The sequence below is a fragment of the Onychomys torridus genome, chromosome 21, assembly GCF_903995425.1.
Source record: "Onychomys torridus chromosome 21, mOncTor1.1, whole genome shotgun sequence".
Classification (NCBI taxonomy): Eukaryota; Metazoa; Chordata; class Mammalia; order Rodentia; family Cricetidae; genus Onychomys; species Onychomys torridus.
Genome location: NC_050463.1, coordinates 49,652,270 through 49,724,358, shown reverse-complemented (window position 1 = coordinate 49,724,358; position 72,089 = coordinate 49,652,270). Strand labels below are relative to the sequence as shown.

The 72,089-nt window shown below is 45.3% G+C and overlaps 2 protein-coding genes across 2 annotated transcripts; one reads left to right on the top strand and one right to left on the bottom strand.

The window, feature by feature from the left end:
• Positions 1-39,548: 39,548 nt before the first annotated feature.
• Cmpk2 (cytidine/uridine monophosphate kinase 2) lies at positions 39,549-50,870 on the bottom strand. The gene is made up of 5 exons (XM_036171250.1): positions 49,791-50,870; positions 48,405-48,519; positions 45,640-45,841; positions 43,056-43,289; positions 39,549-41,409 (listed from the first exon to the last, which is right to left on the bottom strand). The coding sequence occupies exons 1-5, from the start codon at positions 50,451-50,453 to the stop codon at positions 41,292-41,294; spliced, it is 1,332 nt and encodes a 443-aa protein (XP_036027143.1). The 5' UTR covers positions 50,454-50,870; the 3' UTR covers positions 39,549-41,291.
• Positions 50,871-59,043: 8,173 nt separating this feature from the next.
• Rsad2 (radical S-adenosyl methionine domain containing 2) lies at positions 59,044-71,694 on the top strand. The gene is made up of 6 exons (XM_036171251.1): positions 59,044-59,389; positions 61,633-61,794; positions 65,041-65,270; positions 67,137-67,286; positions 69,049-69,081; positions 70,705-71,694. The coding sequence occupies exons 1-6, from the start codon at positions 59,044-59,046 to the stop codon at positions 70,867-70,869; spliced, it is 1,086 nt and encodes a 361-aa protein (XP_036027144.1). The 3' UTR covers positions 70,870-71,694.
• The last annotated feature ends 395 nt before the right edge of the window (positions 71,695-72,089 follow it).

Here is a 72,089-nt window from a genome sequence, read left to right as displayed (position 1 = left end):
GGACATGGTTACATGTTTATCATGATCATCCACATCCCATGCAGCTCTCCCCCACAGAACCCCGATTTAGCATGCCTTATTCATACTACACACTCCATGGGAGACCGAGCAACTGAGTCACCAAGGCAGAAGAGATTTTACCAACTGAGAGGATAAGGAAATGGCTCAGATGACAAAATGCTTGGTGTATAAGCATGAAGACTTGAGTTTGGATGTCAGCATCCACATAAAAAACCAGCATGGCAGCATGTAATAAACCCCAGTGCTGTGGAGTAGAGACAGGAAGAGCCTAGGAGCTTACTGACCAGCCAGCCTAGCTGAAATGGTGAGCTCCATTAATAATAATAATCTGATGTCAACCTTTAGCCACCACATGCACACAATCAACACAATCTCTCTCTCTCTCTCTCTCTCTCTCTCTCTCTCTCTCTCTCTCTCTCTCTCTCTCCCTCTCTCTCTCTCAGATAGAAACAGAAATAAATTATGGAGGGGACTGTGGGCTCCTGGTCCTGCATCTCTGGGGAGTCCTGTACAGTGAATCAAACACACCTGTCAGTCTCCTTGAGTGGGGCCAATAGTGTGTTTCCAGAGGCTGGCCTCCAGGTTTCTATCTGAGAACATGGAGGGCATGAGGAGGGAAGCTGGTTGGTGGAGATTCTTGAGATTGTTCATGGGTCCTCCAAGGATGAGAAAATGTGTATCATCTGTGTGGGAGACAGAGACAGGCATAGAGGTGAAGTCTGTCTGATGGTCTACATCTTTCCAGCATAGTGGGGAGCAGCTAATGGTGCAGGGGTGACAGCCAGAGGCAGGACTATGCCAGCACAGAGCATGTGAGGGAAGTCCACTGAGGACTGTCCATCAGGACCCAATGACAGCTGAAAGGCAGAACTGATGCAGAGCAGAGGAGCCGGCACCCCTGGCTGATGCCTTGTGGGCTTCCCCTGTGTGTTTTCATGGACAAAATGACCTTTTTAGGGAGCTTGGCATTTGAAAAGCTGATCTAAACACCTTCCTGGGATGGGGCCCTTTTGGACTGTCAACACCTGGAATAGAAAAACAGGAAGCTTAGGAAAAGCAACTGACATTTTTTAGAATTTATTGTCAAACATTCAGTGAACTGCTTTACTCAAAATCTCCCTTGATTCTCCCAACAGTAAACCTGAGACACATAAATAAATAAAAGCAAAAAGATGGTATAGCTTGGGCCAGGTGGGGTCCGTATTCAGAGGGACACAGTAAGGAAGACAAGTCTGGGTGAAGCCAATGGTCACAGCTGCACACTCACTTGGAAAAGCATATTTCCCTGAATGCTCTGAGATATGGAGATGCTGTAGGAGGTCCAGAGAACTCTCTCGAAAGATCAGCCTCCTTAGACTTAGAGGTCTCAAAATTCTGAGTTAAATTCTCCGCGTTTCTCTGAGAAGAAGAGCTGTGGAAACCCAGCTTCAGACTGAAGTCCATCTTGTATTATGGTGGTCCTCCCAAGGTCTCACAGATGGGGGGAAACACAGTGGCATGCCGCCTGTGTGATGTGAGACACTGAGGAGAAAAACAGCCTCTGGCTGTTCTTGCTCCTCAGGTGCATTGGTTGATTCTCTCATTGCTATGACAAAATAGGCACCATAAGCAACTCAAGGAACAGTGTTTCGACTTAGTTATTGGGGATGCAACCCATTGTGGCAGGGAAGATGTGGCAGCAGGTTCAGCATGGCTGGTCACTTTGCATTTACAGTTGGGAAGCAAAGAGGGATGAATTCTTTTTTTAAAAAATGTTATTATATTTGTGTTTTAATTTTACATATCAGCCATGGGTTCCCGTGTCCTCCCCCCTCCTGCCCCCACCTTCACCCCAGCCCCTCCCCTCCATTCCCATGTCCTCCAGGGCCAAGACTCCCCTGGGGATTCATTTAAACCTGGTGGATTCAGTATAGGCAGATCCAGTTCCTTCCTTCCAGGCTGAGCAAAGCGTCCCTGTGTAAGCCCAAGGTTCCAAACAGCCAGATCATGTGCTAAGGACAGGTCCTGGTCCCACAGCCTGGATGCCTCCCAAACAGTTCAAGCTATTCAATTGTCTCACTTATCCAGTGGGCCTGTTCCAGCTGGGGGCTCCACAGCCTTTGGTTCATAATTCATGCGCTTCCATTCGTTTGGCTATTTGTCCCTGTACTTTTTGAGGGATTAATTCTTGCATCCAGCTCACTTTCTCCTTTCTACTCAGCCCAAGACCCTAGCCCATAGAATGGCACTGCCCACGTTAGGATGCTGACTTCTTCTCTCAATCAACAAATTAATAATTAACCATCATACCAGGGAATGAAGGAGGGGCATGTAAGTTGGTAAGACGGGTAGAGTAAGGCTGTGTGCAAGTTCTAGATGGATATTCAATAACAAAACCCCACATTACAAAAAAAAAAATCTATGCAGGGTGGCATATACTTGTAATCCAGTGTCTGGGGAGGCAGAGACAGCCGAAACTCTGATGCTTGCAGAACAACAGAACAACCTGTCTGACCTATTTAAGGATTCCCAGGCCAGTGAGACACTCCACCTCAATATCACAAAGGTAGCCAGGTTTGATGACCCACACTTCTAATCCCAGCATTCATGGATTAGATACAAGTGGTTGTCTATGAGTTCAAGGATAGCCTGGTCCACACAGTGAGTTCCAGGTCAGCCAGGGCTACATAGTGAGACTGTCTTTAGATGTAAAATAGATGGACAATGCCTGAAAATGGTACAAGGTTGGCCTCTTGCCTAAATAGTCACATATACACACATGCACCTGCAGACACACGAACACACATATGCACATACACACAAAGAAATGCATAGTTTGTACTGTGCACAGTAAGCAGTGCAGCTGCTTGATAAACAGGTTTGTCTTGTGCCCTGGATCTCACTCATTTCTCCCCAGCTTTGGTTAACACCCCAGCCATCGACAGCACAATCCCCACTACGGCTGAGCTCTTCCCTCCCCTGAACTCACTCCCCTGAGAACACTGGCCAAGCTTTGCAGCAAGAGAACATGCAGAAGATGTCAGTTGTTTCGGCCAGGCTTAAAAAAAAAAAAAAAAAAGCGTGGCTGCTCTGTAAAAGCTCCCAAACAAATGAATTCCATTCAGCTAGGGCCCTGCCAGAGTGTGATGGCACAATTACCTTGCATTCTCTGGAGAGGTATGCATCTAATCAATAGAATCAATCTATCAGAACCAATGACAAAGGAAAAGCAAACTGAGGTCTGCAACAGGGTGGAAAGCAATGTGCCTTGGTTTATTAAGTGATGGAGGGAAGACTGTTTGTGGAACTCACAAAAGGTCGTGTTCTATGGCTGGAGAAAAAGAGACAGCACACTCTATTCTTGCAAGAATTTGTATGCAATTGCAAAGATTTGTTGCATCCACAAAGCTCCAGTCTACAAAAGTACACAGTACTTAGCATGAGGCCAAAAATCACCAGAAGAAAAATGTCACATGTGACTGTATATCTGTAGCTGATTAATCTAGTGGTGAAGGTTATTAACTCAGCTGTGTGTAAAACTGCATTATTTATACACATTGATGGCATCTGTCATTATGAGATCTAAAGAAGGACTCCGAAGATCTGGGTCCAAATTCAAAAGCATGATTCTTACCAAACATCTATGGTCCATAATTGTAACTGCACAATACCTGGGATCCGAGGCAGGCATGGTAGGAGCTAGTACTTCTTATCCCAACACTCAAGAGGTAAAGGCAAAAGGCTCAGGAGTTCAAGGACATTTTCGGCTACAGAGCAAATTCAAGACCGACTTCCGTTACCTGAGATCATCTATCTCAAAAACAAAACAACTAAACAAAATTCAGATCAGGCACCTGAAAATCAAAGGTTGAATGTGAATATAAAATAATGTTCTTAAATGTCATGAGATGAGATGAAGTTTTTTTTTTTTTTTTTTTTTTAATTTGTTTGTTTGTTTGATTGTTTTTTTAAGTTACCCTCAACGGTGGCAAAACATGATTTGGTTCTTCTTATTGGAGCAACAAAAAGCAGACTCCTCTGTATTGACTTTGAGAGAATAATCTATCAGCTATTTGCTTGTAGCTATCAAAACTGCATCTCCCTTGCCACCCACCAGCCTTCTTGCTGTTGTTTACCAAGGTTAAATCCAAGGGCCAGCCACACCATTGCTCATTCTGTCGGGCCATCAGTTTCCACCATATTGATCTCACTGGGCTAATTATCAGAATCGGTGTACAGAGACAGGTAGGTACTCTCTAGGCAAATGTGCTCGTCTTATTTACAGCCTGAAATTTCAAGAGGAGAACCTCAGAGCACGTTTGACAAACACCAGTGCACGTTAATGTAAATCAAAAGAGCCCAGGGTTCTTTTCACCCCATGAGCAGTTTTATGGGCATGTTCTGAAATAGCTGGTCTTCTTGGCTTCTACTAGGCAAATTGCATGGGCTGGAAGTCAGCATTTAAGAGGTCAAATCCAGGGCAAGCCATTCATAACCTGATAGGCTCCACAGGGAAAGTGGCCTACAAGGGCACAGCAGGGGTCTCAAGGTCACAGCAAGTGGATGGGATGGAGAGTCAATGTAGCAATGATATAAAGACTTAGCGCTAAGGTGGCTCAGGCTGTCTTCCAGGTGCGATGTATCCCTACCATCATTCTTGGCACTGAAGGCTGCTTGAGATGGAGGAGTTGAGTGGCCTCCTCTATTCCTGTGCTGGTTGGCTTTAACTGTCAACTTCTCAGTCTAGATTCACCTAGGAAAGGAATCTCAGGAGGGACTTTCTGTGGGCATGTCAGGAAGGGGTGCATGATGATGATGATGATGATGATGATGATGAACAACTGAGGTGGGAGGATTTGCCCATTGTAGACAGGGCCGTTCCCTGGGTATGATCCTGAACTGAATGGAAGTGAGAGAGTATGAGCTTGCTTTCTTTTGCTGTGATAGATGTTGTAGGGAGTAGAGGAAGTCCTGAGTGAATGTATAAAAGCAGACAAAGTCCTGAGTGATTGTGTATTGTTGACATGGGCATGTGAAAACCGATCCCCAGAACAATGGGAAATTGGGAAAGCCCTGCCAGGCTCTCCCCAACCCCTCTCCCCGATCTGTGAGTTTTAGGGGGATGGCGAAGCCTTCCTCTGGTCTGAGTACAAATGTTGACAGTATGTACAAGCATGAGTGTTGATTGATCTGTGTGGGCAAAGACTAGCAACTGCCGCTTCCTCCTCCCAGATGGTTACAATATGAGATTGTTAGACTGTAGGGTCCTCCTACCAAGACTAGTTAATTCCTCTTCCTGTGCTGTACATAACAAATGCATTGAGGTTCCCTGTGTGGCCCTCCATGAGGGTGTGCACAGCCTGCCTGACCCTGATTTTTCTGGAAGTGTGTCTATGCCCTTTTCTTCCTTCCCTGGCACCCCAGGATCAAGCCATGCTTGGTGTGGGTACAAGCGCCAAAGCTACTTGGGGGAGGCAAGGGTTTATTTGGCTTACACATCCTATCACAGTCCCTCAAACAGGGAAGTCAGGGCAGGAGTAGAAGTTGGGAACTTGAGGCAGAACCTGAAGCAGAGGCCACAGAAGAATGCTGCTTACTAACTTGTTCTCTATGGCTTCCTCAAGTCACTTTATTATACCCTTTAGGACTGTCTTCGCAGGGGAGGCATCACATACAATGGGCTGGGCCCTTCCTCATCAATCATTAATCAAGAAACTGCCCCCACAGGCTTGCCCCCAGACAGGGCAATCTGATGTAGGCATTTTCACAATTGAGCTTCTCTCTTCCAAGATGACTCTAGCTTGAGTCACATTGACAAACCCCCTAACACAGAGAGAATGAGATGAATATAATCATGCATATATGAATACACTGCTCTCTACTCTTGACTGTGAACTTGACTAGATGCTCCCCCTACCTTCTTTCTACCCCCCTATCTATTCCTTAGAAAGGGCAAGGCTCCCTTGGGAGTCAACTAAGCATGGCATGTCAAGTTTAGGCAGGATCAAGCTCCTCCCCCTGCATCAAGGCTGATCAAGGCATCCCACTACAGGGAATAGGTTCCAAAAAGCCAGCTCATGCACCAGGGACAAATCCTAGTCCCACTGCTATAGGGGCCCCACAAACAGACCAAGCTACATATCTGTCACCCACAAGCAGAGGACCTAGGTTGGTCCCATGCAGGCTCCCTAGCTGTTGGTCTAGAGTCCCTGAGCTCCCAGGAGCTCGAGTCAGCTGTCTCTGTGGGTTTCCCTGTCATAATCTTGACTCCCCCATGTTTATATAATACCTCCTCCCTCTCTTCAATTGGACTCCCAGAGCTCAGCCCAGTACTTGGCTGTGGATCTCTGCATCTGTTCCCATCAGTTACTGGAGGAAGGTTCTATGATAACAATTAGGATAGTCATCAATCTGATGTCAGGAGAAGGCCAGTTCAGGCACCCTCTCCACTAGTACTAGGAGTCTTAGCTGGGGTCACCCTTGTAGATTCCTGGGAGCTTCCCTAGCACCAGGTTTCTTCCTAACCCCATAATGCCTCCCTCTATCAAGGTATCTCTTTTGTTGCTCTCCCTCTTTGTCCCTCCCCCAACTCAGCCATCCCATTAGGGTAGTTTATCACAGCAACGATGAGAAAAATAAACAACACTCTCTAGAGTCTGGAGACAGTTGCTTTGACATCAGTGGGCACCACAGAAAAGCTGGAACTGTAGATACAACTTACAGAATGGCAAATTCCAGACAGAGCCACGAGGCATGAGGGAGTGAGGGAAAAGATGAAGAGGACTGATGAGTGGGGATGTATTTGTGCACGTTTCCATTCATGGGTCACAGGTTTGGAAAGTCTAAGGCTTCTGCTTATTCTCAGAGTAAATTGAACCAGACATTCAGTGAGTGTCCTTCTGCTGGAAGGAGGCTGAAGATGGTCCAGCTAATGGCAGGCAGGTAAGAATTCCATTCAGCCGTACATCTCTCTATTCACCAAGGAGGGACACTGGGGCACACCAAGCTGAGGATGTACCCAATAACATAAACTAAACTAAAATGCCACCCTGCACTCCAGTTGGTCACCATGCTTCCTCAGGGAGAGCTTGAGTGTGTGTACATTTGGTCAATATCCTTCAGAAAAGCTGAATAGATTTTTTTCTCCACCTTCATTAGACATGATTTCTAGGCCCTGAAAAGTCATGAGGAATTTGCACTTAATTAGACAGTGTCTATAGCCACGAAGTGCCTGCTCCTGTCAGGTAACACTGCTGGCTTGTGTTTCCCTTCCCAAATCCATCAGAGGTATTCAACAATACTTAGTGGAGGAAGTATCTCTTCCTCAGTAGCCCAGGCTCGCCAGTAGGGGGTGTCCTGCAGCAAGACAGACAGCTACCAAAAAGAAAGGAAACCATTAAAAACTGATTCTGTTCTGAGATCTGTTTCAAAGAGGGCACAAGTGAAACTGGTACTATAAGCATCCTGGATTCAAACAAGACACAGAACGCGCGCCCGCGCGCGCGCACACACACACACACACACACACACACACACACACACGCATGCACGCACTCACATACACACATGCACACTCACACATACACACACGCGCACGCGCATGCACGCACATGCACATGCATGCACACACGCGCGCACACACACGCACACGCACACACGCACACACATGCATGTGCGCGCACACACTCACACATGCACACATACATGAATACATATGTGCTCACACATGCACACTTGTGCATGCGCACACACGTGCACAAACACACACGCACACACAAACACACTCACACATGCACACACGCATTCACGTGCACACACGCATTCATGTGCACACACACATGAATACATATGTGCTCACACATGTACACATACAACACACATACACACACATAATTTTCCTCTACATGAAGACTCTCCTCTCCCACCTCAGTAAGGAGAACATGTCGTCTTGCTGCCCTTACCTCTTCACATCACCTTCTGGATAAACACAGATCCATCCCTCCAGTGTCTTTCTGGATGATGCTTCCAATCTCAGTGGATAGGAACCTTAATTCCTCCCCTCTCTCGGCGCATGTCCTTGACTGTACAAAACTCTTCGATTTCCCCAATCCTCAATTCCAACCACAAAGATTGGCTCCTCTTGGCCACCTTTAACTCTGTTTGATTCTTGCCTCTTCTTCTTTCTTACATTTAAAAAACAAAACAAAACAAAACAAAAAACAAAACACAGTCTCAGGTAACTCAGGCTAGCCTCAAACTCGCTTTGTAGGCAGAGATGACCTTGAACTCCTGATTCTTTTGCTTCTGACTCTTCAGTGCTGTGATTGTAGACAAGCATTACATTTCTCCATTTCATGCAGTACTGGGGATGGAACCCAGGGTGCTGGGTATGCTAGGTGAGCATTCTACAAACTGAGAGACACAATCAGCCCCTCTCCCACCTTCCTTTTGATTCTGGAAATGTAGTCAGGGTCTCTGAAGGTAGTGAGGATGGAGCTGAGGGTGCTGGCTGGGGGTGGGGTGGTCACTTAGTGACTATCTCCTGCTTTATCAGCAGCCCGAAACTCAGGGTGGGACACCCTTCTTCCTACTGTGGCTGGTCCATATACAGCCAAGATAAACCATTCCTTCATTAAATTGTTCCTGCCAGCTAAGATGCAAAGGCCCTCAACCATGAAAAGAGTCAAAGGGGCCCCGTGGAAGATAGGAGAGTTCTTCTGGGTATACAGGGTGGCTTTCTGTCTTCCCGAGCATTCATAAGTACTATTTGGCAAAGATTCAGAAGCAAGCCCAGTTCTGGGGGCTGCAGACATAGATGTGGTAGGTATGACCTGTCTAACAGATGGCTCATGTTTAAAAATAGAAAGATTACCCAGAAACCCCAAGAGCAGTCAGGAGAAGACACGGGGGATGGGTGGCATCACCTACCTGAGGGGCAGCCTTGGAGGAAAGGCCTTGTTATCCTCAATCTCTGAGACATGGAGAAGAGGAAGAAAAGGGCAGAGAGAGACAGAGGCAAAAGGAGAGAAGAGGGAGAGGGAGGAGGGAGGAGTGTTCCAGCCACAGGACAGGGGAGCAGTCCCTAACTGCAGGTGCTCTTTAAACACCACCTCTGCTCTGAACCACGTGGTTCCTCCCCTGACACTGTCCTCCCATGATGCTGAGGGCTCCATTATCGCTTAATCACAGCCAAGCCCCAGGCTAAGCCAACTCTAACAGTGAAAGAAAACATTGGTTAGCCAGGCCATGGTGATTGCTTGTGTACCTCCCTGTGTTCCCAATGAGTCAACTACAGCAGCAGAAGCTGTCAGGTGGAGGTGCCGGGACACACCAAAGTGGGAGCTGTGTCACAGGAAACTGCCAGAGCAGGTACACCAGTGAGAAATGGAATGGAGGCGGCAAGGTCGGTAAGAAATAATGAGGCTGAGGAGACAGCTCCGTTGGTAAAATGTCTGCCACACAGCCATGGGGTCCCGAGCCTGAGCTCCAGCACCCATATCAAAAGCTAGGCACAGTAGTTTGTCTCTGTATTCTCCATCCGCTGAGGTGACAGAGACAGACAGGGAGGATCCTGGAGGCTTGCCAGGCATCCAACCTAGCAAGTTCCAAAAAAAAGGAAAAGACTGTCTCAAAAACAAAAAACTAGAAAGTGACCAACAAAAGATACCTGGTGTCTACCTCTGGTCTCCATGTGCACATGCTCTACCACATATACACACATGTATGTTCACACACACACACACACACACACACAGGCACACACAAAGAGCTGCTAAGAGGTCAAGAATGTTCTAAAGAACATCAGCCACCTTTGACAGAAGGATGAAAGACACTGGGATGAAAAAAAGCTGGAAGAATATTCTACATTTAGTAATCAATACATTTAAGGGCACAACATAGGATATGTGGTGAACCATGACAGTGTGTGGGATGCAAACAGGAAGCAGCGTTTTTAAGTATAGGAATCAATTGCTTGCAAGATCCGGCCATGGGCTGTGGCCACAGGCAGGAATGCAATCAATTTCAATATTAAAGCTGAATGAGCTAAATAATACATGTTCCAAACAACCTACCGTCAGTCGCCAAATCTAGGAAATCCCACTGTTACAGTGAACTGGCATGAAATAGCATCAGGTGACGGGGTGATTGGGGATTCCTTGGCCAGCAGAATGTCCTATATTTCTTAGCAGTACTTCCACAGATTGCAACCCTAATTAATTAATTTGGGATCTATTTCACTGAATCACTTGTCTAAATTAATGAGATTTTCTTGCGGTGCGTCAGAGTATCATCTTCCTGCTTCTCCCTCATTTCCTGGTTGCCCAGAGCCAAAAGGGCTTCCATCCAGAAAAATAAAATATAGTCCGTGCTTTCGGAATGCTCAATCCATCCCTCCAAAGTGTAGAATCAGGATGTATGCTGTTTGTTGTTAGAGTATCTTTACTGAACCTGCTCCACCCCTTCCGTGCCAGCTCCTCAGACGATCAGTCACCCCCTGCACCCGACTCACTCACATTCACACCAGAGAGTTCTATGGAAGTGCACACAGCCATTTCTCTCGGTTAGGAGGCCCTTCATCTGGAGCAAGGCCCACACTCATCTGTGGGTTTTCAAAGGCTCCAGAGCCTGCTTCCCTCCCGCCTGTTTGTATGGCCTCTTCACCTAAGCTTCCCTTTGGGGTGAACACTCCAGAACCTTCTACAGTGTCTTACTGCTCTGCAGACTCCCTCTTCTGCCCTACCTACTCTGGGCCTTCTGCACTGAGCACCCTTACACACAGACACACACACACACACACACACACACACACACACACACACACACACACCCCTATGACTCTTCCTTTTTCTTTCCACGTACAACTGTGGCTGAATCACCTGTTTGTCACAGTGGTACCAAGTGGCACTATTCCATTAGTTTCTGGGTGCTTGCTTTTCCTGACACCCTCTGTTATGGGTACATTCTGGAGACCTGGGACTCTGTGTGTGTGTGTGTGTGTGTGTGTGTGTGTGTGTGTGTGTACCCATATATGTGCATGCACCCATATATACATGTGCGCACATATGTGTTCATGCCCACTTGGAGGCCAGAGGTCAAACTCAACTGTAATGCCAGGTGCTATCCTTCTTGGTTCTGGAGATAAGCTCTACCATAAGCCTAGAGTTTGCCAAATAGGCTCAGCTAGCCGGCCAGCAAGTCCCAAGGATCCATCTATTACAGCCTCCTCAGCTCTGGGGTAGCAAGCACCCATCAACCACTATCCCTGCCCATTTTACTTTATTTTAGTTAATCCATTTGTTTTTGTGGTCCTGATACAACAACGGGTTAGAAAATGTCTGCTGGGGCTGGAGAGATGGCTCCATGGTTAAGAGCACTTGCTGCTCTTGCAGAGGACCTGGGTTCCAATCCCATCACCCACATGGCAGCTCACTGTGGTCTGTTATTCAATTCTATGAGTTGGATTTCCTCCTCCAATTTCCATGGGTGCTCAGTGCACACACATGGTACACTTATATACAAACAGGTAGATGCTTGGACACACACAATAAAAATAATTGTTTTTAAATATGGCAAATGAATGAGTAGCCAAGTGAGGCTCTGTATCCTGGAACTTGAGCCAGACCACCCATGAGACAAAGCCAGCAAGGTTTTCCTTCTGGAGCCTCACAGGGTCCTGGGCAGCTGCCATCCAACCGTGTTCTCAGAAGCCCAAGTCTATGGCTTTGGCAGACAGTGGGGTGGGAGCTGACCAGAAAACCCTTTCTATACATCTCAGACCATGATCTCCCTAACACATCTCACCCCATCATTGTATGTAAGGCCCAACAACCTCTCTCAGACTCCGTGTGGGCCTCCTATGGAGGGAGGAGGAGGCTGACCGCAACAGAGTGTGCTGAGCAGGTGCAGTTGAGGCGGACGAAACTGCAGAGTGCAAAGACAGAGGCAGCACAATTTGTTGATGATCATTTACAGGGTGATGCAGAGAGCAGAGCTTCCCCTAGATGCCGGGAGGGTGGTACTTCCTTGTCTCTCAATGGGTCAACAGGATATGACAGCGCAAACCTAGCTGGACCCAGGACTCCAGGGGGAAGCTGGCTCCCCCAGTCTTGTACTGTGTTTCTAGAGACACAGCCCATGGCCTTGCCAGAGGTGACCAGATGATGGAGTGTCTAGATAGCTACACACTCCAGGAGCAATGTGTCCTGGTTGGGAACACCAGTGTGTGGACGCTGGTTCTATCCTAGAAAGCGAGTTTTCGTCAGCAAGATGTTGGGGGTATATTTCTATCCATTCAGAGCCCATATTCTTTGCTTTCTATAAGCCCATTAAAATGTCGGTAAAGAGAAAGAGCAAAAGACACAAGCTTAAAAGGGCACAGAGGACCCAAGTGCAGACAGTGTCTGGAGGGGCAGGAATAGAAGCTGCGGAGTTGGGAAGCCTCGGCGGCTACAGCTGTCCAGGGTTCCGGTGCCTGGGAAGGGCTCGGGCCCTGGAGACGACACAGTCAAGAAGCAAGAAGGGCTAGAGATAGGCAATGGGTTAGGAATGAGTGGAAAGAACAAAAACAAAGACCCCCTAGGCTCTCCCTCCTGTCCCGGCTACATGAGGAGTTGGTAAACCCTACACTCAGTGGAGGACTAGCCATGCTAGAGATTAGAGGGAAAGACCCCGCGTTCAGGTCACCAGCCACATAGCATGAAGGGAACCATACCCAAACTCGAGAATCCCAAGACCGTCAGTCTGCTTGCAGAGTGAGGAGGGCTCTGTCAGCTCTGCTCTCTGACCGTAGGGACAACACTGCAGATGGAAGACTTGTCTACCCAAGGAACAGCATAAAAGCACATAGCAGCCCCTAACACACACACACACACTCTCACACACACTCACACACACTCCCAAACTCCCTGAGAACTACCCACCTGCTTGTTTTGCCTGACCTATACAACACATCATGTGAAGAACCCTTTCTGTTAGTGAAAATCTACTGTGTGGAGAAAGGAGGGAAGGAAGGCAGACAGGAAAGGAGGAGGAACTCTGGGAATACTGTAGCAAGTGACCCCAAATCCGGTGACCTAAACAAAAGCAAGGCTCTTGCTCACTGCTGGGGAGTTCTAAACCAGGTTGGCGACAGGGCCAGGCACCTGGCACAGTCCCAGAGGAAGATCTAACCCCCAGCTCTGCTGGCCTCCTGTGGCTCTGATTTCTTAACACCAGTCTTTGCTTGTGTCTTCAAGGGGCTCTTTCTTTCTGAAAGCCATGGTCATCTCCTCCTGAAATCCATGGCTTCATCTCTACCAGACCCATCTCCCATCCAGAAACAGACCCTACAGTTAGGATTCTGACACATCTTTATGGCCAGCACCGTTCAACTCACTGCAGAAGTTCAGGTTTGCTGTGATGAAGCACTCTAAACATTGTCAATGTGGGGATGAAAGGGTTTATTTGGCTTATACTTCCAGATCATAGTCCATCACCGAGAGAAGTGATGGCTTTGACTCAAGCAGGAACTATGGAGGAATGATGCCCATTGGTTTGTTCATGGGCTCATATTCAGTTGCCTTCCTTATACATCTCAAGCTCACTTGCCTAGGGATGGCACCACCCACTGTTGCCTGGACCCTCCTATATCAATTGGCCATCAAGAAGATGTCCTATAGACATGCCCATAGGCCAATCTGATGGAGACAATTTCTCAGCTGAGGGCCCCTCTTCCCAAGTGACTTTAGTTGGTGTCAAGTAGGCAACCAAGTTTAGCCATCACAATGAAAAAGGAAGAAAAAAATAATGGAGTAAATTAAAAAAAAATGATTGGAGGAAAGGAGAAATCTTTTTGAAAATACAGAAAAGGCCATCAACTCCTCTGTTAAATGAGAATGGGCTAGGCAGATGCTGCATCCATTATCCAGATTGACGTGCTGTGCATGGGTCATAGTGACCTTCTCTGCCTGGTTGCTGTGGTTACCCCTCCTCCAGGATAGACTCCGTCCCTCTGGAACATAAAGCTGAAACAAACCCTTTCTCTTCTACGTTGCTCTGTGTGTGGATAGTTTATCACAACCTTTCCGTTTAACCTAACACCTTATTAGGCAAACATGTTACAATGCATTGCTAAGCTTAGCCTGTCTCCACCTTCCACCAACACCCCAGAACATTCTGAGAGATCACCTGCCATCTCTGGAAACTCTTCTGCTGTACTGCAGCTGCCTTTGTGATGCCCTGCCAATACACTTACCGGGAGCGTTGCCTCCTCCAGGACCTTCTTTGCATTTAGGCTGTCAAACTGCACATAACTTCTCTCAGCAAGACAAGCATCCAGGTAACCTGATCCTGTGTGCTTAGCCATGCTCCCATATTTGGCTCAGAACTGACATATTATCTTATCCTCTAAACCAGAGTTGTTATTTTCTACAGAGAAGCCAAAAGGTGGGAGCAACTCAAGTGTTCATTTAAAAAAAAAACACGGATAATGGAGGTGTGGTGTGTTCACATGACAGAAGCAAATTCTGACACTGGCTGCAACATGGTTGAATCTTGAGGCTCTGCACTGAGTGAAATAAGCTAGGCACAGAGAGGTCGATACTGTGTGATTCCACTTCTATTAGGCGTCCGATCACATGTACAAAGTAGAGTCATGGTGGCCAAGAGCTGGGGCAGAAGGCAGAGGGAGATGTTTAATGAGCATAGTTTTAGCTTTGCAAACTGACAGGAACGTGGACCAGCAACATGAGTATCAGAAACAAATGAGTAAAATAGTAAAAAGCTATATGCATCTTGCTGCTCATGAAATTAAAATAAAAATAAAAAAGGAAAGAAGTGAGGGGAGAATAAAAGAATAAAATCAAACTTTTAATGTTAGAAATATAATAAGTGTCCTTAAAATGAACCAGAAACAAGTACCTGTCTTAAATCTTTTGTTAGAACCCTGTGAAGCTCAGAATGGAGCCCTAGTGTATATCTCCAAGGCCTATCTTATTAGGGACATAGAATATCACAACTCACCTGGGCTGTACCACACTGCCCAGAAAAGAGGTACTGGAAAATTAGTAATGTCACATTTCCAGAATAGATGAAGCCAGTTGGCAGTTCAGATATGGTAGGAGACTGAACCCAAGCCAAGAGAAAAGTTCCAGAGAGGCCCTACTTTAGTGGACTGTAAACATCTCTTTGCTGTTTTCTCCCTCATAAGCTGGGGCTGGTGCATGGCTCCTGTTGTAGTGTGGAAACAATAATGTACTGGCTGGTTTTGTGTGTCAACTTGACACAAGCTAGAGTCATCAGAGAGGAAGGAGCCTCAGATGAGGAAATAGCTCCTTGAGTCTAGCTGCAAGGCTTTTTCTCAATTCAAGATCAATGGTGGAGGGCCCAGCCCATGGTGGTTCTGGGTTCTATAAGAAAGCAGGTTGAGCAAACCATGTGAAGCAAGCCAGTAAACAGCACCCACCCATGGCCTCTGCATTAGTTCCTGCCTTGTTTGAGTTCCTGTCCTGAATCCAGTAAGTGTAAGCCAAATAACCCTTTCCTCCCCAACTTGCTTTTGGTTATTGCGTTTCATCATAGCAATAGAAACCTTAAGACAAATGGCCTTGGGATGCAGTGAGAAGAATCACCAAACTCCAGAGACTCCAAATGGATGTGGGAAGCATGGCATCCCACCACTGGCAATGCCCATCAGGAAGCAACATTTACAGAACCAGCAGGAAATGAGTGAGGGAACTCAAGCCCTTCACTGGGGCCAGCACTGACTTTTGACTTCTGTGTGGTTTGGAAGGGCTGGGGATTTGCTGGGAACAGTAGTGAGGAAAGGTAGGAATCTGAGATTAGAAAACTGCCCTTCGGGAATTAAATGTTTACATTCATTCTCTCCAAAATTATATTCTTGACTTTTCCACAAGTGCAGGAAAATTACAGGCTGACAACACATACTGTGTGCATGATGGATTCTGTCTGCCTGGAGGGAGCCAAATGCAAAACAAATTCCTGACAGCAACAGCAGCACACACCTACACAGCAGCCAGGGCACACTTTAACCTTTGTGAATTAATAGCTGTTCTCTATAAACAAACATCTTAGATGAGAAAAGACCATCCCTTTGCTAACAGTTTCCAGAACCCACTTAGAGGGCAGAGACTTGAAAAATAAAGCTAGCCAACATGCCTTAATTTCATTTTTTTAGACTTTTTTTTTAATTTTTATGTGTGTGAATGGTTTTGCCTGAATGTATGAATGTAAATCCTGTGTGTACCAGGAGCTCACAGGGGTCAGAAGATGGCATCAGATTCCCTCGGGCTGGAGTTATGGACAGTTTTGAGATGCCACATGAGTGCTAGGAACTGGACTCAGGTCCTGTGCAAGAGCAGGAAATGCTCTTAGTTGAGCCCACTTTCCAGCCTCAAGTGCAGGAGAGGACAACCAGTAAGTAGCTTAGGTCATCATTGGGATTGCCCAGCAGCTTGAGGAAGGCGGAGATAGGGACCCTTGTGTCTCTTCTTCCATTGTCCCTGGTTCTGTCTCTCACATGCATGCTCCTCCTGCAGAGTCTTATGGTTTCAGCCAGTCCCCAGGGCAGCCAGAATTCAGAGTTCCTCTGCACCAATACTCTTCGTGCAAATTGACTACACTCGGGTGGAAACCTTACGACTACTGGAGTTTAAAATCATCATCATCATCATCATCATCATCATCATCATCATCACAGCTGGGAAGAATGCAAAAGAGGGATGAACTGGAGTAGGAGCAAGGGGGATTAGAGATCGTTGTAGTTTGTATAACAAAAAGAAAGCCAGGATGTTTCTTATCTGGAAATTCCCACACATCTCCATGCCTCCTGTGTGTTTGATCTGCCCTTTGGGACTGCACACCTGTGAGTTGGTGATGACTTCCTGGCCCAGGTCGGGTGCCCACTCAGGCCATCTGGGTCAGGTGGGCACCTTCCTATACTGTCAGTCTTCGGCCAGCCCTGAAGTCCCACACAGTCCCTCTTCCATGTCAGTTCCTTTCCAAGGATGGGCCAGCTGCCCTGTGAGGCACTCTGACTTGCTTCTGTGGAGTCCCAAGGTTGTCTAGAGTTCTGACACTGTTCTTTTTCTTCAGTCTCTGTGTCTGGTGAGAAGAACAAGAAGCCAGAAAGCATCATGGACCTGGCTCTCCCAGGCCTCACTGAGCAAGAGATCGGAGAGACTTCATGCTTTCCTACCTGGCTGCAGCACAGACTTGCAAGATGGTGGCCCTGAAGATGGGTTTGGGAAGCCATATCGCAGAGTGTGAGAGCTAGAGGAACCTAGGGGGTGAGACTGTTGAACTATTGTTTAAAATGTTGTCATCCAAGAAGAACTAAGAGGTGATAAAATGGTTAAGATGGAAGCTTGTGGGCTTGAACAGAAGCACTGGGACCCACATGTGGTGATTATTTGTAAAATATGATTTTATTTGCATGTTAATAAAGTTGCCTTGGGGTCAGAGCAAGCCATAGCAGAAGCTGGGTGGTGGTGGTGGTGCATGCCTTTAATCCCAGCACTTGGGAGGCAGAGCTAGGTGGATCTCTGTGTGTACAAGGATACAGCCAGCATGGCGACACACGCCTTTAATCTCAAGCCTTTAATAGCAACCATAGAAGACCTGGAGGTCTGTACAGACAGGCAGTGATGAGGAGGTCATGTGGCTGGGTTTACAACCAATGAGAAAGCAGAACAGAGAGTCTATATAAAAGACAGAACACACAGAAGTAGGTCTCTTGTGGAGAGGAAAGACAGCAGAAGCAGTGAAGGATAAGGCTCTCAGCTATTGCTCTGACCTCTTGGTTTTTAACTCTGCAACTGGCTCTGTGTTTCTTATTTAACAAGACATCTACTCCCACACTGTCTCAGGACCATCTCCTCCAACATGGCCAGCAGGCATCTCCCAGAGCAGAATGTAGGAAGCTTGGATGTGCCCATGGCTCTTCACAATATTCACAAGAAAGCAGACCTTCAAAGAATACCTACATACTCAGGAGACCCACACAGTGTTGAGCCAGGCTGTCTGTCCCAGACCCTCCAATAATAATTTGGTTTCTTTCTACCTTTTTCCCCCATCAGAAAAAGACAGGTGAGCTGGCAGCCAGCTCTGAGGCCTGTGGCTGAGTGTTCTTCCTGGTACCTTTTCCTCCTGACCCCACTGCCTCTCAGCGAACTGTGTTTTAGTGTGTGTGTGAATTTCCATTTAGATGGAGAACACGGTCCATTTGCTAAGGTCCATTTTGGTAAGTGACAAATTCCAGAAAGGCAATGCATTACTTACAACCAATTAGGAGGGTATTATCACCGTGGAGTGCCCTATCTCATGCCCTGGGACAGAAGCCAACATGTAACATTTATGAGTTTTACCACATCAGCTTCAGTGTGTGGTGAAGAGGTTTAAATCTAGTTCTACAAAATAGTTAATGCAAAGCCTGAAACTTTAGGATTATAAATTATGATTAGTCGGTCAGGAAGAGGGGTCACTTTAGATACTCATATATTATTCAGTCTCTCCTACCCTTGACAGCAGGAGTCAACTCAGGAAGTCCTGGAGTGTGCGTGCAATGTGTGTGTGTAATCTGTGAGTATGTGAGGATCAGAGGACAAACCTTGGATTCCAGTCCTCACCTATCACTTTAAGATGGGGGCTCAGGTTCACCACCACTATGTGTCAGGCAAACAGACCTACCCACTGCCGGTGTTCTTCTGTCTCCACGTACCATCTTGTTGTTGGAGGCCTGCATAGCAGAACTGAACTAATGTACTTGCCTTCATATAGACTCTATGGATCCGAACTCAGGTCCTCATATTTACACAGCAAGCCCCCTATACCACTCACTGAGCCAGTATCTTGTTAGTCCTGACCCTGGAGTGTTAAAAAACACACTAACTTGGGTTCAAGTCCTATTTGTATTGTTACCAAGACTTGTGTCCTCAGGAGCAGTGCAGTATGGAGTGCTACAAACAGTGGTATGTACCTCTGGGTTGTTAGACTTTGATGACAAAGGATCCAGAGCCTTTGCCACTCACAGAATGAGCGCCATGCCCAGCACCATGTGTTCCTGGCACTGTCCCATGTTTGTGAAGGCAAATTCACATCTTGATGGCAATCATCAGGGCATTCAGTATCATGTCTATGAAGAACATTTCATCCTTTCCTCAGCAGCCTTCTAGTGCAAAATCTGACTCTTGGCATCAATAGCTCACAGGAGAGGTAAAAAGAAAACCGGGCTAGAGAAATGGCTGGGTAGATAAGAGCATAGGCTGCTCTTCCACAGGATCACAATCCAGTTGCCAGTACCCACATCAGGCAGCTCACAACACAACTGCCTCCAACTCCAGTTCTAGGAGATCTGAGCCTCTCTTCTGGCCTCTGCAAACACCCACACACGTGTGTGCACATACACAGACATACACATAATTTTAAAAATATTTTTTAAAAAAAGAACACACCTCTTTTAAAATTGGTTAAATTTGTGACAATTTCATACAAATATATAATGCATTGTTTACTCTGACTCCTGTCATTCCCCATCTTCTCCCTACAAGGCACTTTTTCCACATCCACATCTTTTTGTTGTTTTTGTGACCCTCTGATTGCAGCAAGTACTGGCTATGTCACAGACTTGGAAGTATCCATTTTATCTCAACACTGAAATCATTGTAAATGGTCAACAAAAATAGAAATAAAGAGATGAGGTGTCGGAGGATTGGCTCAGTGGTTAAGAGCACTTGTTGCTCTTGCAGAGGATGCAGGTTTGGTGGTTCCCAGTACTCACTTGGTGATTAGTAGCTGTCTCTAACTCCAGTTCCAGGGGATTCAACACTATCTTCTGATCTCTGTGGATACCAGACATACACTTACATACGTGCAGGCCAAACACTCACATGCATAAGATGAATCAATCTTTAAAAAAATCCCCAAAACTGCAAGGTAGAAGAAAAATAAAGTTTTTATTTTTAAATTGTTTATCTTCAGGCAGGTGTAGCTCAGTAGCCAACTGATAGTCCAGCATTGGAGAGGCCATGGGGTCAGTCCCTAGAATCGCTACAAAAGGCAAACAAGCCATGTCAAATGTCAGCTTTTAAATTGAGGACAGTTTTCGGGTGAGTCATGTGTCTTAGTTACTTTTCTGTTGCTGTGACAAGACACTATGATCAAGGAGACTTACAGAGGAAAGTGTTTATCTGGAGCTTCTTCAGAGGCTTAGAGTCCATGACCGTCATGATGGGGAGCATGGCATCAGACAGGCATGGCACTGGAACATAGCTGCAAGCTCATGTCTGATCCATAGGCATGAAGCAGAGAGAGAGAGAGAGAGAGAGAGAGAGAGAGAGAGAGAGAGAGAGAGAGAGAGAGAGAGAGAGAAACACACTAAATGGGAACAGTCTGAAGTTTTTGAAGCCTCAAAGCCTACCTGCAGTGACACACCTCCTCCAACAAGGCCACCCCTCTTTCCCCAATGGTTCTACCAACTGGGGACCAAGTATTGAAATATGAACCTATGGGGGCCATATTCTCATTCCAACCACCCCAGCATGGAACTATGAATTTCAAGATTCATACATTTCAGTACATAAATGCAGACCATTTTCCAGAAAGTCAGTAGCCAAACACTGAACTGAAAAATAGCTGTATAGCCCACAGGGCTACAGAGCCCACATTTATAAATGGATAAGGAAATGCCTTGAACTTCTAAAAAGACAAGAATCAATAGGATACAATCAGCCTATTTGTGAAGAGACAGAAATAGACCCAGAAAAGACGTGGATACTCAAGCTCAATTTATATATATAAAAAATGCAAATAATGCAATAAAATTATTCACATATGTGACTCACACACATTTAAATATGAGAGTATTCTGCACTGTTGGCATAATTAAACCAATGTGCTTTTTTCTGCCAATGCTGGTTATCCAATTTGAACAAATTAGAAATGAATAGAATAAATATAATCTTGAGCTCTGCAGACTTTCTGTTATGAATTTATTCTACGGACAAGCTCCTGGAGCTATGCAAATCCACACACATGCAGAGGGAGAAGCTGACAGACCAACAGTATGGTTGGGGGTCCTCAGAGGAGAGAGAGATGACCAGAAGCAAGAGAGGGTAAATGAGCTCCAAAATAACAGCCCCATTCCACTTGAGCTCCCGATGACCTTGGGGAGGTGAAAACATAAAATTTCAGTAACACTCAGGACACTGGGGCCCTGAATATTGGCTTCCTGTGTGAGCCATGTCTCCCATGAAGGAACAGGCAACTTTAGGCAGATCAAAACACACATGACTGCTGCCTGACCACAAGCAGAGCAAGAGGTTCCCATCTAAAATAACCAAAGAGTTCAAGGCAATGGACAGAATGCTAGGCAGGACCTGGGTTTTCAGAGAGGGTCAGAAGTGCTAGGTTTAAAACCGCAGCCTTGAGCTGGTGACTAACCTATCTAGTCTTGAGTTCGTGCATGTAAAATGGACAAAATGGTATTCCCTGCCCCATCAGAACTTCAAAACGAAGGAGTTAGCAACAGTTTGAGAGCCTTGACTGATAAGAAATATGAGGCACAGAAATACTGTTTCCTTAACTCCAGTTTTCATCCACCCTCTAGGGGTGAGAAAATGGTCACACAGACAAACCTGGGCTAAGCTCAGCAGATCTCAAAATAAAAAGATAGATATGGGAAAGGGACTTATAGGTGAAGGTGGGGTGGGTGGTAGAACCAACAGAGCTGGAGGTCAGAGTAATCAGAGTGTGTTTTATACATGCATGCAAATCTTTAAAAACAAATTTAAATTATTTAATATTTTAAAATAATTTTTTAAAGAAAAAAATTGGCAGACAGGATGTCAAAATAGTTCCTCCAAATTTGCCTGGTTAGCTAATAATCCCCCAGGTTCAGGAACCTAGTACTGACCCTCTGGAGCAAGAAAACCTGAGAAGCATTCATTGTAGACCAGCAAGGGCCCACCCTCCACACATACCCCCTCAGTCCTTGAAGCTTGGCAGGGTGCTGTTTCTCTTCAGGATTCCAGAAGATGCAATTGCAGCCAGCTAACTCTGCCAATCCACAGCTGTATCTTTATCTGCTCCTAGCTCCGGGATTCTGAAATGGCTTTGCAAACAGTCAGAGGCTAGGAGACCATTACCTTTGGGCAACACTGGTGAACAGCTAACTTCCAGTACTATTCCGGGGCTCTCTGATGCCTGGCTCTGCTGTCAAGGACGTTTAGCCTCATTCAAGATGTTGCTCTTAAAAACGTGTTCATGTATTTTCAGTTTATTAGCCATTTATTGCAGTTCTAAATATGTCTTTAGGGAAATTGCTTATAAATTTCTACATCAAAAGGTAAACGTTATAAAACTCTTGGTACATTTTCTAATGCAGCTTTCTATAATTTGGGGATATGTCCTTTCGCATAGCCATGGCTGCTGCTTTCTATTTTTTTTCCACTAAGTTAACATGTTTTCTTTGAATGCTTGTTAATTTTGTATGTGTTCACGTATGTGTGTAGTGCATGTATACAAGCCAGAGATCCGCCTCAAGTCTCTTTCTCGGTCCTTCATCTTGTTTGTTTGGGACAAGGTGATTCATGGCCTGGAGCTCTCATGAAGCTGGGTGGCCAGTGAGCCCTAAAGATCTCCCTGTCTCTGCCACCCCCAGCACTGGGATTACAAGTACCACCACCATGCTAATTATTTTATTTTTTATTTTAATATAGTTTCAGGAGATCAGACTCTGTTCCACATGCTCATGAAGCGAGCACTTTACTACCAGAGCTATTGCCTAGCCCTAAATTCTAATTAATTTTGATAAATTGAAAATATGTCTCTTTATTTAAAATACACACACACACACACACACACACACACACACACACACACACACATGCATGCACGTCACTAGAATTATAGGAATTTCCATTATACCAAATCCATTTAATTTTCAGTCTTTGAAGAAGGGGGGCAGGGAAGGCAGGGAAGGGCTGTCCTTTATACTTAACTAGTTCATGGGCTTGTTGTGACAATAAAATGAGATCATATATTTTAAATGCTAAAGTGTGTTACGTAAATGTCAAGGAGAAAGAGAAATGGATCCCATCACCCGACTTCCGCTGAGTGCTTATGAAGCCGATTAATTACGGAGGCTCTTGCCTCTTCTTGACATTTCTTAGCATTACAGATAATTCACATATATGAGCCTGAGAATCCAGGCTTTTCTGGGAAATGTGACCAAGAAAAAAAAAAAAAGTAGTGATGACTTCCAGGAAGTCTTCCATCCCTTGGAAAAGATCAGTTGGCCCAAGTCTCTGCAAAAAGAGAGGATCAGGAATCCCATTTCTGAGCATGCCAGAGTTGAAAGGTGACAGGAGCCTAGATGAGGGCTTAGCTTCCAACATGACTGACAGCTGCTAGCTGGACCCTCACTGTTCTTGCTACACGAGACTTCAACTCCTACCCAGAGCTGCTTGCTTCAGAAAATTAAATCGGCTATTTAAAGGAAATGTGTTTGAGGATGTAAGAGGCATGTGTATGCTTGAACCACATTTGTTCCTTATTTAACTTTCAAAGTCTACTTCTGTAGCCCTGAAGCCAACACCACCTGAATTTATTGATGGCCTTGACCCATTGTTACACACACACACACACACACACACACACACACACACACACACACACACACAGGTACACAGGAGCCAACCCCAGATTTTACTTCTCAAAACAGCAGGGCAAGCCTCCAATGCCTCCCCTCTCACCCCCCCTGCAGTTCTTTGAATACAACCCTTATTTCCCATCACCTTAGGGTCTTGGCATTTGCATTGGCCCCCGCTGAAGCCTTTACGACAATCTATCTGGCTTCCTCACTTTCATGCGATATTGGAACATCCACCAGTGTTCCTACACCACCCAGTGTCACACCTCCACGCTGTTCCTGTCTGGGATCCCTCACCAGATACACACATCTAGATACTTACACCAGCTCTGCATGCTTCCCTGGTTCCCGTCTGTCTCTGTAGCCCAGGAGGAAAGCCAAACAAAGATAAAGCATCACCCCTGTTAGTCTAAGCCCTGTACTCTGCCAATAGCATCAGAGTGGCCAGTGGGTGGAAGATGCTCTATGCATCTGGGGAGATGGATCCATTAGTCAAATGTTTGTTGAACTCCTTCCTCAGAGATTGAGAAAAAGCCAGTGCAGTGGTGTGCACTTGCTTGTAATCTCAGTGCCCAGGAGGTAAAGACAGAATGTTCCTGGACTGTCTGGCCAGACAGCCTATCCAAATTAACTAGCCCCAGGTCTCAAAAAATAAGGTAGACAGAACCTGAGGAATGACCACAAAGGCTGACTTCTGGCCTCCATATGCATACACACGCACACACATACACACATCAGCAGACACACAAATGCATACACATACACGCATCTGTATACACATACACACATGCACATGCAGCCACCCATCTGCACACACATATACATGGACATATAGTCTATAAGAAGATCATACATTAATAGGTCTTTAACTGTGTGGAAAGAGCAAAGATTTGAAATCACTTGGGATCTAGTCCTTATGACCAAGTGCTCTCCAGGAGAGTTGTCAGCTGCCTCTTCTTTGGAGAATGGAAAGAAGGAGCAGAGCTATTTTTGGATAAATAGTTGGAGTTGACTTAGACCAGAGCCACAATAATAATAATATTATAAACAATAAGGAGTGCCACACAATGCTGCTGTGCTCCTCTAAGGCTCCAGGGGTTTCAGTTTGGTTTGGCTTTTCTCTGTTCTAAAAGAACATTAACTTGATGCTGGCTCTGCCAATGTTTATGATAGTGGCTCTCAACCAGTAGGTCATGACCCTTTTGGTGGTCAAATAGCCCTTTCACAGGGGTGGCTTCTCAGGCATCCCACATATTGTGATAGTTACAGATGATTCATAACAGTAGCAAAATTACAGTTATGAAGTAGCAATGAAAATAATTTTATGGTTGGAGGTCACCACAACATGAGGAATGGTATTAAAGGGTCAAAGTATTAGGAAGGTTGAGAATCACTGATTTATGACATCTCAGCTACAGCCTTCCTTCTCTGTCTATAGAGCCAAACACACATGGGATGTCCAAGAGTCATTGCTGTCCAACTTCACAACCCTGGGCAGATGATATAAGTTCAGAACAACTATGATGGAAGTGTCTCAAGACTCCTGGGTATTCTTGGCCAGAGCTGAGTGTGAATCATATTATTGGCCAGAGTAGATACTTATTTATTGGAAGTGTTCGATCTTTAACTGTAGAAAGAGACCTTGAAAGGTTTCTCATTTATGAAGTAGCATTGCTTGTGTTGGCTACTAAGGTAAATGCTTCTATGACTACATAACTGGCTCATAACTCTTTAACAGTTGCATTTTGGTAAAATTAAGTAGTTAGCCAACAATGTTCTGGCCTTTGGGGAAAAGAGCCTACATGCCACCATCACAAACTCTTGGATAAGTGCTTTGCATTGTGACTGTTCCTCCCATGGAAAGTAATAGTTATGTTTAACCTGGGAAATCTCAATATGCCAGCTTTCAAAATAACACAGCAGCAATATTAGGATGTGTATTTTCAGTGGGGCTAAGAAATCTTGCAAATCCTCCTGACTGGCTCAAGGAGGTAGGAAGAGGAGGGAGTCAGACACCAAACCTGGAGCTTTTCCTCCAGGTATAGGGGTCACCCCTTTCTACTACATCATCTTAGTTCATCCTCCAAATAGATCTCAGAGGGAAAGGATGATATTTTTATTTAGAAACCAGTGAACAAAGTCTCTTTGATATTAAATAATTCTTCCCCAATCACGAACCTTATATGATTGCAAATCCTAACCTCAGCTCAGGCCTCACAAACGTGATACAAAACTCGTCCATTCCATTGACAAGTATTTATTAAGTGCTTCTTGGATGTTGGCTGCTATATAGAAACTGAAATCATAGATATGTGTAACATAAAGTTGCTGGGTGGCCAGTGAAATGTGAGGAAGTAGAAATAACCGATACCTTGTGCTGTCAGGTAACAACCACAGAGATACAGATGATAAAATTATAGAAAGATATTGGAGAAGACAGAGACTTGCTCATGGGTGTAGATGGGACGTAGGAAGTACCTGATCACGGGTATCAGTGAAACTCTAATCTAATGTAGAGTCCAGATATAAGCAAGATAGATGTGAAAAATACTCATGAGTTTGAGCCAACTCGGCTGATGAGAGGTACCAATGTAGCTGGAGGAATAAGGAAGGTCTGTGTGGACAGTGATGCTACAAGGAGAATGAATGAGTAGTGAGATGAGAGGGTGGGGGCCTTGATCAGAATTAAGTATTAAAGGAATCTCATTGCACGCAGTTCAATGATTGGACTGTAGGTGGCTGCACCAGCCTTTTTCTTTAGGGCCACCAACCAGATCCCAAATCATGACAGGGAGACTTTATAGTTTTGAATGCTCAGCCTAGCTTAGGCTCGTGTCTGGCTACCTCTTTTAGCTTAAACTAACCTGTTTCTATTTATCTACCTTTTGCCTTGGGCTTTTTACTTTTCTTTCCATTCTGTATGTCTTTCTTTCACTGCTTCTCATGTCTGATTGGCTGGCAGCTGCATGGCTTCTGGCCCCGGGCATGTCCCTCTCCTTCTCCCTCTTCTCTCTCCTTCTCTGCTTTCTTTGTGAGCCCAGATTTCTCTTCCTATTTATTCTCTCTGTCTGCCAGCCCTGCCTGTCCCTCTCTCTGCCTAGCTATTGTCCATACAGCTCCTTATTAGACCAATCAGATGCCTTGGGCAGGCAAGGTGAAACAGATGCAAAAGGGCTTTACATAATTAAACAAATGCAGCAGAAACAAATGTGACACCCCTTTCCATAGTTAAAGTAATATTCCACAGCATAAACAAACGCCACACATCTTTGCCTAGTTAAAATAATATTCGACAAGAGAGGGCAGTAGAGTGTCATGCCAACAGGGAGGAGATGATTTCCATTAGCCCCACAGGGAGGTCAACGTGCAGAACCAAGAGGGAATGAGAAGAGTGGTCACCTATTTGCTAGTCCTTTCGCTGTCCCTCGAGAACTCACAGGGGAATCTTGATGCAAAATGCCCACTTATTTAAAGGTATTGTGGAAAGAGATATGTATAGAATATATAATATGCAAAAGCCACACTTCCTCAAGTTCTTAAAAAAAACACCTACACCTTGTGCTACAATCCTGTTACCCATTAGAATGGAAGAAGTGATTCCCATTTTAATTCAGATGCAGCAATGGTCCAGCATAAATAGGGGGCCTATGGACCTCTTGGAGCCTGGTCCTATTTTGTAAGTAGAAAAACTGAAGCCTAGAGACAAAGAATGACTTCTTTGAGGTCATATCCATCTAGTTGAGAAAGATAGTAGCTCTGCTTGCAGCCTGGAGTTCCTTCATCCATCAACCTATATTTATACACATACACAAAAAAGAGGGGACATCCATTATTTTTAATTAAAAAAAAACCCAAATGGTTCTGCCCACATGTCACATCAAAAACACATCTTCAAATGTACTTCTAGTACAAGCTCTGTGCAAGTAAATATAGCCAAGAAATACAGGTTGCAACATTCAGGGTTATAGGAGGAACTAAGCTTGCTTTCATTTGGTTTTTGCTTTCAATTAAAACTCAGAAAATAATCTTCCTTACCTAAGAGATGAACCAAAAATGCATTAGGATTGAAAGAACCAACACACCAGGTAAGCCAAGAGTGAACTTTGATATCGCTATTATTTTAGAGAAAGGGGTGACATCCTCAATTATGTCAAAACAAACACAGCCATTAAAATCATGAATGTTCATAAAAATGCTGGAAACTCCATAGGAAAAAAGTTTACGATGTGTTTTCTAAACCCTGGTATGTTTATGCCTGTTCAGTAATTCCAAAGGCAGAGACCTTGCAGGCACCATTAGCAAAATCCAACTTAAGCAGGACCATTCACACACAGAGCAAGATGGAATGAGGGGACCAGGGGAGGGACATTCTACAAACAAATGATCAAGGTCACATAAAAGCAGAGAGTGTTTTTTCATGCCAGATCCCAAATCATAAACCTCACAAGGAGAAAAATACACACACACACACTCAGTGTGTGTGTATAAGTATGGTTGTATATAATTCACTGCCCACTCCCCAACCCCTAATATGCTGACACAAGCCATAGAGTTATAAAAGGCATCAGAGAAAGAGTTGAAGAATTTATTACTCCATCATGCATCTGCTGTTACAAATTATATGACCCAGAGCAGGGCAGGTCCCTCTCTGGGCCTCATTTTCCAGAACTATTAAGGAGATTGAACCCTGTGATCACCATGGCCTTTCTTTGAATATTTTTCTGACCTCGGGGCTGTATTTAGAATTCTTGAAGCACGAAATTAGCCACTTTGAAAGACTTGCTACTTTGACCTAGAAATGTTCCTCAGTCTGTCCTTTGTTTTCCCATTAGAGACGACATTTAAATAAAAATGAGAGGAACTACTGTTTTCCCAGGCTGTGCGGTTTGTCTGTAATGAGGGAAGTGGTGAACCAGCGAAGAGAATGGCTCCCCTGGAAAGGAGGGAAATCAGCGCTTTTCCTCCCTCTAGTGGGAATGGAGTGGACTGTCACTCGTGGATCCAATCACTCCTCAGACCACAAGCAAAAAGGCAACCAATGAGCCCTGGAGCCAAAGTGAAGGTTTTTCAAGGAGGCATCTGGCACATAGTGACTCCTGGTTCCAAACGAAAAACTACAAAGGAGAATTAGGCCGATGCATGGTCTTCACATACAGCTCACAGGCCAAAGGAGACAATTTGCATCTACTTTTACCCTTTTGCGTCTTAAAATTGGTTCTTGTATGGAAAGCTCAGAGCACATGGGTGACGCCTACCAGTAATACTGGCTGGGCAGATCCTAGCCTTCCGGGACACAGGAGCATGTACATCAGAGTCCCATGCAGGGGAGACGCTAGTTTCAACTCAGTTTTCCATGCATGATGCATATCCTAGACAAGGTCTTCTGAGTTTCTCTCTCTGGGACCTTAGTGGACACCCCAAACCCAGTCATTTACCCCTGCCTGTTTATCTCAGAAATCTACACCTATGACAGGAGAACCAGAGTAAAGAAGGCTGCTACCCACCTGACCTGGTATCTGCCTACCCACTGAGGGAGTTTGGTTATCAGCCCCTTGCAGTTTGAGGGGATGAAAAAGATGGCATCAGAGAGTGGGACACAATGAGTGACCGTTGTCTGGTAATTGCCATGCTGGAAACTGTGCATTCATTCATTCATTCATTCATTCGCTTATTCATTCATTATTTTGAGAGTTATTAGAGTCTCATGTATACGGGGCTGGTATATAACCTGCTATGTAGTCAGAATTTGACATAAAAGAAACAGATCTCACCTTAAAGGGAACAAGAGAGAGTTTATTCTGGAGCCATTATGAGTGACTGTGGCCTGGGAACACAGATTTAGGTGACCCCAAATTCCATGTTCCAGTGGATGTGGCTTCACGGGGTTTTTATAATGAACAGGACAAAGATAGTCATAAGGTAAGGCGAGTTTAAATACATTGGTGGGTGCCCCAGAGAGAAAAAATGAGGAAAGCTTATTTATAGGCTCAAGATGCTGTCTGATGGCATTCTCGGCTCTTGGATTGGTGGAAAGAAGCTGGTGTTCCCCTAAGTTAATAGCACCAAAGAGGGTTTTATTTATTATCACAAGGTGTTGGTTCAGATACAGAGTGAGGCAAGGAATGGCTGTTTCAGGGGCTAAAAGTAGTTCAAGATAAAGTCATTAGCCTCCAAACCCACAGAATTCCAATCTCTCCATTGCAGTGAAATTCTGACCAGTCTCTACAGACATGAAAACTCCTTCCAGGAGGATTTTGTTGTTCACAGCCAGACACAGCTTCTTTGGAGGAATTTTTGTTCACACCTTGAACTTCTGAGTCTCCTCTTTCTGCCTTCAAAGTAATGGGATTACAGGCATGCACCACAAGGCTTTAGGAAGCAATACCCAGTGATGTTAGCATGCTAGACAAGCCCTCTACCTACCAAATCACATCCTTAGCCTAGACAGTTTAGTTTCAAAAGTGAAATCCAATCACCCTGGATGAATCCTCCTGGTGGCCACTCTAATACCCTTGCTTGGCCTAGAAGGGTGTGAATGGATTTCTACAGGGACATGCTATAGCAAGACTTCAGAGAATGGACAGGATAAATGGAATCTAGACAGGGGTCATCTGGGCGATCCATGCAAAGATATGAAAGATGAAGTTTGTAATCAGAAAAACATGAGAAGCTATGGGGAGGCTTCCTTCTTCCCTTTTGCAGTTTGTTTGAATGCACTAATAATGACCTCCAGGTCACCAAGAATATGCCAGAGAGGAATCAAAGCACTTCCTCTTGGTGTCATTTAACCAAGAGAGAGCCCAGATTTGAATTCCCACTTACACTCCCCCTATATATATGTATCTTCCATCCTCTCTGTGTATTGTGTGAATCTGAAGCTTTGCTTTGCTGAAAGCTGTCTTGTGAACCTTTCCCTCTATCTGAGTCTATGTCTGTCCCTAACAAAGAGATTTGCTCTATCTTTATTGAACAGCATAGAAAGCATCACATGGGAAACATCAAGGGATACTTTACAGTAATCTTTAACAGAGTTTTACAAGGGATTAAGTCACTCACTCTAACTAACCCCAAATAACCTGGACAACCAACAGTATTACAAACATGGTTGTTTATAAAGCAATATCCTTATATTGCTTTCAACCATTTGTGTTGAGTATTCATTTAGTAAGGCTGCTTTCAACTTCTGTTTGCTAGTTCCAGCAAGTGGTTATCATAACACAAATACATTGCTCAGGGTCAGGAGCACAAAAGAGTACATAACTTAAAATGACAGCTATGCATTAGATTGTAACAGTTGATTCCATGGGAAATGCAAGGCAAGCAAGGTTGATTGTTATGTTGTTCTCTTAAAGGCCACTTAAACAAACAGGTTGAGCACACAGTAGGATCACAGTCTTAGGTCTTAAATGACCACAAGTTGTATTATTAACTCTGGCTGTGAAGTCCAGCCTCAGTTCCAATCTCTTGGAATATGAGAAGTTTCCATAATATTGCATCACTACACACCTTAATCACAAGCAGCTGACAAATATTGCTAGAATTTGAAACAAACATCTTACTTGGAAGATACAAAGAAAATAAACTTTAAAGGGATTGACATTCTGCAATAATTAAACAAAACAAAGGCAACTGGAGCTGGTGAAAGGCACAGACAGAAAATGAAAATTATTCCAAGCCCACAATAAGGACTCCTCAGGCAGAGAGTGATGCTGGCCTTGCCAAAGGACCATCCTAAACATTAGAGGCAACAGGACCCAGAATGGCATGGGGCTTCTGTGGTACCTTCTGACTAGACTGAAAGGCTTCAGGATCCATAGGGATCTGATAGAATATTGCAAGAGGCTTGCCTCAGCATGGTGCGGTGGAGGGCAGTCAACTCTAGGGTTCTAATTGAATCATCTAACAAATTTTAAATGCAGCACTCAAGTGGATCAACCTCTTTGAATGAACCTAAAATGCCACCCAAAACAGAGGTGAGAAATTTTAATAGAAAAATAAAAGCAGCATCTGTTGCATAACAAGGTAGAATTCAGAATGGATGGCATCCAATCTTAGGTCTACCAAAACAAGCAGGAAAATGTGACCTAGAGTCAGGGAGAAATCAGAACTGCCATGGATGCTGAAACAGTCTTGCAAGATGCTTTACCAAAAATTTCAGTGATAAGCAGAGGTATGATGGTATAAGACTCATAGCACCTTTCCAGAAACTGGCATTCATTGAGTTCAGAGGGTGGTATGTCTTTGGGTGCAAGGAAAATAGCATTCCAATTTCTTTCATCTGTGTTATGCTTGAAAGTTGTACCTCTCAGTAACTGAGAGGAAAATCAATGAAGAGTGATGTTCTGTGGGATCCAGACAATGATCTGTGAGAGCCGTGGTTTTGGTTTTGGATGATAGACTTTATTAAGTACTGAGTAAGTCAAAGTAAAAGGAAAGAGAGAGAGAGAGAGAGAGAGAGAGAGAGAGAGAGAGAGAGAGAGATCATCAATTTGGGGACTCACTGTATAAATAAGGACATGACCACTCCAAGGTATGATGGAGAGGAAGTATTTTATTGTAGATATGAGGGAGAGTACAGCCAGAGGCATCTGGAGGAGTTCAGAGCAGGGAGAGAAAGTAGAAGACTAAGCATCACTAGTAGAATGAACGGGGCCATGAGAGGAAAGAGGAAGACAAAGGAGATGACCTAGAGAGAGCATGTCCAAAAAGGCGGGGTTATAAGGCAATCAGAATCCAAGGGAAGGGAAGCCCATGAGATAGAGAAGTTTGTGGTAGGGTGCAGCATGGAAAGAGCAGAGAAGAGCTGGGATACCAGCATGGACTCTGTGACAGGTGTTTGTGATGTTGAGAGAACCTGGAGGCCTGCATGCATTTTGGTATGTTATAAGCACCACAGTTAGCCATTTTTCCAGAGTTTCTTTTGAGCCTGACCTTCACACCATCCAGTAGAAATCAACCAGGGAAACCTTTTGAAGACAGGATTTCCCAGTTGAGAGTCCCAGGCAGAAAACTGTCTCCTGGTTGAGGCTTCCATTTAAAAAGTAGAAGTCAAGAAGGTGTAGACATACATCATCAGGGTGGGAGCTGTAGAATCATCCAACAGAATCCAAATAAGAAAGTTGAGGCAGTCAGCTGAAGTCCCCAAGAAGATTTTCTCTCTTAGCTGAACTTATAGTTTCTGTTTTCCACTGTTGCAGGTGCTTTTATACCCCAGGGAAATCACTGGCATCATCTGTTGTAAGTGGTTTACTGTCTAGTTGTTCTCAAAGACACAATGGTTTTACTCGTGGGCTGTGTACTGGCTTGTTTTATGTCAACTTGACACAAATTGGAGTCATTTGGGAAGAGAGAATCTCAGTTGAGAAAATGCCTCCATCAGATTGCCCTGTGAGCAAGACTATGATGCATTTCTTGATTGATGATTGATATAGAGGGCTCAGATCTGTAACCAGAGGCAGCTCCTTTCTGTCCCAATTGCCCAGTCCCAAATAAACACACAGAAGCTTATATTAATTACAAATGGCCGATAGCTCAGGTTTATTATTAGCTAGCTCTTACATTTAAATTAACCGATATTTCTTATCTATGCTTTGCCATGTGGTTCATGGCTTGTTACCTTATTTTTTTTTAACATGTCTTGCTTCCTCTTCATCTGGGCTGATGTCTGCACCAACTCTGCCCTTCTTCTCCCTGTATCTCCCATTTGGCTTTCCTGCCCAGCCTTATTCTGCCTGACTATAGGCCAAATCAACCTTTATTATCAACCAATGAGAACAACACATATTCACAGCATATAGGATCCTGCAGCACAGATTGCTTTGAGCAGTGCCACCTTTGGACAGGTGGTTCTGGGAGTGTATAAGACGGCAGGCTGAGCAAGCCATGGGGAGCAAACTAGTGAACAGCATCTTCCTTGGTCTCTGCTTCAATTCTTACCTCCAAGTTACTACCTTGAGCACCTGCCCCAACTTTCTTTTATGATGAACAGTGATTGGGACATATAAGCTGAAATAAACCCTTTCCTCCTCATATTACAATTTTTGTCATGGTGTTTTATCACAGCAATAGAAACCCTAAGACCAGCTGTTCGGATGCTCTCTGCCCTCCGTGTAACAGCATTAGAGGGTCAGGCCATCTTCATACAAGAAGATTAGGAGGACACTTCAATGAAAACATGCTTGTGTCTGAAGTGGCCAAGGGACAGGGTGGGCATTCCCACTTCTCAGTGAATTTAAACAGCACGTGACAACTCACCAACATACAACACACAAGAACAGATTAGCTGCGGAAGCAAAGACCAGTGAGCCTCAAGACAATTGCATAGAGATCAGCCAATGGAAAATGCAGAGAGAAAAAAAATGACAAAAAGTGGGATTATCAAATGGTGGTGGCCGCCTTGAATGATCTAATGCAAATATGATTGGAGAGAACTCACAAAGAGAGAAAGAGGAAGAGAAAAACTATTTGAATTTTTTTCAAAAGTAAGTAAAACTATAAATCTATATACTCAGCTTCAAGCATATAAGTAAATTTGGACAACATAATCAAATTATTTAAAGCAGTCATATAGAGAAAAGATGCCAGAAAAATGACATACATATACACACATACACACACACACACACACACACACACACACACACACACGCACACACACGCACACACACGCACACACACGCACACACACGCACACACATGCACACACGCACACACGGCAATGAAGAGAAAACTGACAGCCTGTTTCTCATCAGAAACAATAAAGGAGGAAACATTGAATCAAGGATGTTAAAAAGAAATAGCTTTTCTCCAGTGACTGATGGAAGCAGATGCAGAGATCCACAGCCAAACAACAGGCAGAGCTTCAGGAGTCCAGTCAAAAAGAGAGAAGAAGGATTCTATGAGCAAGTGCATCAAGATCATAATGGGGAAACCTGTAGAGATGATCAAACCAAACTAGTGGGAACTCATGAAAGATGGATCAATGGCTGTGGTGCCTGCATGGGACTGGACTAGGCCCTCTGCATGGTGAGATAGTTGTGTAGCTCGATCTGCTTGGGAGGCCCCTTGGCAGTAGGATCAGAATCCATCTCTGGTGCATGAGCGGGCTTTTCGTAGCCCACTACCTGTGATGGGACACATTGTGCAGTCTTGAGACAGAGGCTTGGACTTGCCTCTACTGGATGTGTCTCCCCAAGGGAGGCCTTGCCTTCTTCTGGGGAGGAGTTGGGGGTGGGTTGGGAGGGGGAGGCTGGGGGAGAAGGAGGAGGGAAGAGGGGGATCTTTGATTGGTGTGTAAAATGAATAAAAAAATTTCTTAATAAAAATAATAAAAAAAAATAACAAAATGAGGAACCAATGCACATGACCCAAAATCTTGAGACTCCCATAAAGGTAGGAGGACAGAACCAGCTCCTGAACATTGTTTCTAACCTGGAAACCCACACTGTATTACATATGGATGTGCACACACACACACACAATATTTTTTAAGGTAATGCAATATTTTGCATCCACAGAAACTGGAAACTTACAATGGAGATGTCAGTAGCATTGTGGTCCCTCTGAGGTGCTGGATAGAACTCTCTCCTGTCTCTTCCAGCCTCTGTTGGCTGTCATTTCTTGGTGTTCATCGGCTGCATCATCCTAACCCATGTGCTACTCATCATATGGCATCATTCCACCCTTTCTCTCCGCTGTTTGTAACTGCATTAACCATCTAGGATCTGGACGACTTGACTCCAGTACCATATTCTGGTAAATGACAATATCTACAAAGATTTTATGTCCACATTAAGGGACAGTCTGGGTTTCCCAGAAGGATGTGAGTTTCAGGGTCCTACACATATAACCACGATGTACATAACCCTGGTGTTCTGTGTGTTTATAATGGTGGTGTTTGTTGAGATCTTTGATCTCCTTTTCTTCTAGGACTCAAACTTGTGTATTGCAGGTCTCCATAGCTTTGTTTATATGTCTGGCATTATTCTGATAGAATAATTTTATAAATCAAAGTGTCCGGACACTTCCCTTCACACACTTATTCCACTAATAACTCAATTCATCAGTGGCCTGTTTTTCTAGATAGTGCTATTTTCACTGAATAATATCCACTCAGTAATATCTACCCAACCTCTATTGTATGAGTCACTCCAATGAATATCCTACACACACACACACACACACACACACACACACACACACACTCACTCTCTCTCTCTCTCTCCCTCTCTCCCTCCCTCTCTCTCTCTCTTCCTCTCCTATTGGCTCTGTTTTTCTAGAGAACGCAGCTTAACACACGTGGAAAACCCTGATTTTGTATATGTACTTTAACTAAATTAATCTACAAACCCTACATGGACTCTATACATATATTCTAGCTAAGAGCAAGACTTACTTCTGCAGAATGTCTGTCTCTTTGTGTGTGCTACCTTTTTATGATATGTGATAGGTATGTCCCCATTCCATCCTCAAGCACATTTGTAAAGCTACACTAAATTCCCAGATGCTCCCTTCTATACAAGGTCACCTTGGAGTTGCTCTCCACTACTTGACTCCTTTTTCTTTAAAAATCTACATGTGTGTTCCTTGGTGGCAAGTTGGGTAGTTTTGGACTGTATCCTATATTTGAGGAACATCATGTTGTAGATGCTCTGGACTCCCTCTAAGTCCTTTAGAGGCAATAGGAATTCCATCATTGTTGTTTTAGCAGGCAAGTAATTTCATTGGGTTTAAAAGGTCAGTGTAATTATCTTGCCCTTAGCTGGGATATATGCATGGAGTCCATGTATGGTTTGTAGAGTACCTTGAAATTTAAAGTGTGTATAAAAAAAAAAAATCAGGGTTTCCCACGTGTTAAGCAGAATTCTCCAGATAAACAGAAACAATAGAATATATATATAGTATTGTAGAATATATGTTGAGTTGACTTACACAAGAGGGGCTAGGTTGTTCAGCAGTGGCCATCTGCATGCTGAAGAGGCTGAGAGCCTGGTGGCTGCTGAGTCCAAAAGCCTGGGTGTCTCAGCAGTCCCAGTTGGCTGATGAGGACTTGGAAGATTCCCAGAGAGACACTCATATATAGTTCACATTGGAAGGCTGGGGAAGCTTCAGTCTGACACCAACTGAGGATGCCAGCGGCAGAGAGGGAAGTACCCATTCATGAAGGAGTGGAGGCAGCTGGACAGCGTGGCTCTTTCCTCAGACCGCTGCCTATCTGGACCAGCGGTAGAAACTAGATTCTTCCCTACCTAAGGGCAGTCTTCTCTCCTCACTGAAGCCTCTCTAAAAATGCCTTCATAGATACATTTGGAGAGATCTCTCCTAAGTCGTTCCAAATCCCACCCAGTTCACAAGTCCACTTAACCACCACTCAAGTGGCTTTTGGCTATCTTTTTACAAGATCGCCCCCTTACTTTCTAGTGGGCCCAGTCCATAGTTATAGTTATGGGTTTTCTACTGGATTCCAGTCATCAAATAAAGCAACTGTTGTCATGTCATTCCAACAAAAGCCAGAGACACTCGTTACCCCACATTTCTTCCAAGTACATTTTAGAATCTCCCCCTTTTTTTAAAAAACCTTCAGAACATTTCACCCTTTCCCCCAAAGCATATAGTTGCCATGCCTAGGAAGTTCAGATGTGGAAGGCGCCTGCTCAGCCATCCAGGAGCACAATCATTACAGATGATTTGAGAAGGCATGCTTGCCGAACACCAAGGTTTTCTTGTTACATAGGGACATTACAGAACGCGGAAAAGAACAGAGAATAAAAGCAACAAGTTATCTTCAACCAGAAACGTGTTTACATCTTACCTTTCCCACTTCTATACCGGAGATTGCAAAAGACTGAGGAAATCAAGGTCACATCGAGGATGAAAATAAATGTCAATATAATACTGACGTAAATCAAGAGACACCCCCACACACACACACACACTGGGAAGATAACAAGTATTTTGGACTCTTTGGAACACTATCCTTTTATCCACTGTCTCAAATGGGGAAGATAAAAGTCATTTCGAGGAGGACCATTCATTTCTCAAAGCTAAGCTTAGTCATCCTCTCTGGTTGTTACACCACTTCTTTGCCTAGCGCATGTCAAATAGCATTTATTATATATTTTACTTTGTGAATTGTCAAGTTCGAAGCAGCTGAGAGATCCAGCATACCAACTCACTATATAGTAAGGGAGCACACTGGTATATGTTTAAAGGAAGATAAGTTGTTGTATGAAAAAGAGTAAGAGCGAAAATGAGAGACCATTTTACACAACGGAATGTGTGGCGCTCTCCCATAGGGCTCCAGGGTAAACAGTCTCAGCTGGTAGACTCACTCCATCATTTACCTCACGCCCAGCTTCCCTCTCTGAAGACACAGCATTTCTTCCTGTGCTGATTGTCCTCCCCAGCAGATGACAGAAAAGCACAAAGGACCTGAGCATGGCTCTGTACAAACAACAGTCCTGAAATGCTATCATCATTGGTCACACCCCAGCAGCCAGACCAGGTTCTAAGGCTCGCATAGCTACCCGGGATTTCAAGATAAGAAATCATGTCTAGAAGGAGGACTGGGCATCCGTATAAGACTGTACGTAGGTTACTTTTCCCATCATCATGACAAAAATGCCTGGCCAGAGCAAGGTAACAAAGAAGAGACTCGTTTCGGCTCACAGTTGAAGATGGATGGTTCATCTTGGTGGGAAGGCATGGTAAGAGATTGAGGTTACACTGCATCCGCAGTCAGGAAGCAGAGGCCAATGACTGAGTACTCAGCTCATTTTCCCCTTCTCATTCAGCCCAGGACCCCATTCCGTGGAATAATACCACCATGGTTAAGAGTGGCCCTTCTTGCTTCAAATAAATAACTCCCCCAACAGATATACCCAGCAATCTTTATCCTAAGGGATTCTAGATAGTGTCAAGTTGTCAATCAATATTAACCATCACAGAAGGCAAGTGGTTGCATAGGAATGTGGGAGAGCAAACCGTGGTGAGTCATGCTTTAGGTACATGAAACCTATGAACATTGGATCCCATCTATTCTGTGTATCCCTAATCAGCAAAGACCTTCTCACTCAGCACACACACACACCTATCCTGTAATGGGTAGCCATTCCAGCTTTGACCTGGAAGTTCCAACCCCCACTGAGGCTTCGGTAATGGTCACGTCTACAAGGTGGGGCTGAGAGAGGACGCTGAAGACACAGGATCAAGATGCGAGGGCTCTCTTGGCTCCTGGACCTTGGATGCTGGAGGTAGACCTAGCAGAGTTCTCTAGAGAACACCGTTGGACTGTGCCACACCTTTCCCAGACCCTGCAACCAACTTCACTTGTAAGTTACCCCACAAAATAAACCTCCCTTTTAACTACATGGAGTGGCCTTAATAATTTCACCAATAATTCTGCTGGTCACCTCTCTGCAGGATCTCCTCCTGGCTGCTACCTGATCACAGCAGGGACAGAAGGAGAAAGGGAACACATTCACTTGACATTCCTCAAACTCCTTTTACCAGACCCAGCCAGCCAGACACATCTAAGTGTACAAGAAACTCAGACCTGAACACTGTGGCCTTAGCAGCAACATGCTGAGCTGAACTTCCATTATTGAGAACAAAAGAATGAATCCTGTAATAAGAACACATCCCATCCTTGCAGTGAGCAGAGCCATGCATCTTGGCATTGATAAGAGCCACAGAGTTTTCTGATGTAAATCATCTACCTATCAGCCATATAGAGAATGGAATTTTTAAAATCCCTTCCATATTTATAATATGAAAATAATGTTTGAAACAAACATTCCCCCACCAAAGCCCATTGACCACAGATTCCAAACTCACCATAGACTATAGAAAGACAAATCTGTGGGGAGATGTCCAGACAAGTATATCACATAGCCATAACAACAGATCAGGTTAGGAAAGTCACAGCAAGTTTATTCACTGCAGGTTTCATAAAGAGAGCACTAAGACTTTCTTCTGAGCCTCTATCACAATCATCTCAGAAAGGCTTGAACAAAACCCTTTGTGGAAGTAGCTGCCACATGACAGAGAGCCCTAACGTTATTTATCAGCTTTAAAAACACGTTCTACTGAAGCCAACAATGAATGTATTTAGATAATAGACACATTATTTATAATTTATACATAGTTCCAAAAGTGAAAAAATATTGATAGGCTAATACTAAATCTTATTATAACTTAAGATTAGGGTAAACCTGTTAAGGCTTCACATGTCATTACTTGGGGATGGATTCTTCTTCAGAAACAGAATGTGGGAAAAAATGATATAGAGGGCGTCCACATCAGAATTGGAATGTTAAATAATAGCCTGGCCCAGCCACCTCCTTATGACCAAAGATTACTTAATTCCTTTTACTGTTTAATTGTTCATTCATGTTTGTTTGTTTTTCTGTTTATATTTTTATGGAACTGGAAATGAAACCAGGGCCTGAACCCAGGGATAGAATGTTCAGTACAGTGTTCTACTGTGGGGTTCCACCCCCAGTCCCCTTCCTACTTTTTATCTTGAGACAAGGTCTCATTACATTGCCCAGGCTAGCCCTGAATGCAAGCTGCATCCCGGGAAGGCCTTGGATGTTCAGTTTTTCTTTCTCAGCCTCCCAAGTAAATATTGCTGGAGGGTTATGCCACCAGGCCCACCAACTGTCCTCTTTCAGACCAAACCATGAACACTCTCTATGTTAAATGCCTCAGCCAAGGCTACAGAGCCACCAGGATTCTCCTCCACAGCTCTTTCCTCTCTCCGAAGAGCCCTTAAAGCTGACTTCACATGCAATCAGGAGACATTCAAAGTGCAAGATAATTTACTATGAGATCTCATTCCAGAATCTACGGTGTTTATTCAGATAAATTAAATCTGTGTTGTGAAAACACACAGCCAACGCTGCATTTAGCTCCTTGGCCTCAGTTTTGGTTAGTGACTCAGAGCTCCTACACTGAGGAAACACACAACGTAAACATCAATATAAACAAATCAGTGTGTTGGGTAAGTGCAACACATCCAGCTCAGCGCAGACTGCTCATTACACTCAGAACTGGATTTCAGAGGAGGAAATGGAATACAGACAAGGAAAGGAGAAGAAGATGGGGTTGGCATGCTAGCAGCTTAGGGGCGCATGTCTATTCAGGTCTGAAGTGCTCCCTCAGGGAACTGTCTAAGGTCTTCTTTGAGCCTTTGAGCTCAAAGAACAAGATCAATGGCTTCTTTGAGAGTGTCCCCACCCATAAACGGCTCCAAGCAAATGGGATTAGGGTTAGGGACAATGCTCAGCTATAGGATTTGGAGTGAGAGGAGATGAGGCTAGCCCATCACAACTGATCAATGTGGGCCACATTTGACATCCTCAGCTTCCAGGTGCAGGAAGACCTCCACAGGCTCACCGCTGGATCAGAAGATCTTTCTAGGTGGTCACAGTGTGAAAATATATCCCAAGGAGATGGTATGTGGCTAGGCAGAAAAGAACCAGCCGCAGCTGGCTGGCTTTGTTGGTCAGAGCAAAAATGCCCATTCTCCAGTTTCCTCCCCTCTACATTCTCACGCAACCTGACTCTAAGAAGCAGCATGATAAGTGTTGAGTCTAGATGCAGCACATAACTTCTCTTCTGGCATAGTGAGGCAGAGGAACTGCAATTAATGACCAGCGCTCCGAATCAGCTGCAAAACATTCTGCAGGACAGTCTCCCTTGAGGGGCTGGCATCAACCAGGTGGCAGCTTGGGTTCTCCATCCGCTGGTATGTCATTTCCACCCTGGAGACAGAGAGAAGGGGAAAAGTCAGCTTCCTCTCCTACCCAGTTCATCCTGAAAAAGCAGCTTTCTTACCTTGTCATGGCAGCTTGGAGCAAACCCCCATCTAACTCACCTTGGCGGCCATCACTGCCCCTAGACAGATTCAGTGAAGTTCGTTCAGTGAAGAACGAGTCAGCCATGATACATCATAACTGACAACCTATTACCTGCCAACCAAGTCTCCTGGTCCTTTCTTGTGGTGGTATTGTGTTCCCCAAAATATTGTGTGACCCTAATAAACTTACTTGGGGTGAGAGACAGAACAGCCACAATATTAAACATAGAGGATAGGCAGTGGTAGCACACGCCTTTAATCCTAGCATTCCAGAGGCAGAAATCCATTTGTTCAAGGATACAGCCAAGCATGGTCACTCAAACCTTTAATCCCAGGGAGTGATGGTAGAAAGCAGAAAGGTATATAAGGCTTGAGGACCAGAAACTAGCAGCATTTGGCTGGCTAAGTTTTTAGGCTTTTGAACAGCACAGATCAGCTGAGAGGCATCCAGTCTGAGGACACAGGATCACCTGAGGAATTGGCCAGGTGAGGAGGCTGTGGCTTGTTCTGCTTCTCTGATCTTCCAGCATTCACCCCAATACCTGGCTTCAGGTTTGATCTTATTAATAAGAACTTTTTAAGATTCCTGCTACACTTTCTTCTCAGTTTATACTCAGAGTTAACTGGGAAAGACCATCTTCATTCTCATGGCAGAGAAGGCAGCCCAACCAAGGCCTGCTTTGCATCCCCCGAGATCAGCCTACGGTCAGAGTCCCCTGCTCAGGTGCCATGAGTCTCTAAAGAGGTGACTCTTTGGACTTTAGAACAGTGCTGAGACTGTGATAGCCTATGGCGACTTTTGAAGTTGGACTGAATGCATTTTTTGCACTGTGAAATGGCTACAAGCCTATGAGGGCCGGGGAGTGGAATGTAGTGGTTTGAATTAGAATGGCCCCCATAGGCTCATAGATTTTTGAATGCTTAGTCACTAGGGAGTGCCACTGCTTGGAAGGATTAGAAGGTATAGCCTTGTTGGAAGAAGCATGTCACTAGGGGTAGGCTCTGGGGTGACACAATCCCAAGCTAGGCCAATGTTTCTCTCTTCCTCCTGCCAATGACTCCAGATATAGAACTCTCAGCTCATTCTCCAGCACCATGTCTGCCTGCTTGCTGCCATGCTCCCCAACATGATGATAATGGATTAAAGCTCCAAAACCGCAAGCCAGCCCTGAAGAAATGCTGTCCTTTGTAAGAGTTGCCGTGGTCATGGTGTCTCTTCACAGTAATAGAACACTGACTAAGACAGATACTGAGGGTCAAACCCAGGTCCTCTTACTTGTACAGCAAGCACATTTTTGACAGAGTATGTCCCCAGTCCTGAAACTCTGGGTCTTAATCAGAGTCCTACCATTTCTGACACAGAAACCCCATTGTTTCTAATTGGTCGTGCTGAAGGCCAGATGGTAACAGGCATAGTGATAGAGACTGGGGTGGCTTAGGGGACATTGCCTCTTGCATTTGAAGCACAGGAACTGTGTCCTAAAGCAGTTCTGATCCTGGCTCAGGGACGAGAGGGACTCCCACCACTCACATCACCCTGGGGACACTTACTTCTGACGGAACACTTTATTGGCCTCGAGTTCTGCCTCTTCTTTAGTTTTCTCCATGCCCCGGCCCTGCAGTCTCCTCACTCTCTCCTCAGGATTCACCGTGAGCAGCAGGACCAGGTCAGGCTTCAGCAGATCTCCTGGCCACTGGTAGATGGGGTGGTGGGCAGGGGGTAGGTACTGCAGACCTCCACTCACCTCAGTGGCTATGGCGTAGGTGGCCGTGCTATGCCAGTACCTGGGAAACAAGGCAGCAGTGTGCTCTCTCATCTTAGGAAGGAGTCAAGGTACCATTTGAGAACCATCAAACCAGGCTGGCTCTGCTAAAGTCTTCCCAGCACCACACAAATGAACTACATTCGGATTTATTTCTAATGTGTAAAACACACACACACACAAACCAGAGTCGACAACAGCAGTAATAGGTGGGCTAGTCGTGAAATCACATATCTAATTGAAACTATCCTATACCACAAGGACAGGTGTCAAGCCATTCTGGCCCTTCCACACATACACTAACTTCTATTCGGCCATGAGGATAAAGATGACAGGCTGGCTCAGCAGCTCCTTGTATTTAACACTATGTCCGGAGCTAGTGAAATCTGGCAAGCCTGGGCCATTTCTCACAGTGCCAAACTCAAACTGCCCATGAAATCCATGTTCATGGAGCAGAGGCTAGAATACCATCCTTCCTCCCTTCACACAAGAACAGTTGTCTAACTGTGCGGCAGTGATTATACAATAAGGAGACCAAGCTGGGCAGCTGTAGAAAGGTCAGACATGGCCATAAAGGGAAAAGAACCCAGCACATTGTTTCTGGAAGCCCAACAGCTGTCTACCACCCACAGGAAAGGATTCTGGCTCCTCGTGTGGCATAGAACTTCCTCCCAGTTTGGACCACACACCATCTTTACTCCTTGTCTCCTAGCAACAGTGACACCCTCAACTAGTGAAGTCCCACCTCTGCCTTCAAAGTCCTGCTCCCATGAAGGCCCCATACAGAATCCAAGCTCCTCCTCTGGCTCCTCATACCCCGGAGGAGACTCTACTGAGGAGCTCCTCACTGGGGACCACAGCTATTGTCTCAGGAGGGAGATCTTGTCTCCTCCACAGAGTGGGAAATGCTCCTTAGTCACTTCCGTATTCTCATACATAAAAACTACAATGCCAGCACATGGTAGATATGCAATCAGTGAATTCCCCTTATGTCTATTAATGAATGAAATTTATTAGCATGTAGTAAATAATGCTCCTTCTGGCTATTGATGCACACATGCATGCATATGTCAATGGATATTTACTAACAGAAGTGTGCAATATTACTAGACCAGGAGCTTAACTATGTGTGTCCCAGACAATCCAAGTCCAACCACGGTCACCAAAACCAATGGTGACCAGCAGGAAAGAGGTTCCTGTCACTGCAGTCACACCAGGAAGACAGAAGGTACCTGTATTCTTAGCTTTGTCCTTGAGGGCACTGATATGAGCACCAAGGTTAAGAAGGGAAAGGGTAAAAATGTTGGGATACAATACACACATAGCTAGTCAGTCTTGGTCTGGATGTGACCTGGCTGATCACAAACTCAGGATCAGTCAGGAGAGATGTTGTCCCCATGAAAGAGTTGCTGTTGCTGAGTGGGTAGACTCAACCCTTGTTGGAAGATGTTCACCCATGATACAGACAATGTCCTGGAATCAAAGGTGGCCACAAGACAGAATGACTCAGAGCAAAGGAGACCAAGATATCTTTTCTATTGTTTTCTTTTCCTTCCTTCCTTCCTTCCCCTCTTCTTTCTTTCTCTCTTTCTCTCTTTCTTTCTTCCTTCTTTTCTTCCTTCCTTCCTTCCTCCCTTTCTTTCTTCCTTTCTCCCTCTCTTTCTTTTTTAAGTTACCCATCAGGCATTAATGGACATTGAGGAGGGGGGGCTCTGCTGGCCCTAAAGCAAAGTGTTGTTAGTGAAGGTACCCTCCAAGCCTTTGTTGCAATTGGATTCTTGCCCTGTTCAGGCAACATTCTAATATAAAGTGAATAAATGTGAAACTTCATATCCAATATCAAAGGAGAGTCACCTATAGCAAGTACTTACCATATAAACTGAAATTCCCAGGAAAAAGAAAATCCTTCCTAGGTTTGAAGATTCTCCAAGGCTGACAGCTTAGCCTATGTGACCATAGCTACTCCTTCAATTTTCAATAGTTCTGGAACTTTTTGTCAAAGGGCTAGTGCAGTGGAGACCACATGATAGGTCCACTGCATTAGCCTGGGGATTGCCATTGGTTATGATATTAAGAGGAATGATGCCTGGTGGTTATGACACAACCTTTTTGGACCCACATTCCTTATTTGTTAATTGCAGAGACTCTCTGATTCCAACCTACTCAAGGCACTATTCAGCTATTAGTATAAAATGTCAGGGTGTAATGTATGTAGTTCATAATTCAATATTCCTCTTGTAATCATAATGCATGTCCACAATTGAGCACCTAAATATATATGCAGAGAGAAGGAAGGAGAGAGACAGAGAGACAGCGACCTAGAGACAGAGAGAGAGAATGATATGTCACAGAGAAGGCATCTTGCTACTCACCTGTCTACAATAACAGGGGACTCGGCTGATTCTTTAGCTATTTCAGAAGCCACAAGGTAATTGCCCAAAGAGTAAAATGTTCTTCGAATGATAGTAGGTTCATTGTCAAAGATTTTCCTCCACTGGCTGATGCAGGGGGGTGGTGACTGCAAGAGGACAGCCTTGAGAGACTCTGACACCGACTGGGTCAAGGTGCTTTTACCTGCAGGATGTAAACAAAACAGAACACTTCTGAGCCAAAGCCGCCACAGTCCTCCCAAAGGTTAACACTAACCTATTAACCAAGGAAGAGAAAAAGGTCTTCAACCTGTTATTTGACAGGTGTGATTAAATAACACCCGGGTTCTCTGAGAAAGCTGGCTGAACAAAGTCTGGAGGAGAAAGCCAGCAAGCAGCATCCCTCCAGCAGCCACTGGTTCAACTCCTGCCTCCAGGTTCCTACTTGAGTTCCTGCCCTGACTTTGCTTCACGATGGGCTGCAAGCTGTCAGATGAAATAATCCTTTTCCTCCCTGAGGTGCTTTTGGCCATGGTGTTTATATAGCAACCAAAAACTAAGATGCCTTCTCCTTTCCCTGCCCCCCCTTCAGGGCCCCTTCATATTCTCCTTCCACTTCTGTTCATTCTTCTTCGAGATCCATCTGCTCCAACCTTGCAGCACGTCTGCCCAGCTCCCCTCCACCTGCTCCAGCCCCACTCTACTTCTGCTGAACTCCCCTCCAAGGTCCACCTTGCACTGTCCCTGCCCCCACTCTTGCTAACTCTGTGCCTGGCATTTGGCTTGGCATTTGGAGCTCCTAAGACTGACTTGTCAGAGGTCCAGTTCCCCCTTTAGGGTATATTTGAGTATATTTTTGGACTCTTCTTTGCACACCCCTGGGTGTCATACGGCCCTGAGCCACTTCCTGGGCCCATCTCAGATGTCCCAGCCTTTGCCTGCAGCACAGGACTACCGTGAAAAGGCATAATCGACTCTAGACAGATGTTCTTCACTGGCCTCACTGAGTGCCAACTGTTTACACTTAAGGCCCTTTTCCTCTGTCATATTTAACACTCAGGGTACCAATAACTTAATCACCGACTGTTTATTTACTGCTCAGGCAAATCACAACAGTGCTGACCATTTTGGTGTTTGTGCTATGAGCACACCACTAACACATAGCATGCTCTGAATACCCTAGTCTACATAAGAGTACCCACTGAGTCGCCGAGCAGTAGAGAAGGGAATGGAGCCATCCACAGTGGCCTCCTTGGTGGAGCTGGGCCCAGGATGCAGCTGTGGCAACAGAAGCTATCCCTTTCTTCTCTCCTTGTTATCATTTTCTGAACGTCACATGTGTGGGCATAGGTATGTGGAGGTTAAAGGTTTGTACTCTCTTTTAGTCCCACAGAATCTGAATTACCTCTGAGTGCAAATTAGATGACCATAAAGACATACCAGACCCCCCCAAAAAAAACAAAAAAACAAAAAAAACAAAAAATGACCCAAAAAGTACAATGGACAGCTGATGTTAAAATTCTAGCCATGACTAAAATCCAACCTCACCTAGGTCTTGGCCTGGTGATGAGAAGTGCTGAATGCTGAGCACACTGCTTCTCCCACCTGATGACTTTCGGGCAGAGCCAGGACAGCGGGTTGCCGTCATCCCACTGTGTCACCTCCTTGTGACACAGAAGTTCCCATGTGGAAATGACCTTTGGCATTATTAAAGATAACAGCCTGTGACCAGGAATGTACATCTGTGGTAAAGCCCTTACCTAGCAAGTGAGAAATCCCTAGACTCAATCACCAGTACTTTGACCCTACTCTGCCACTGCAAAAAAGCACTGACTGAAACCATCATCAGGAAGTTATTTCATCTTACAACTCCCAGGTCATGCTGCATTGCCGAGAGAAACCAGGTTAGGGACTCAAGGCAGGAGCTGAAGCAGAGACAACGGAGGAATGCTGCTTAAGGCTCACTCCTCCTGTGTTGCTGAGAGACTGTTTTCTATGCAGCTCAGAACCTGCCCTAGGTGGCACCGCCAACAGTGGGCAGGCTCCCATACCAATCATCAATCAAGAAAAAATGTCTCTGCCAACGTTCCCACAGGACAATCTGATGGGAGCATTTTCTCACTGGAGGTCTCCTGTTGGCAGATAATCCTAATTTGTTCCTAGTTGACAAAAAAAAAAAAAAAAAAAAAAAAAATACAACCACCAAAACAAAGAGTATGACAGCCATCTTCACCCCTCCAAGTGACACAGGAGAGGCCTAAAGATAATAGCATGCTCCATCAGCTGTCTCCTGGACTTGAGTGTTCTAGTTACTATGTTAATACATTATTATATTCTGACCCCTCTTGAGTAGTTCAGGAAGCTTCCATGGCCTCCTTCCCCAGTTTGCTCTATTGGGGGCCTCTGGATATCTTGTGGCTCCTGGATGTAAGCTGTTTGCTAAAGCACTGGACCTTTGCCCAACCATTGCTTCCACCTTCCAAGGTTGTCATCCCCCAGCTCTTGTTTGTCCCTAGACTACAGCTTGGGTATCACCTTGGGTGTTCTCTGCAAGATACAGCAGAACAGGACCTCCTGAGAGGTCTATTAACACACACACACACACACACACACACACACACACACACACACACCTGGTTGCATCCCATGGTTGGTCTGGCATAGAGACTCACAGAAGGCTCTGTGTGGCGTTTAGTATTGTAAGAATGACCTCCGGCAACTGTGCAGTTCACGCTGTTGACAGAGACTAGAAAGCAGTGCTCACTTACCAGTGGCATCCAGGCCTTCGATGGCAATGACCTGGAACTCTCCTTTTAGGATGTCCCTAGGGCATTGGTCAACCAGGTCAAGCACTGCCCGGGCTTCTGGAATAAAGGATGTACACTGTAGGGGGAGAAAAACTGCATAAGCAGGGGAGCACTGGGGCTTTTGGGAACCTGTTGTGACTCTGCCAAAGACAGCACTGTCTGGTGCTAAAGAGACCTTTTCTAGGTTGAACATGATGCCTGGCCCATGGGTTCCTAGAGTTTAGAAGCTGAGACACACTCAAAACAAGGACTGCAAATGTCAGGGGTATACAACCTCAGTCCTTCACTGGCTAGCCTACCCTATACGAAGGAGAGGTAGGCACATAATTCCAACCACAGCCACAACAGAACTCCAGGCCCTGCTGAGAACTGGAGGTATGTGAACCACCCTGTAGACATAACCAGGTAAGTGCATCTACCCTGCATCCTGCCCCCCATACACATCCTCCCAATGGCCCAGAAAGCTGACAATGGTGCTCAAAGCTGGTACAGCTTCGAGCTGAGACTCTGCTGAGAATCTAAACTTCCTTACTCCCCATCACCACATCCCATTTCCTAGGACCTTCATCTGAGGCCCTCTCTCATTCATAAATATGCTTCCTGTAAGCAAGGCAAGCACCCAAGAGCTTTATTAGTAGTAGACTGGCCAATCTGTGTGAATGCTTCTGTTATTACCACCTTAGAGAAGCTGGAAGCGCATTCTTGATAAATGCCAGGAATCTCATCATCTCCCTGAGTGAACACGGGCTTTTCACCATCCTCTAGCCCTGTCCCACAGCTTGTAAAAAGTAATGTTAACTATATAGACCAGCAGGCCCCAGGCACCAACGCAACCTTAGGCTTTCCCCAAAGACTGCCAGAAACTTCTTGTCCTCCCTCACAGGAACATTTACAGATGATGAGGAAGATAAAGGCAAAAACGCTTGAGCAGTGAGGGACCGCATACGGTCCACAAACCAGTTGAATGCTTACATCTTCGTAAGTATATCTTCTGCACCCCCAAGATCCCAGATTGCAAGCAAATATCCAGCAAATTGTTCCCTTAACTAGCTGGCCTCGTTCCCCCCAATTCCCAGAGGACTCTTTAGTCCACCTGCAGGACTTCGAGAATGTATTCCTAGCAAGCATTGCTCAGCCAGGTGTTGCATGCACTCAGCCCTCGGTTGACAGAAACCTGCACAGGAAATATAGAAGGCAACGGCAGTGTCTAACACAGAGCCTGCACAGCTTGCCTACCCTGCTGACTCATGAGTAAAAATAAACAAACCTGCCGGAAGGCACTTGATTGGCCAGCCTAGGGCAGACCCAGCTCCGCTCAGGGCCGAAGAGAAAAAAACTCTTTCTTACCTCCTCCAATACCGCCCGTGCAGCATCCCGGTCTTGGAACACCGCAGAGTTGAGCAGATCTGGCAGCAATGGGTGCAGATGGGGCTCCGGTGCCGGCAGGACGCATGCGCAGTCCACTTGCACCTGCCTGTCTCCCTGCAGCTCCCACATGCGCTGCCAGAGCAAACCCTGAGAGTCGGCCTGGAACTCGGCTAACTGCGGGTGCGCCACCTCCTGGCACGAGCCCAGAAGCTGCAGCAAGGCGCTCCGAGTGTCCGGGTGGTCGCAAGGGTCTCGCAGCAGGAAGCCATGCTGGACTTCACCGTCCTGGTCGCCGGAACTGTAGCCTAGCAGCTTGCTCATCCGGCACCGCTGCAAAGGGCCCCGGCACAGCTGCAGCAGCAGACGCTGATGCATCCGGGCCGCCTGCACCCGGGGCCCGCAGCCTGTGCCCGGGACCAATGGCACGCACAGCGCGTAGCTGCGCCCCGGGGGCCCGAGCAACGCTGCCAGGCGTGGGTCCGAGTGGCTCGCCGTGTCCCCTAGGACGAAGTGAATCAGGGAGCAATCCGGCATTTCCACCGCGAAGCGCTGCGGCCGAGCCATGGTCCCAGTGCAGGCCCGGCGCCGCGCGCACAGCCGCCCAAGCCACAGTGGGGCTCGAGGGCGGCTCACTAAGGCCATGGGTGTCCCGGGCCGCGCCCTCAGCCACGCCTCGGAAACGAAACTGCGGGTGACCACAGACCCGGGATCCGTGAGAAACGAAAGCGAAGGCCGCTGCCTATGGGACCTCGGGTGTGGCCGCGCTACTCTCCGCCGAGGCTTCTCCGCCTCCCACCCTAGCCGCGCTTTTAACCGCCAGCGGGCGGTTAGGAAATTCTCCGGGCCCTGGGACTCTGGCGCGTTGCTAACGCCGCTGTGGTCCCCTGGCAACGCCTGCCCTGGAGCATTCCAGCCTCTCCTGAGCCATCAGCTTTGTCTGACTTGGTTCTGTGGTGGCAGGTGCTCCTTGTCCGAGTTTTAAACTTCTTCCCGGCTACTTAATTTCTGACGGGTGAGGACTTGGGGAGCTAGAGACTGAGGCACAAAGGAATCTCCTCTCAGAGAACACACACACACACACACACACACACACACACACACACACACAGCTTCATGACCCACCCGTACACACAGGCACCTGTCTCAGGAGACTTTCAGGTAGGTGCCTAGCGGTATCTGACCTCAGTTTACCGTGTAGTACCCACCTAGCCAGTCCTGCAACCAGTTTGGGCAGCTTTTCAACTTTGCGAATGAAGGACCCTCCAGTGTGCTCCTTACTCGCATGGAATCCTCTTGCAAACTGGGATGTGTGGCCAGGCTGTGGCACTGAATGATTGAATGATTGCCAATTAAAATCTCCTTCATTGATGTCTGGTGTTGAAATTTCTCTCTTCTCTCTCTCTCTCTCTCTCTCTCTCTCTCTCTCTCCCCCCCCCTCGTGTGTGTGTGTGTGTGTGTGTGTGTGTGTGTGTTTGTGTGTGTGTGTGTGTGTGTGTACTAGCTATGTTTTAGACCACCTTTACCTTGATGGTTCACAATAAAGATTTGTGTCTCAATGATGTTCCCAACTTAGGAGTTACCCCAGCACCGGGGGTGAGGGGTGGGGTGGGGGGGGTAAGGTCATGGTGTGAGAACCATCAACAGAACTGGTAGGTAGAGCAAGAAGGTGTGACGTGCAATAGAATCAGGAGTGAGCTGTTCGAGGATCACATTACCTCCAATGGTGAGCTGTGTGAAATCATAGCCCAGGACGCCTGATAGAGTATCAGAGTCTGGGGTTGTAATTCTTAGAAATAAATATTTTTGGTGTCACACAAAGAAACAAAATGGAAGTAATTCTGCAAGACAATTTGCTCTTGAAAAAAAACAAAAAAGGTGCACCAAGACCTAATCTTGGCTAGGAAGCACACTGAGGAGAAAAGTTACTTGGAGTTGTTCTAATGAAGGTGGTAACTGTGTCTTTTTTCTCATTGACTAGTATCCCACTTTTCCAGATTGGCTAACAAGAAGAAGGAGGAGGAGGAGGTGGAGGAGGAAAAGGAAGGAAGGAAAGAAGGAAGAAGGAAGGAAGAAAGGAAGGAAGGGAGGAAGGGAGAGAGAGAGAAAGAAAGAAAGAAAGAAAGAAAGCAGGCAAAGGGAATGAAGAAAAGGGAGAAGGAATTAGCCTCTCCAGGCCATCAGGTTCCAGAAATGTAGAGGAGAGGGTTTTCATTTTTAAAAGTTGCATGAAGATGAAACAATATGAATGCTTTTGCACAAAAGTTTAACAAAATTGAGAGATTTATAGAATGTTGACCCTTGGTGCTACCTTTGGTGGAAAGCAAAACAAAAAATATTTCTGACATACGAAGCCAGGACCCATCATAACAACGTGGCAGATTCCTCTCAATAGAATGAGGTGATAAGCTTTGATCTTTGACCTCTGTGTGAAGTCATTGGGACAAGTTGGTAAGTCATGCACATACACACAGCATTTCTAACCACTGGCAGAGACCTTTTAGAGAGACTGCTTGCCAAGGCTATATAGAAACTGCAGCTCTTGGTTTCTAGGCCCACGGTTATTGAATAGACAGGAAGCAGCAGTGAGTCTAATTTTTAGTGCCAATTTAAGATTCCTAGGAAAGAGAAGTGGTGGCATCATCTGGTTTGCATTGAATAATTGTGCCTGTAGCAATTTGCCCATGAGGGCACAGAGATGAGTAACTAGAAGCTGAGAAAATATTTCAAGAAGTCCTGCAGTCATGTATTTTTTTTTTTTTTTTTTTTTTTTTTTTTTTTTTTTTTTTTTTTGTGTGTGTGTGTGTGTGTGTGTGTGTGTGTTTCAAGACAGGATTTCTCTGTGTAACTTTGTAGATCAAGCTGGCCTCCAACTCACAGAAAGCAGACAGGTAGTTTAAGGAAGATCTATTGCTTTCAGCACTTAGAGAATTTGCTTTCAGTTTCCCAAAGCAGGCAAAGTAATTTCTGTTTAAATCCACAAAACTGGTCCATGCTCAGCACTTCCTGGTGCCAGACCAAAGGGAAAGATGAAATTATTCTAGGCATTCACAGATAAAGGGGAAAAAAGACAAGGAGGGTAAGTTCAAGACATTTAAATATAGTAATTAATGTAAAATGAAAAATGGCACAGGGTTTGAAGCACTGGTTACCTATGCTTTAGCTAGTCAGTTTAAGTATAAGAAATAAGACAAACGAAATCAGAGCAATGAGAACACATAACTACATAGAGCCACAGAATGTCAAGGACTCCTCACAGAACATGTCACATAATTACATATTAATGATTTAGTTGTCATGATATAAATAAGGAGGTCAGAAAATGAGAGTCAACAAAACAGATTCACAAAGAGTGATGGCTGTAGAGTCCAAATCCAAGTTGAGTAAAATGAAAGGGTTAAGAAACTCAGAGCAGTTATGTAAGTACCAAGTATCCAGGAGAGAGGTGTGTCTCCTAGGTGACTCCAAGACAGGCCCAGCTGACACCAAGGTGAAGCATTCCAAAGCTGTGCTTTGATCACAGGTGTGCTCTCCCTGTGACAATTCCATGATGGATTTCCTAAAGACTATGACGATCACAACTCAGCAGACAGATTCCATAACCCAGCAAAGCATCACAGCCTCTGCTGGGGCACTATCCCCACCAGAGTGCATGGGGCATGTTAGGAATGCACAGGTGCTCAGGGGTAAGATCCCTGGCTAAAGAGAAATGTTGGTGCCTCTGGCTACTGATACAATGTGTTTGAATTGTTTTCAGTATGAGACTCCCAAGGAGAAGAGAGCCAACTGGGGTCTCTATGATGCCAGCCATGGCCCATACCCACCTTCAGAGGTTTGCAGAAGATGCGCTCACCCACCTTAACTTTTGCAAACCGTGACTAGGAGTGGATCTCAGTCCCTGAAGGCTGCTGGTTTCCTCCTGGGAAGACACAACAGCCATATGACAGCCTTTGCTAGAATATGGAGGAGGAAAATGGTGAGGGGGGGTGGGGAGGGAGAGTCCTGAACAGATCTAGAATCCAGCCGTCATCATCAGCACTGGCCTTCAAGCTATTGCCAACAGTGGGACTGTAAATGAGCCCAAAGGTCAAGTTTACAAGTTGCAGGTGTCTCTGCAGGTAGTTGGTCAGTACCCACCATGGTCTTGTAGCTCAAGGTAAATGCTTCCATAAGTTCTATAGGAAGTCTGGGGTTGTGGGGAGAGGCCTGGGAATAAAGAGCACTTGCCAAAACAGTATAAACTTACACAAAGCCAAGTAGGGTGGGTGGGTGGGTGTGCTTGTGTGCATGTGTGCATATGTGTGTGTATCTCTCTCTCTCTCTCTCTCTCACTCTCTCTCTCTCTCTCTCTCTCCCTGTGTGTGTGTGTGTGTGTGTGTGTGTGTGTGTGTGTGTGTGTAATCCCAATGTTCCTAAAGGAGATGGGAAGCCAAGACTGGAGAATCTCCAGAAATCTGTGGACATATTAGCCTGAAGTGCACAGTGAAACAATAGGAGACCCCATCTCAAACATTGTGGAAGGCAAGGCTCAACAACCCAAGGCTGTCCTCTGACCCCCACAAACACATGAACTCCTTATATTATACAGAAACAGGATGTGCCCTCCCCTGAGCTCTACTCTCTGCTGAACAGGAGTTAGGAGAGCCCGGGCCTGCACTCAGAAACAGCAAATGACTGACTTGTGAGCTCTCTACACCAGGGATTCACTTCCTCAATTGTATTAGTTACTGTTCCCTCTGTTGTGGTCAAGTGCCTGACCTGAACTAACTAAAGGGAAAAGAATTCCTATTGGCTCAGGGTGTGATGGGAGATGGATGGAGACAGGAGAATATGATGGAGCTGGTCACATTGTGTCTGGGGCTGGTCACATTGTGTTTGGGGTTGGTCACATTATGTCTGGGGCTGGTCACATTGTGTCTGGGGCTGCTCACATTGTGTCTGGGGCTGGTTACATTGTGTCTGGGGCTGGACACATTGTGTCTGGTGCTGGTTACATTGTGTCTGGGGCTGGTCACATTGTGTCTGGGGCTGGTCACATTGTGTCTGGGGCTGGTCACATTGTGTCTGGGGCTGGTCACATTGTGTCTGCAGTCAGGAAGCAGAGAGAGATACATGCTAGAGCTCAGTTCCTCTTTCCACATTATTTAGTCTGGGCCCACAGCCTAGGGGATGGTAATGCTCACAGTCAGAGACACCTTCCCTTCTTTGTTAAACTTCCTGGAAACATTTGAATATACAAATGTTTCCATCATAATACTAAACCTAGCCAGTTTGACAGTGAAGATAACTATCAGATTTACATTCCACCCACAGGTATTGATATTTTTATACAACAACTTCATGGGGAAATTTCAATCAATATGCATCAAAGAAAAGAAAGATGGGAAAATAAAAGCATGCCTGAATATCTGAAAGAATGGATGAATTAATTAATTAATTAATGAAACCGGCCTGCACAGAGAAGTCTTACCAGCAAAGATAAGGTAATAGCATTATGGTAGTCATTTATGGAGCAATATGGCCAGTGTTTAAACACTCATTACAATCTTGCTCCCTACCATACAGCGCCAGGCTCATAAGGGAAGCAGACATTCCTCACTCTATCACAACAATCACTGCCCTTCATGCTTAACCTGCATCAAGCCCCTTGATATTATGATGCATGTGTGAGCTAGGCATGGCTATTTGTGTTTCCCAGATGTTTCAGAAGGTCAGGCGGATGAATGGCTGGGTCTGGAGCTGAGAGGTGACTTAAACACAACAAACAGATGTTGCCATCATAATACTAAATCAAGTCGACAATGGAGTTAGCTATCACATTCCTATTTCATTTATACTCTATGATATTTTTATATGACAACTTCACGGGGCACTCTCAATCACTATGCTTCAAAGAAAAGGAAGATGGCATGATGAAAACATGCTCTAATACCTGAAAGAATGACATAAAATAGATCTTAGGGAGGTAACAAAATCTACTCCAAAGCATGTGACTCCAGCTCAGCTAGATTTATCCGCTGAAACCTTTCCCCATCTCTTGAACTTAACACTGATGTCATATGCATGTGACCTTGCAGAAGGCATTTCTCCAATTGTGCCAGAGATTACAGCATCTTTATTTCCTCGGGTTTCAAGGACTTGGGTCAGATAACCCTGGCATAATTGGCTTCATTAAACTATGGGATTGTATTGCAAAGTTTACTTTCAGTTTCCCAGTGCAGGAAAAACAAGTTTCTGTTTCCATTCACAACAATGGCTCAGTCAGACGGTGTTCTGTTCCTTCAGGAAAATAGAGTTTTCCCTCTTCACAGACCTCAGGAGATGTTTGCCGAGAAGAGAGTATAAAGTTCACAGTGCATTACCTCAGCTGCATCACTCAGACCCTGAGCACAGTACCTCAGCTGCATCACCCAGCCCCTGAGCACAGTACCTCAGCTGCATCACCCAGCCCCTGAGCACAGTACCTCAGCTGCATCACCCAGCCCCTGAGCACAGTACCTCAGCTGCATCACCCAGCCCCTGAGCACAGTACCTCAGCTGCATCACCTAAAACAGTCCAATTTAGGAGTCTGTTATGTTTCTTAAGAAAATGTGAAAATGGGGGCTGGGCTGTGGCTCAGCTGGTAAAGAATTTGCTATCTGAGCATGAAGGCCTGAGTTCAGGTCTCTAGTATCCATGTAAAAAAGCCAGGTGTGGCAGCATATGCCTGTAGACCTAGCAATGAGGAGGGCAAAGGCAGGTAGAACCCCTAGAGCTTGCTGTAAATTCAGCCTAGCTAAATCTGTTAGCAAGTCCTAGGGACCTGGCTGTCTCCACTCCCCAGTGCTGGATTTCCAAGCAGGTGATACCACACATACCATTATTTATATAGTTCTGGGAACCAATCTCAGGCCCACACACTTTTGAGGTGTTGCAGCATGGTCTGTCCCCATGAGGGCAGAACACATTCACCTCACTGCCATTTTGAAGCAAAGATTTTCTTGTTCACTAAAGCAGGAAAACAGTGCAGTGGTATCCAAGTCTGCGGTCACCAAGTAGAGCTATTGACGTGGCACCTTGGTAGAGAGAAGAGGGGAATGTCACAAGACCTTCACCTGGTATATCTCTGTGACTCCTTCCTGTTCTCACTAACTCTAGTGATCTTGGGAAATGCTAGGCTACATTAGAAGTTTAAGATTAGCTGAAAGGGGCCTAGCATGACACAGTTTCCAGGAGGTCCTCATCCATGGTGGGATGAGACTTTGCCAAGATGTTTTTCTTTGTAAGTAGCCTATCCCCCATGGTGTATAAATCCAATGAACTCATTGGCTCACCAAATTGGACTTGGCTGGAATTGTGCTTCTGACCTTCATTGCTGCCCTATCTGAGATGAAAAGACATTTGTTGTTCTCATTGCCTCAGGAAATGTTAATGCATACAAGTCAAGCCCTTTACCGGCAGAGTTATCTTCCCAGCTCCTATGTCATATTTTCTTATCTGTCAGTCTGTAGATGGGCCCTTGGATGGACCCATATCTTGGCTATAGTAATACTACAGCGAACTTGGGCTTAGAGTCATCTCTCTGACCAACTGACGTCTTACCTCGAATAAATAACCAGTATTGGCCACCAGGAAATGCTTCTTTATCTGACTGTCACAATAAGCAACCCTGAGTATTTCATGAAAAGAATCATGGGAAGAAGCTGCCACATGGTTATTGAAGCTGAATGTCTGCAATTTCAAATCTGGAATGATTGTTGAGATATATATATATACAGGTGTAAAATTCCACATATGCAACTGCTTCGTGTGTAGACTCAGTTTAAAGTGTGTCTAGAATTACTACCAGGGCTGTAAGTGTGGATGAATCGTCAAGGAATGTCATTGTCAGATTTGGGCTGTGCCCCCCATCACATGCTATGTAAATTTCCCCCAGATCTGACAAACAAACCATGAAGAATCACATCTCACCTCCAGATGTTTGACAAGGAACACTCAACCTGCATTCTCTTTATTTTACAGGAGAAAGTAGATGCATTGGAAGCAAAGAAGGAAGAATTGGAAACAGAATTTCCGGTGTTATATAAAAAAAAAAGCAAAATGTTCTGTTTGAAAAGGCTTTAAAATAAAACAGCTAAAGGATATATTCCAAAGCCTCGTCTTGGTTAATACATCTCCACCAGCATCTATAAACCCTGCTAACTTGTGGTCTTAAGCCTTGGTGCTGTCCTTTCATTCACTCGGGCAGAAGGAACAGTATACATAAGAGTCTGTCTGCTTCCCCAAACACCCAAAGAACTAGAACCACCACAAAGAAGGAACACAGAGCTCCTAGGGAAATATGTCAGAGGGGAGGCAGAGGCATCAGAAGAGAAGACCAGAGACTAAGTAAAGCAAGTTTAATGTGTTGCCCTGAGGGATCTTATTACCAAAATACAGGAGCTTGCCTAGAGGAAAGGCACCAGCCCCATACTGCACAGTGTGACTGTTGGGATTTCCTGAACAGCCCCATGATGCCAAAGCTTTAAAGGAAAGAGTTTGAGAAATATTTACAGTACATGTCCTCTGACAGTATAAAAATAGAAATGTCTAATTCCTAAGGATTCAAGTTTTCAAATGGCTAACTTTACTTTGTGGCCTTTCTCTACCTGTTTTTGCTTGTTTTGCCTGACATATACCAGTCTTGAATTCCTTTTCTTTCCTCTTTGAAAGAGCTGCCAGGTGCTGCCAGGCACTGCCAAGGTCAGTGCACATCTGATTTGCTACCTACAAAGTCATGAAACTCTAGGTTTTTGGTGTTTTTGTTTTGTTTTGTTTGTTTGTTTGTGAGGCATGTGGGGCATGAAAGAAGAATATTTAGAAATTGTTAAGTATGCATAGTTATTCATACCAAGAGGCTTAACACATATTTTCCTGTTAAAAATCACCCGTAAGGAGGCAGCTGTGTGACGGTCTCTAAGACCCTTCTTTAGAAACCGGTGGCTGCTGGAATGTTTGCAGTGTCATCAGGACAGACAGTGTTTACACGGGTCATAGGGGCAGCCGTGAGCCAGAGCAAGGCAACCGGTTGGCCTCCATCTGGAGCGTCAGTCTTGGCTCTGATTCAACTTTCATTTTCAGAAAACAGAAACTCTGCTCAGCTGGGACTCACTCAAGGGAGGTGTTTCCCTCACCCTTGTGACAGAATGCTCGGGGGTGTGGCTGGCCCTCCCCTTATAAGTCCTTTCAGTCAGCTGCAGGTGAGTGCCGCTCACCATGGGGATGCTAGTGCCCACTGCCCTGGCTGCTAGGCTGCTGAGCCTGTTCCAGCAGCAGCTGGGCTCCCTCTGGAGTGGCCTGGCCATTCTGTTCTGCTGGCTGAGAATAGTCCTGGGGTGGCTAGGTTCTGGAAGGGGACAGCCACAGCCACAGGTCTTGACCGAGCCCAAGGAGACCCAGGAAGAACTAAACAGTTCTCAGCCCACAACCCCAGTGAGTGTCAACTATCATTTCACCAGGCAGTGCAACTACAAATGTGGCTTCTGCTTCCACACAGCCAAGACATCCTTCGTGCTGCCCCTGGAGGAGGCCAAGCGAGGACTGCTTCTGCTCAAGCAGGCTGGTAAGCTCCCAACCCAGGCAGAAGCCCAGGTGTTAATGACAGCAAGCAGGGGTTGTGCCTAGGATGAGGGTGGGAAGGGCTCCCTGAGGACTAGACACAGCATCACCAGGCAGGTCTTGCATGAATGGGGAAAGGAACCTTGCAAAGACATGAAGGACCTCCAGTCTGAGAGGTCAAGAAGGACCATGTAACAAACATTGGCTCCTGTGAAAAGAGGTATGTGGACCGTGGCCCGTGTTCCTCCTGGTGTTTGGGAACAAGCATTTGGAAAAGTTTTGTCACTCAAAGATTTTGTCCAGAGAAATCTGATTTCCAGAAACACTAAGTGAGGAAAGGGGAAGGGGAAACCCAAGTCCCAGTGTGAGTGAACAGCCTGGCTGTTTACCCTGTTCCTTCTGTGGTCCTTGTTGGAAACTTTTCTCTCTTTAAAAAAAAAAAATCTTTGTGTACACCTGCTGTGTGTGTGTGTGTGTGTGTGTGTGTGTGTGTGTGGTCACCTGCTTGGTACAGCAAGCCTATGGACATCAAAGGACAACTTCAGAAGTCACCCTGCTCTTAGCCTGTTTGAGACAGGGTATCTCCGTCACTGGCTGCCCATGTGCACTGTTGGTTGGTGTTTGAGCCTCACAGATTGTCCTGCTTCCTCCCATGCTGAAGTAGGGAGGCTGGCATTGGAAACCCTCACTACCGTGTTCAGGTTTACTCAGGTATTGGGGATCCAAGCAGAAGTTCTCAGACTTGTGCAGGAAGTGTATCACACATGCAGCCACCTCTCCAGCCCCATATAAACCTTAAAATGATTTTGACTGGCATGTCATGGGATTTTTTTCTCCCAAGATTTCCGGTCCCACTCCATCAATCATGCCCAGGTATGAATTCAGCAGTGAAGTTCCAATGCAGCATCTTCTCCTCCAAACCTTCCCTCCCTCTTCCTCCCTCCCTCCCCTCCTCTCTTTCCAGAACACCTGTTCACCTAGAGATTGCCTTCTCTCTCTCCTTACTCTTTCACTGAAGCACAGTAGACATGTCTAGGCATCAAACATGCTAACTACACTTCCAGATGATTCTGCCAGAGAATTATCGGCCAGTGCTCCAGGTGCACACTGGCCTCCAGCCACCGCCCTGACCCCATGGGAACCCCCAACTGGATTTCTAATGCTCACATTAGACTCACCTGATTCTGTGCTGTGATAATAAAACCATACAGTACACAGTACTGCACAATAGCATCTGACTCACTCAGTTCCAGTCTGCACTGGCTCATTACCCACAGTAAAGACCATGAGCCTTGTTACCTCACGGGGACCTAGACTAAGGTTTGGTCTTTTATCACCAGGAATTCGGTAAGGTAGTCACTGTCTCTGCTTTTCTCACTCAAAGCCTGGTGTCTCCTTAAAATGCACCTTTTGGAGTCACCTGCCAACTCATCTAAGCCTTAGGTGTTTCACAGAACCAGACATCACAGCCGTGATGAGCTCACTCTCACCTCTACATCTTCCTCCAGCTGCCTCTGGAATTGGCTTTCTTGTTTCGAGCATCTCCAGGTGGACTCACGGTGCCCTTGCACTTCTGAGAGAGTCTGGGGAGATGTGGAGCCGGTTTCCAATAATTGAGCGCACCTGTTTCCAAATAGAAATGGCAGAGTAGCAAACTATTACAGCGGTTTTCTTCCTGCTCCAGATAGGGATGGAACCCCCAGTTATTGATAGTGGTTAATATTGGAAAACAGGATGAGGTAAAAAAAGAGAGAGAGATTAACAATTGGTTTTATTTCATTAATTTTACCATAAGGAAATGTTAATTTTGTCTTTAAAACAAAATTGGATGAGGCTGTGAGTATCTTATCATGAAATGCCTGGCTAGTATGCACAAGTCCCTAGGATCCATCCCTATTCATTCTCTCTCTCTCTCTCTCTCTCTCTCTCTCTCTCTCTCTCTCTCTCTCTCTCTCTCTCACACACACACACACACACACACACACACACACACACACTAAAAAACAAATTAATAATGAGATTTATTTTATGTATGTGTGTGTGCATGTGTTTGTTGGTGTCCCCAGAGGCATAGGATCCCCTGGAGGGAATTGTGAGCTGTCCCAGGTGGGTGCTGGGAACTGGACTCTGGCCCTCTGAAAGAGCAGCAAATGATAGTCACGAATGAATTATCTCTCCAGCCTCATAAACCAACATAATGATGTAAGTATTTGGAAGATGCAAAACTATAGCTTTCGCCCCTCCCAGGTATGGAGAAGATCAACTTTTCAGGAGGAGAACCCTTCCTGCAGGACAGGGGTGAATATGTGGGCAAGCTTGTGAGGTTCTGCAAGGAGGAACTGGCCCTGCCCTCCGTGAGCATAGTGAGCAATGGGAGCCTCATCCGGGAGAAGTGGTTCAGGGACTATGGTAAGTTTCCTCCGTGATACCTTGGTCACTGAAGCTCATACTGTTGACGCCTGCATTTCCTCCCTCTCTGGGCTCCAGGCCAGAGCATCTGGGGAACCAGGAGGAAAGAAAATCTAATTCAATCTTTTTTTATTCTAATATCTCCTAATCTGTGTAGGGTGTTAGGTTATTTTGTTTCTGTTGGGTGCAAATAAACAGGTATGGAGAAAGAGATGACACAATAAGTTAGCATACAGATTGCTGTTACGCCTTCTCACAGTGCTCAAAGCTAACTAGGATCTAAGCTTAGCCATTGCTGGAGGAAATCAACACTCTATAGCTATATAAATGTCTCTGTTAGAGACAGGGCATGGTAGTGAATGCCTTTTATCTCAGCACTCGAGCGGCAGAGACAGATCTCAGTGACTTTAAGGCCAGCCTTATCAACATAGCAAGTTCTAGCTCAGCCAGGGCTATCTAGTGAGACCTTATTTTTTTTTTTATCTCTGTTAGGACTAAGCTATTTGCAAGTGTAGCCACATTAGAAGCTCATAACACATGGACTGGTTGAATTAGAAGACTCTTAAGGTTTTCCGAGAACCCCAATGATTAAGTTGTCCATGTTTGTAGTGTCTTTGAAGCAATACATGACATGGGGCAGCTCTTGGAAAAACAAACAGAAAAACAAATGTGCAGTGATGACTACTTTCCATTTAGAAGACAGTTAAAAACCTCTCCCAGAGTCCCTTTCTCTGCACTTGCTCTGTGACCCTGTGGCGCTCTGGAGCCATTCAAAGGGAAGGCTGGCACTTTGGACTAGAAACACCAATCAGATCATTTCAGAGGATCAGAGGATGCATCCATCTGCAGGCAGAGGCTGTGCTTGTGGGTGAAGGCTGTCTGTGAAGTCTGGGCAGGCAAGGAGAATCCTTAGAATCAAAGACAGTGACTCAGGGAGGAAGCTGGGTAGTATATTTAACCAGACTTCTGGGAAGAGAGGTGCTGGATGGAGACCGCTAGGAGGTCCAAAGTGAGACAGAAAGAAGACAGAAGCCATGTGATCAGAGAGCAGTGGACCATGTTTTGGAGGGTGTACCTGGGTAGCACTCGTCCTTTATGATACACTCAAAATATCTGTCCCCATGGCAAGGAGTGTGGACGGGAGGATTACTGCAATACAGTGCCAGAGTCTGGCCACCCAGAAATAGTGATATGGCCCAGTATTATCACAGAGAGAGAGAGAGAGAGAGAGAGAGAGAGAGAGAGAGAGAGAAACACACAGACTGCAAAATACACAGCTCTCTTTGTAGTAGTCAGGAAGATGCCATTTACAAATAATAATTGGCTTTTATACTAGATGGGAATTTGCCCATCTCAAATCATCTAAGATAAGTAAAACAATATTCAGTGTTAATTATCCCAATTATAAATGTCTACAAATAACTTGAAGTTGAACCTGTGTGCTTGGGCATGAGGAGAAGCTTGTCAGAGCCCCTCAGCCGCTCCAAGTTTGGTAGTTTGTTAGCCGGACTCTTTCAGTGAAAGCCAATACAGAGCACAGTAACAGCGGGGCACAGGAATGCATCACTGAGTTCAGAGAGGACATCTCCTTCTGAGCCCATCTCTAACTGAGCCCATACAGGTTCTACTTTCTTCCTAGCAGTGAACCTCAGGCCATGTTTGGGTTGCCTTCACACAGGAGACTCACTTCAGTCTTGGATCAGGGAGAGTCATAGAGTGCTGGTCACTCAGGCACATATTGCTAAGTGCATAGCCTCCAGGACCCCAACAATACATCCAAGCACATCATACATGTGTCTACACAATCCTGACACATGGCTCCATGGCTGGAGCTTACACACATCACCCACTGTTGTCCTACACCCTGGAGTAGCAGCTGTATACACAGGGGCTGCACAGTGTCCCACCAGAGCCTCAGCTCTTCTGGAAAAACACAGGCTTGAGCAAACAACAGAATTGCTCTGTCAAATTATTCCTCCAAGAGCTGTGACTAGGGGACAACACAGAAGCACAGCTGAAGGTGGAGCTTGGTGTCAGGACGCAGCCATGGACTCGGGTGCTCAGCACACTTGTCAGTCAGCCAGCTGAGGTGCTCCTGGAAGGGACTGGCTTCTGTGTGTTTGGTTTTGAGCTTCTGTTTTCCCTCGGTTTTGTTAGAGACCATGTGTGCCGTTTCCTCATCGGGTGTGACACCCTTTTAGGAATTTACTTGAGGTCAAGTTTTGGAACATTTTGAGTTGTTTTAAATAATAGGCCATTTATTCTGGCTCCGGTTTGTGCTTGTTCAATCCAGGCAGGAAGAATTAAACCTAAAATAGGAGCTAAAAGTAGTCTTTTCATGATTATAGAGAATAGCATCCAAAAGAAATTTTGGAACTCTTAGCTTCTATAATGTGAAGAGGATTTTAAGGTAAAATAGAATAAGTTTGGAAATCCTCAATAACCACAAGAGCTCAAGCTTGGTCAGCTGCAAGGAATAGCTTAGCCCGAAGGATACTTGCTCTTCTCAGGCAAGGGAGGGCAGGGAGCAGGGAAGGAAGATGAGGGGTCATACATGCACAGGGTAAAAATTGAAGCTATAGAAACCAGTAAAGAGAGGCCCAACATAGAGATAGGCTTCAATATTTTATAGCTCTTCAAATGACTCCCTATCAGAACTCTTAATGCATGGCATTGCAGGGTGGGGCCCGTTTATTCCATGGTTCCTGTACCCAGCTCTCCTTTATCTGGGTTTTGTCAGCCTCTATATCACTTGTACCTGACATAGCACGAAGTGTCTGTAAATATTTACATAGCAAATAAAATGTATAAGTCACGTCAAGAGGAAAGCTCATGAGCTTGGCAAAATTACTAAATATCTATGACACAATTTTGTCTGTGTGCTGGGTAAAGCAAATCTATAACTGTTCATAATTAATAGAAATAGGCCTCATAATTTACATAATCTCTTTGATGAAACAAGTAGAAAACCTTATTAAAATATGCTAGTGATTATTCATGCATATACATGTATGCAGAGTTTAAAATTGATCACATTAAGTAGCTCTGTGATTTCATTATCCATGTACGTATTTTAATGATAATATACATGTAATTCACATCTCTGACTTTCATGTGCACAAGACAAAGAATCAGGAAATTCTTTAAAGCGTAGCTGAGAAGATGATACACTTTACTGTAAAAAGATGTCAATTAATTCGAGGACTCAGGGAGAATTTTTTTAGTCTCATTATCATTTTCCTGCAGGTGACTTCTTGGACATCCTTGCTATCTCCTGTGACAGCTTCAATGAGGACGTTAATGTTCTCATTGGCCGGGGTCAAGGAAAAAAGAACCATGTGGAAAACCTTCAAAAGCTGAGGAAGTGGTGCAGAGATTACAAGGTGGCTTTCAAGATCAATTCCGTCATTAATCGCTTCAACGTGGACGAAGACATGAATGAACACATCAAGGATCTGAGTCCTGTCCGCTGGAAGGTAAATCCACATGGGAACTTGTTTGACTTTAATCCACAAACACTCAGGGGAAGCTTGGCTCAGTGACACTGAAAACAGGAACATTGAGGATTCAAACTTTTTAGCCAGGTCCTTGACTCTGGCTCTATTAAGTTTACACCTCCACTATTCTTTGTTTCCTGTCTGTTTCCAAAATTGTGAAATGATTTCTTCAGGAATTTTCTGAGAGTAGAGGTTGAGGCCATGCTGGGTGCTTGGAAATGCTTTGAAGAATAGCTTGTCAAGAAAATGACATTTCTTCCTACTCCCAGCTTCTGTGTTGATGGTGCTACATGTTCTTCATAAATGCTGATGCTCTTGGGTTTGCACTGAATTACTTGGCTGCAGGGAAGTCTATAGGGTAGTGTCAGACTTTATTCCAAAATGCATTCCTTAGGACTGGCCAAGATGGCAGCCACTGGAAGCTCACAAGGATACAAGCCAGTCCATCATAGACAGGACCCACAATGCACAGGGGAAATTCACTGCAAATTTAATTTTTCTGCCCCAGGCTGCTCAGAACCCATCCAGGGGGCTGCTTAGGAAGCAGCTTCTTCTTCATACATCCACTGATGTCCAGTAAGGGGAGGCCTGGTGGGGAGCATTGGCATGTGCTTGCATTTTTAACAAGCCACATGGTAACCCCTGTATAGTTCCTTTGAATCTGTGCCTGGAGACAGAGTAGGCATACCTAAGGATAAGATTTGGTAACTGAGTTTTGGAAAGAACTAGAACATGAAAGGTGCATGTTCCTTGACCCTTGTGTGTGGAGAACTTGGGAAGGTGGGGCACACCAAGCCGAAATGCAAAACATCATGAAAGAAATTGCATCTGGCTGTATTTTAAAAGCAGGAAAGAATTTATACATGGGGGCTGACCCAGGCAAGGTCTAAGGTAGGCCAGAGTCATGCTCTTCCAATAAAAGCTGTTATTGCAAGGTCACCTTGGATCTTCTTTAGATGCCAAGTTAACCAAGACGGTGGGGATGAGGATAGAACATATTTTTTCCCTGTTCATTGTAATATGTTTGGAAATAGGTTAGGAGGAAGCTTAAAATGATGTATATTTTAAATATTTTTTAAAACAATTGATGTATTGAAATAAAATGTCAAGGACACCCTCAGGCATAGAATAAATGGAAAACAACTAAAGAAAGATGAATGATAGAGTCATGACAAAGAGAAAAGGAGGCCTCAGATGGAGGGGCCCAGAGACCCAAGACTTGCCCTCCAGCCACCAGCCAGGCTGCTCATCTTTACTGTCTCTCACCTCGATGCTACTCCGTTGACTCCTACTGCCCCTCTCTACTCTCCCTTCACCCTCTTATTCTTAGAATTCATTTGTACACCTTCCCTCCTTGCTTTGGATTCCTCTTCTCTCATGGACTTGCCTTATATTCTTCTGCCTTCTACACGGGCTTCCTGATTAGTCATTTCAAGACGCTGGCTCTCTGTGATAAGGGTCAGTTTTGCTGCTTCTTCAAGACCTCTGATATCTGTGGGCTTTTGGCCAAAGTAAGCAATGCCCCAAGGGAAAGTGTCTGTCCAGTGTTAGCTCCATTGCTCAGACCCTCATATTATAAGTTTTCACAGACTTAGCAGTGACTAGCAATTGTATTCTGGAGATTGCTAGTCCTGAACTCACTCTCTCTCTCTCTCTCTCTCTCTCTCTCTCTCTCTCTCTCTCTCTCTCTCTCTCTGTGTGTGTGTGTGTGTGTGTGTGTGTGTGTGTGTGTGTGTGTGTGTGTGTGTTGGGGAAGCGGGGGTGGGGCTGGCTTTGTTTCCTGCAGGCTTGGAGTGAATGGTGATGTAAGGTTCTTGGTCTAACCAACGCATTATCCTTTTTCAGGTCTTCCAGTGCCTCCTAATTGAGGGTGAGAACTCTGGTGAAGACGCCCTGAGGGAAGCTGAAAGATTCCTTATAACCAATGAAGAATTTGAAGCATTCTTAGAACGCCACAAAGAGGTGTCCTGTTTGGTGCCCGAATCCAACCAGAAGGTTGTATGCAGCAAAAGCTGCCACATTCACTACCACAGAGCTATACTGACTCAATGTGGGGGAAGGGGTGACTCTCTCCTGAGGGCTTTGCCATTTGCCATCTTGTTATTCTAGACATTCTGGAAGGAGAGAGGGGAGGGGTGTAATCAATCCGAGAGTCAATGAGATGGAGGTCCACTGTGGCCACCTGTCATCTGGAGGTGGGGTTCTTCAAGGACATTGATTTATTTTCTAACCAAGAATGAGTTTGACTAGAAATGATGTGATTAGATGGATAATCATATTTCTAAACTCTAGTATAAAATACACACACACACAGTATTTCTACATGTTTGGGAAGCATGTGGGGAGGGGGAAGCATGTGGGGAGGGGGAAGCATGTGGGGAGGGGGAAGCATGTGGGGAGGGGGAAGCATGTGGGGAGGGCTCAAACACTGAATGAAGGAAGGTATGAATGCTTCCATGTGGGTGTCATCATCATTACAACTGTCCCTTACACCATCTCTAGTGATTATTTCAAAAGCTGGATGATATGTAGAAGAAATAGGTTGCCAGTTCTCAGGGTCTCTATCTAAAATTGCCAAGGAGCAGGGTTGCACTCCATTCTTTTACGATTTTATTTCCGTCTTTAGTTATTTGTTGTTTGTTTTTGTTTGGATGGTGATGGTGGAGGTGGCTGTCACAGTGTGGTACCGAGCTGGTTAACTGGAACACAGACTGTGGGGCCAGCATAGCAAGAAACATTAACTGATCTAGAAATGTGTCTGACTTGGGAGAATGCCTACTTAGCATGCTGGAAGCTCTGGGTTCAATCCCCCACTGTAGCTAAAAACTGTCATTGCAAGTCTATAATCCAGCAATCAAGAAGTGATATCAGAGGACCCCAAACTCAAGGGCATCCTTGGCCGAGTAGTGAGCGTAAGGACAGCCTAGTCCACCCGATGCCCTGTCAAAAGAGGGGTGGTGCTGGGCGGTGGTGGTGCACACCTTTAATCTCAGCACTCGGGAGGCAGAGCCAGGAGGATCTCTGTGAGTTGGAGGCCAGCCTGGGCTACCAAGTGAGTTCCAGGAAAGGCACAAAGCTACACAGGGAAACCCTGTCTTGGAAAAAAGAAAAGCAAAGAAAAAAAGGGATGGGTTGGAGGGAGAGAGAAGGAAGAAGGGAAAGGGGAAGGAAGGAAAATGAGGAAATAAGTATGGAAACAGGATGAAAAAGGGGAAGTAATCTTATTTACTGCTTAGTTCTTATTAGGGAAGAAAAGAAAAAAAAAAAAAGTGTGTCAGAACCTCCCTGCAGAAAGTAGAGTAGTGCCCAATACAACTGAGAGTGCAGACCTGTCGCAAGTCAGGTCACAACAGCAGCAGGAGCTTCAGAAACGCTGTCCTTTGCAGAGAGCATGGCTTGAACTTTGAAAACCTTGGAGATGCCCTGAATGGTAGCCATTGTGGTGGGGACTGAGATACAAAGACAATAGCCATCCTGGAAACAGCTGGAGGGGTAGGAGAAGCCAGGCTGCTCAAAGCAGCCTGCAGGGTAAAATTCTTTTGGTCTGATGCAGAAAAATCCAGAATAACTGGATGGACTGGGCTCTGCAGCCCCTCCACTGCTAAGGGCCACTCCAAAGTCTGCAAACAGTTGGGGAATATGGGAAGCAGGCAATTCAAGGCAGACACATACCATAGGAGCCACAGCCAATGGGGCATGCAAAGGAAACAACGTATGTTGGATGAAAACTAAATTTTGATTCTGTTTTCCTCTGCAGATGAAAGACTCCTACCTTATTCTGGATGAATATGTGAGTATTTTCCATGAGCTATACCATCACTGGAAAGCCAGCAGCTCAGAATACCAGAGATGTGCCCCAATGAGCACATTCTGAACACATCTGCTATGCCCAGTGCCTCTCAGGTGGCTTTATTGTCAGCATGGTACAACCCTGGCTTCACATGCCAAGTTCTCTCTCAGCTCAACCCAGGCCATTAGCCTGGACATGGATTGGTGTTAGCCACCACCAGATGGCATCCCAGGTAGCCAAGCATCTGCAGATATCATGAGGGTGTCACACCCAGTAGAGCCCACCACAGTGTGGTCTGGCATGGATTGGAGGGCTGCACTGTGACAACACACGGTCACCTCCACTCCACACTGTCTTGGGGAACACAGGGGCTGCCAACACCTCCACTGCAGATGAACCTTGACAATGGGAGGAAGTCTTATTGTCCCCTCCAGACATCACCCCCATGATCTCTGAGGCCATTGCCTCCAAAGGAAAACCCGCCCTTATTAAAAAAAAGAAGGCAGGTCACACTTGCTTTCCTCTTCTTTGTTGTTATTTAGAACTTTTGGATTTATAACTTCTGCTGATATTCCCAGCAGAGGACAGAGAATTCCATTTCAGGCTCTATTTTTTGTTTTGTTTTGGTTCTGATTTTTGTTGTTTTGTTTTGTTTTTTAATGAGCTACAAAAGGAACCAAGGGTTCAGTATTGACCTTGGCATTTTGAGAACTATTTGTTACAACTTTTGTGTTTTGCCATTTTGAAGTAAATCAAAGATAAATTCCAGCAATTTTGTTTTATTGTCAACGTGATTATGAAGCATAAGGGGAAAAGCGACCATAGAAATGCTCAGTTTGTGAATCTGAGGTAAAGAAAGAGGAAAATGAAAGTTATTTTGGAGTGTAAATTATCATAATTGGCTGGGGATTAGTAAACTTTGTGATGTCCACATAGCTGGAACAAAAGTGGATGGATTAAAATTAGTCTTCTTTTTTTTTTTTTTTTTTGGATAACTAACTGACTCAGTGTGCACCCCCTGATGCCCTACAGAACGTTCAATGTAGAGACACACCAGTGTGAAGACCTCCTTCCTGCCACAAAGCTGGAAAGGAAAGAGTCAGAGAAAGGCAAATGGATAGGGTGTGTTGGGGAACTTCTGTCCTTGGCCCAGCTCTTTGCCACCTCAATAGCCTGTCTTATCCCATCAAGAGAAGTCTCTGTGAGGGTTCACATTGCACATCGCACTGCGGCCGTTTGACTGAGATCCTTCAGCTCAGCCTCTCCATAACTCTACGCTCTCACCTACCTCAGTGCACAATGTCTAAACAAACTCAGAGGTCCATATTTAGAGGAAGTCTGCTCTTATTGTCCTCTCCACTCCAACAGACCATTGAGTCCTTTGGTAGTTAAACTACTGTTCATGACTCTTGGCTGCCTCTAGGCATGTTCAAGCCAGTCTCTCCATGGGCGTGAGTTGTATGAGTTAGGGATGGAGCCTGAGAATTTTAGAGTCTATTGTAGATCTCAATACACATTAGACATGGTTGGGATGTCAGAAGTGCTTTTCAGAGGATACCTTCAGTTGAGTTTTATAGGACAAATCATAGGTAAACATACTTATTTCTACCTTGTATTTCCCAGATGCGCTTTCTGAACTGTACTGGTGGCCGGAAGGACCCTTCCAGGTCCATCCTGGATGTTGGGGTAGAAGAAGCGATAAAATTCAGCGGATTTGATGAAAAGATGTTCCTGAAGCGTGGCGGGAAGTATGTGTGGAGCAAAGCTGACCTGAAGCTGGACTGGTGAGGCTGAGGAGACTCTGATGAGCTCTGGAGAGGTCCATGTGCAGCTGCCTCCACCACCTGGCCATTTTCCAGGGATGAAGATCTATCTGCTGCATATCCTCTGGCTGTCTGTGGTTTATTGTTACTGAGAATGCAGTTTGTCTGTCTGTCTGCTTGTTTCAGTTTGACTGAACTAAGAAAGGGGTAAAACCATGCAATGACAACCTATAAAACAGATAATCTGCCTGTGTGAAGGGAGAGAGTTCAGTTCACAGAGGAGCAAGGTCCCAGAGGCCAGTGTATTTAATTTGTATTTGAATTTTTAAGGAATTTTACTGTGAATCCCTTGTTTCCTTTTTCCTTTGTTCCCCCCACTTGTGAAAGTGAGTTATTTTCTGCTAAATATGCCAGTTTTGTCACCAGGAAACATCACACAATAATGTCTTCCAATTGCTATTCTATCACTGTTCTGCTTTGGAATGCCGGACTCTTTACTCAGAAGTCTAGGGAGAATGAAGACACACCCTAAAGAGCCATCAGTGAGACTCTACTCATTTGCCAAGAGCTCATGGAAGGAATCACTTCCAAGGATGCCGTTTATGGCCCCAACATGTGATGATGCTTGAAAGATGGCTGTTCTGCACGGTGCCGACGTCTCCAGGATTCTCTACAAAAACCAAGGGACACTTTGCCTTTCGTGGTGCAGCCATGAGGATGGCACTTGCGAAGCTGCATCCTCCCGGGGATGAGGCTGCCCGAGTCCATCATACTAAGACAGGAGTTTGAGTAAGGTGGCCATCATCTCACTCTGGAAAGCAACAGTGGCGGTGGCGGTGCATTCTGCCAAAGTCATGGGAGCATGGGGGGGGCAGGAGGGACTCTGCTGGGAATATGGAGTGTGGTTGGCTTGGTATAAAAGCACCTGTGGCTCCCTAAAACATTCCCAAAGGAACTCTGAAATGAGACCTGGTCTAGGTCAACCTGAGAGGAACCAGTTCCTTCTCTACACTGAAAAGCAGAAGAGACAATGTGACTGAGTCAAAGTTCTCTTCCTGTGGAAGCATTGCATAAAGTTTATCAAGCCTACACAGTGTCTCACTGCTTGAAAGAAAATTATTTCCTATCAAAGAGCAAAAATCATTGAAAAGTTTGTTAAAACCGAGAAATTTTACTTCCCCGGAATTCCACTGCTGCCACTAGAGGGCGCGGAGACGTAGGACTTCATCTCAGAAATTTTTGCTT

Coding starts and splice junctions, on each gene's coding strand:
- Cmpk2 (XM_036171250.1), bottom strand. CDS start 50,453: ATGGCCTTAGTGAGCCGCCCTCGAGCCCCACTGTGGCTTGGGCGGCTG. Junction 45,842..48,404: donor CGAAGGCCTGGATGCCACTG/GTAAGTGAGCAC, acceptor TACATCCTGCAG/GTAAAAGCACCTTGACCCAG. Junction 41,410..43,055: donor AATAAAGTGTTCCGTCAGAA/GTAAGTGTCCCC, acceptor CTCTGTCTCCAG/GGTGGAAATGACATACCAGC.
- Rsad2 (XM_036171251.1), top strand. CDS start 59,044: ATGGGGATGCTAGTGCCCACTGCCCTGGCTGCTAGGCTGCTGAGCCTG. Junction 59,390..61,632: donor GCTTCTGCTCAAGCAGGCTG/GTAAGCTCCCAA, acceptor CGCCCCTCCCAG/GTATGGAGAAGATCAACTTT. Junction 61,795..65,040: donor GAAGTGGTTCAGGGACTATG/GTAAGTTTCCTC, acceptor ATTTTCCTGCAG/GTGACTTCTTGGACATCCTT.